At 32.7% G+C, this 72,089-nt stretch overlaps 2 protein-coding genes across 2 annotated transcripts; both read left to right on the top strand.

The window, feature by feature from the left end:
* Nucleotides 1–33,514: 33,514 nt before the first annotated feature.
* On the top strand, nt 33,515–40,647 carry LOC109793270 (MLO-like protein 1). The gene is made up of 13 exons (XM_020352730.3): nt 33,515–34,028; nt 34,886–35,163; nt 35,337–35,453; nt 35,539–35,599; nt 36,019–36,113; nt 36,453–36,527; nt 36,629–36,717; nt 36,876–36,925; nt 38,185–38,225; nt 38,848–39,057; nt 39,181–39,248; nt 40,065–40,125; nt 40,229–40,647. Exons 1-13 carry the CDS (start codon nt 33,842–33,844, stop codon nt 40,442–40,444), a joined length of 1,548 nt encoding a protein of 515 aa, XP_020208319.1. The 5' UTR covers nt 33,515–33,841; the 3' UTR covers nt 40,445–40,647.
* Nucleotides 40,648–50,626: 9,979 nt separating this feature from the next.
* Nucleotides 50,627–52,517, top strand: LOC145956556 (uncharacterized). The gene is made up of 4 exons (XM_083072133.1): nt 50,627–51,212; nt 51,301–51,436; nt 51,534–51,809; nt 51,882–52,517. The coding sequence occupies exons 1-4, from the start codon at nt 50,749–50,751 to the stop codon at nt 52,017–52,019; spliced, it is 1,014 nt and encodes a 337-aa protein (XP_082928259.1). The 5' UTR covers nt 50,627–50,748; the 3' UTR covers nt 52,020–52,517.
* The last annotated feature ends 19,572 nt before the right edge of the window (nt 52,518–72,089 follow it).

The following is a 72,089-nucleotide window of genomic DNA, read 5'->3' as shown; positions in this document are numbered from 1 at the left end:
AAACCTCCCTTCCTCTAAAGAAGAAAAGGCTCTATTGAAAAAACAATTGATAGATGCTTTGTCCTCTTTAGGAACAGAATCTGACGAAGAAGAAATTGAAGACTGCTATACCATACAGATGGCTCAAGCTCCAGTAAATGAAGATATTGATTTTGCTAATTTGTAGCAATCAAATGAAAAGGTTGTTCAAATCAAGCAGAAAATCACTGAAGATATTTTGCAGGTAAAAAATCAAATTGAAAATCGTATAGGAGCTATTTTGGAAAAGTTAACAACAGTTGTAGATGAAGACCAAAGATGGAATATTTCTGAAGACTTGTGAAAATTATGGCATCTGAGTAAGAAGTCGTGGGTCCCTTGTTTCCCACGTCTCCCAAAAGATGCTTTTGTATTTTGTCTTTTGCGTCGGCGGTCTAAAGTAAAGATTCGCCAGTTGTATTTGTCTTTTGTGTCAGCAGCCTAAATAGTAAAGGTTTGCCAGTTGTAACTACTTTTGTTTAGATGATAACACGTGTATGTATAAGATGTGTTATCAGAAAGATAAAGTCTGGTTCTTTGTCTATAAAAGGCCTCTCATCTAGAGGAGAAAGACACAACTCTTCCGAGCCTTAAATTTCTACCTCTCTTTGAGTCTCCTTCCTAGCTAAGAACCCTGGCTCCGAGTCTGTAAAATTCTCTGTAAGTTTTATTGTATAAATGATAATATATTTTGAAGATGGTTATGTTTGGATATATTTGTATGAAGATTATCTTAGACATGATTATCGTGTTTTTGTAAAATTCTTTTTACATCGAATTTCTTATTTTATTCCCATATTAATTTATATTGAAGATTGGCGCTCTGATGAAGAATATGAGAATATTATCCATAATTTTGAAACATTAAGGACTCTTACTGAAAATAGAGAACCCTTAATAAACGAATTTATTTTCTTTTAAAATTCAGCTCCTCTTTCTTTTATTAATATTAATATTCCGCTCCTCTTTTATGAATATCTGGTACCAATATATATATATATATATATATATAATTTATTTAATAATTCATGATATATATTAAATTTTATCGATCTAATCGTTAAAATAAAAATTCTTAATATATAAATTTAATTTAATTTTTTTAATAAAAATTAAAAATTATTTGATAATTTATTTCATTAATTCATATTAATGTAAACATGATTTATATATTAAAATATTATAATTTAACAGTTAAATTGTTAAAATTTAAAGTAAAATATGAGTTAAAGCCCCAAGTTTGGCATTTCCTGCACCATCTAACATGTTTATGGCACAATAGTTCCCAAACTTGGTGGAACCTATGTGTGCAGCCTTTGATACAAACGCCTCCACTAAGGTAATCTTCAATGTGACACCCCTCAATGTTGATTATTCTATGGTGGAATCAGATCATAAAGTCCATAAGGATTTCACTTTTGTGGTACCTTCATCTGATATGGTTGAGTCTCCTGACAAGTGCACAAACTTTTAAGAAGCACGAGAAATAGAGCGTTTGTTGGAAGAGCAATTGTCAAATGATGACTGGACTCTGCCTATCTACGACACCAATAGACGTTGCTTCCTTTACAACTTTCACGAGTATGAGGGATTATGTCTTAGTAATGAACTCGGTATTGTCATTTGCCCCATTATTAAGATGCAACCTATAAGAAGAGAGATCAACTTGAATTTCCCTCCTTGGTTGGATGGTTAGACCATGCACATTGTCAAGCAGGAGCAAACCGAGATGTAGAACATTCTGAATTCAAGAGCTACTCTTGAATTATCTAAAGAAGATGTTTCTCACAACCTTTTCTTTTGCGCTTAGAGAGCCATACATATTATGGATGGTTCAACCATCAACAAAGATCTACACGCAAGACATTGTTTTCAAGTCTACTCTTCACTTTGTTTGCAAAGGCAAGGAGATGTTGCCACAATATAAGCTTGACAAACTCCATGATCGATATGCACGTCATCACACATCCCTGTCTTTCTATCCTACTGGTGACAAGCCTAAACGACTACCTTTAGCCTTGGTTCGATTCCTTATTGTCTATTTTCTTCCTTTCAGGGTCGAGCCTATGCCACTCAATGCTCTTTTTTGTCAAATAGTGCATATGCAAATATTATTCCCTTTACAACATCACTTTTCATATATTTCTACCTAGGAATATAATCTTTCTGTACAAAAAAATGATTAGGCTTCCAGACCCCTTAAGACCATCTACTCTATATACTTATTCACCACCATCCACCCCATTTCTCCCTCCACTTTCAACTAAAGAGGACCACGAAAAAGTGATCATCGATCTCTACTGAACTCTACACTATACACTGAGGAGGAGAGCATGTATTTAAAGGAAGTTTGACAAGCTATTGTCTCACCTCAACATTAACCTGAGCTTTGATGAAGATGATGCCTTGGACTAGCTTTTGCTGGTGTCAAAAAGGGGAAAGTGAAAAGTTTTTGTTTTTGCTTTGATTTATTTTTTAAAATTTTATGAAGTTTTATTCTCTATAGTTTCAAGCATTTGTTTTTGCTTTAATTGATTATATTTTCCTCTAAACCATATGCTTTAATTGATTTTATTCATTAGATCATGCATATTTTCAGGGAGAGTCTCCTATGCATTTCATAAAGCATCTATAGTAGATTCATATAATTTGATCATATATGCTCTGACTACTAAAGTAGAAATACATGCTTTGATTAACAACATATGCTCTTGTTGGATATTGGGCTCCCTTCCTATGTGGAGAAAAGTCCCAAAATTGAGAAGCCCAAATTTTGTCTCACTTAAAAACCAAGTGGAGAGGGGTCTTGATGGAATAACACTAAGGCCAAGAAGACCAAGAGGTGATATATTGAAGGAAGCAAGAGGAATGGGTTAGTGTTGAAAAACAATAGGAGGAGTAAGCCTACTTTTGGGCCTTAGCTCCTAAGTTTTTATAGCATTTATTTTTATTCCTATTTTTGCCCTTATCTTTAAATTCCTATTTTACCCTTGTATTTTGGGGTTCTTAGGACTTAGAATTTATTTTCCTTGTATTTCCCATTTTGCCTTTGTATTATGGGGTGCTCTAGATAATTAGGTTTTTAATTTTGGGCTAGGGTGTTAATTAGAGGGTGATGCATGTTTTTTTGGTGTCATTGGGTCTATTTTTGGTGTTAGAAAGGCTTAGGCCCAAGTGGAGGGCAAAGGTTTCATGGTCTTATCATGCACCTAGATATAGCCAATCTAAATGATGGACTCCTTCCACCAAGGGGTTGATCATGGACGTCCAAGGTGGGAAGAATCTCCTTGCTAAGGCCAAAATGATGACCTTAAGGGTGGATGTTCCTTCAAGGGTGAGGCAAAAGGAAGGTGGGCGTAAATGGGTTGATTTAGGCGAATATGAGAGATGTGGAAGGATGGTGTTTTGGGTGCTTCTAGGTTGACTCTCTTCACTAAGTGGAGGTGAAGGCCACTCAAGGAACCCTAAACTCACTCAAGGGAGGAGATAGGAGGGGTAGGCCGTGTAGACCTAGTGACTAAGGAGAGGATTTGAGGCACAAAAGGCTCACTCAAATTCATATATTCCAAAGTATTTACAAGGTGTGGGGTGTTGGGTATTTATAGGAGGGGAGACATCTAGGGTTGCATTTGGAGTAGGCAAATGCATTCCAAATGAAATGCAAATGAACCCTAGATGCAACTTGGTGGCCAAGGATGGAATCTTTGGGTTTAGATTGGCTATATCTAGGTGCATGATAAGACCATGCAACCTTTGCCCTCCACTTGGGCCTAAGCCTTTCTAACACCAAAAATAGACCCAATGACACGAAAAAACATGCATCACCCTCTAATTAACACCCTAGCCCAAAATTAAAAACCTAATTATCTAGAGCACCCCATAATACAAAGGCAAAATGGAAAATACAAGGAAAATAAATTCTAAGTCCTAAGAACTCCAAAATACAAGGGTAAAATAGGAATTTAAAGATAAGGGCAAAAATAGGAATAAAAATAAATGCTATAAAAACTTAGGAGCTAAGGCCCAAAAGTAGGCTTACTCCTCCTATGGTTTTTCAACACTAACCCATTCCTCTTGCTTCCTTCAATATATCACCTCTTGGTCTTCTTGGCCTTAGTGTTATTCCATCATTCCCTCCCTCTTGAAAAGGATTTGACCTCAAATCAAGAGGTTCCTCATGGTTGGCATCATGACCAACAAAAACATAAAAATAAGCATTAGAGGTAATAGTATATGATAGAAATGGAAAGTGTATCCTAAGAGGAGTTCTACTAAAAATGCTAAAAAGATTGTCTAAATTAAAAGGACTAGACTCTCTAATGTTAAGGATAGGATCCTCCCCATGGTGAAGTCTAGGTGTATAACTAAAACCTAAAAAGGTAAGAAGACTAAAACTATAGCACACTAATGTATTAGTCCTAAAAACTAAAATATCTTGTTGAAAGTGCCCAATGTAATGACCTAGGTATGTATTGGAAAATAAAGAAAACTTAACTAAAAAATTACCTAAAAAACTTTGTATTACATAATTTGTTAGATACATATGAGAAAAAGGTGCTAAGAGGAGTTTAGAAAACTCATATAATCTAAGTTTGTCTTGTAGGGAAGTATCCAAGTTAAGTTCAAATAAGTTTGAACTTCCCTCAAGATCAAAAATAGAAAATAGGACACCATGAGATGTATCCAACAAATCATACAAATCTAAAGTTGGGTGCTTTATGAAGGGAACTAAAGTGGAGAAAGTCTTAAAGAAGGAAGGCTTATCTTCCTTGGGCACCGCCAAGGAAGTAGCACAAGAAGTGGGACTAAGTGAAGTCCACTTCTTCTTCACTAAATCTTGAAGTTGAGATTCTTTTTCTTTAAAAAGGACTTGTTTTTGAATCTCCACTTCATGACTAGTGGCAATGTGAGAGAAAGAGTTAAGGTCTTGATGAATGAAGAAAGTCTTTTTTAAATCATTTTCAATGGGAAAGTGACTCTCCTCAAGCATAAGCCCTTTGGAAGAAACATTATCCTCCTTACTCTTCTCTAAGAGTGTTGGTTGTTGTTTTTCATTTTCTAACCACTCTTGAACTTTTTCTATACTTTTCTTTATTTTTTCTTTCTTTTCTATTTTCTTTTCTTTTTCTTTTCTTCTAAGTTCTACCTCTCTTGTTGTATTTTGTTCTTCATGCATACTTCCAGGGACTCTAACTTCGTTGCCTATTTTAGATCTAGTTGGAACAATCCTAGGTTTGGATCCACTAGTTTCTACCAACTTTGCAAGTAAATTTCTTATTTCCTCATTATTCTTTTCAAACTCTTTTTCTTTTCTTCTCATCTCTTCCTCTCTTTTTAAATTTTCCTCTTCTTTTTTTCTTAGGTACTTCTTTAGTTGCCTAAGTTCATCCCTAACACTAGACTTAGAACTACAAGAATTATGACCATGTACACTAGAATGAGCACTCATCTTTGATCAAGAAAAGGTTTTCACAAATTTGTTTAAAAAAAAAAAAGGTTTGAAAAAGGTTTTCACAAAGAATGAGTGATAAAAAGGTTTTCACAAAAAGGTTTTCAAGGTGCAAGATAGGTAGGAAAAGGCCTAAGTGTACAAAGTGAACTTTCAAAGGGAGGTGGACTACTAGGAATCACTTAATAACCAAGCCTTATCAAGTAAAAATTACTAATCCTTTTCCACTTTTCTCACAAAACAATTTGGCACAAAAATAAAGTGTGTGTGCACGTTCCCCCTAGTAGGCAAAAGCAAGCCTTCTAAACGGAAATTGAGACAAAAATAAAGTCCTAAGCAATTATACTACTAAAAGCTTTAAAACATGCAAAAGAAAAACACTTAAAGCATATACTAGTCGAAGTCCTAGGTGAAGGTTTTCAAATCACCTTCAACTACACAAACTAAAACCAAAATGAAGAGGTTTAAAAATGGCCAATTACAAACCAAGATAAAGAAATAAGGCCCAAATACAAGTGGCCAAAATTGAGAAAAATGAGCAAGTAAGAAAGAAAAGAAATTAAAGGTCTTCAACTCCTCCAATTTGGCTCCCCTTCACAAGGAACAAACAAAGTTAGTTCTCTCCTTTGGTGTTTGCACTCTTTGAGATATGATATCCTTCTCCAAAGCACTTGGGACCTCACGGATTTAGTCTCCACTCAATCCCCAAAGAAGTTTTGCTAAGGGTTTCTTGGAGGTAGTACTTCACCTACACCCAAAGATAACAAACCAACCAAGAACAAGAAGGAGGCCAAAGGAATAAAACTGAAAATGCTCAATTAAAAGGCTAAACTCAAAGAGAGATTAATGAGACAAACATAAGAATTCCAAAGAAGACAAGCAAAAAATTAAGACACATTAAAAAGGCTAGCACACAAAGGAAAAGTCCTAGAATGGCACTAGAATGGAGTTAAAACTTTAATGGTTTTCACTTGTGAATTTTTAAGTCCTTTTTGGTAGAGGTCCAGCCACGGTTTTGTGTCTCAAAATGGTCCAATAAGGTCCAAAAATTCAGTCCAAGTCTAACTCCAATGTGCAAGGGTAATCAGGTCAATGTCCACAAGTCTAGCAACAAGTCCTTTTTTTTTTCTTTCTTTTTCTTTTAGCCTTTTTGGTCACGTTTTTTTTTTAATATTTTTGTCCAGATTTTGTTTCTATTTTTCTTTTTAAATGTTGCTTGGTTTTTACACTTGTGGGTGATTAAAAATTCAGCACATATAAGGAGTCAAAAATAGAGAGACAAGTGGCAACACATGAGTGGGTATAGAAGCATTTTGTGAGTGGAGTGTGTCTTGTACTATTTTCTTTTTGGTGCAGATTTTTTTTCAAAGATTCCAGCACTCACACACAAAAATTATCACTCACACATGTGCATAAAAGGACAAAAGAATAATCATGTAATGATGTGCATGGAAAGGTGGCCAATCATGTATGTGTAGGAAGGAAATAACACATAGATTTCAACACAAATTTGGAGCATGCCAAGGACTAGTTAACATGCATGAATGACCTCTAAATGGTGCAGCAAAATTTAGGCCACCTCATGGAAAAACACATACATTTCATATTTTCATGGTTTCATACATCAAATGGGTGCATCATACATATATTTTTTTTGTCTTTTTGAGAAAGGTGAGATAAACACAACTTTTGACAAAACTTTAAAGGTAAAAAGATCAAAAAGAGATGAAAGACATGTTCTTGGTGTTCATAATATATTTTTCCAGCAACAAGAGTAAAAAAACAAAAATGGCACACAAGAACCTAAAACTCAAGAAAAACCCTAAAGCAAAAAAGGAGGCTCATGAATAAGCAATGAACCATGGAACAACATGAGATGACATTTTTAATAAGGTTTTCATGGATGACAATGAACTCAAAGATGACACAAAACAAGAATAAAAAAAAGAAAAGACTCAAAGAAATGGAAAGGAAGCTAGTTACCCTTGAAGATAACCTAAGCTCTTGATACCAAATGATGGACTCCTTCCACCAAGGGGTTGATCATGGACGTCCAAGGTGGGAAGAATCTCCTTGCTAAGGCCAAAATGATGACCTTAAGGGTGGATGTTCCTTCAAGGGTGAGGCAAAAGGAAGGTGGGCGTAAATGGGTTGATTTAGGCGAATATGAGAGATGTGTAAGGATGGTGTTTTGGGTGCTTCTAGGTTGGCTCTCTTCACTAAGTGGAGGTGAAGGCCACTCAAGGAACCCTAAACTCACTCAAGGGAGGAGATAGGAGGGGTAGGCTGTGTAGACCTAGTGACTAAGGAGAGGATTTGAGGCACAAAAGGCTCACTCAAATTCATATATTCCAAAGTATTTACAAGGTGTGAGGTGTTGGGTATTTATAGGAGGGGAGGCATCTAGGGTTGCATTTGGAGTAGGCAAATGCATTCCAAATGAAATGCAAATGAACCCTAGATGCAACTTGGTGGCCAAGGATGGAATCTTTGGGTTTAGATTGGCTATATCTAGGTGCATGATAAGACCATGCAACATTTGCCCTCCACTTGGGCCTAAGCCTTTCTAACACCAAAAATAGACCCAATGACACCAAAAAACATGCATCACCCTCTAATTAACACCCTAGCCCAAAATTAAAAACCTAATTATCTAGAGCACCCCATAATACAAAGGCAAAATGGGAAATACAAGGAAAATAAATTCTAAGTCCTAAGAACCCCAAAATACAAGGGTAAAATAGGAATTTAAAGATAAGGGCAAAAATATGAATAAAAATAAATGCTATAAAAACTTAGGAGCCAAGGCCCAAAAGTAGGCTTACTCCTCCTATGGTTTTTCAACACTAACACATTCCTCTTGCTTCCTTCAATATATCACCTCTTGGTCTTCTTGGCCTTAGTGTTATTCCATCAGGTCTTTTAGGGAATAAGAGAGAAAGAAAATTACACAGCCGTCAGGGAGAGAAAGAAGAGAGAAAGAAAGCAAAAATTTGGTTCCCACACACAGAGTAGTTTTAGTAAAATTTTGATCCCCACTTCGTTTACCGTTGGATCGGGCTGGAAATTTGACAGTAGGTTTTTAATACGGTGATATTCGTTTTGACCGTTGAGATCGTGGATTAGATGTTTGTGGTTAGAGAAATAAATTTCATACAATTGCTCTAATTTGAGGTTTCTTCTTCTTTATTCTTTAGTTGGAAAGCCTTGTTGCTTCAATATATCAGTTGGTTGTAAGCATTTGTTTATGCATTTGATTAGACTCTCTTGTACCCTAATTTGATCATAGTGGAGCTTGATTGACTAGCTTGTGCCCGTGGGTTTTTACTTTTCACATTGAGAGAGTTTTCCCACGTTAAAAATATTTGTGGTCTTTTTGTGATTATTTTCTATCATTTATTTGTTTTGTTGCTCCTCGTTGGGAAAAGATTGAGTCCTTGTATGCTTCTAAATCAGGGAATAATAAATTATATTTATTGAATTGTCTGATGAATTTGAGGTATAGGGAGAGTTCTTCCATTTCAGATCACTTGAGTGATTTTCAAGGGCTCCTAGATCAGCTATCTGGAATGGGTATCAAATTTGATGATGAAGTTTTGGGACTATGGCTACTGAATACTTTACCCGAGTCTTGGGAGACATTTCGGGTTTCTATTACCAACTCGGCTCCTAATGGTGTTGTTTCTTTGCAAGCGGCAAAGAGTGGTGCTCTTAATGAAGAGATGAGAAGGAAGGCACAGGGTTCTTCATCTCAGTCTGAGGTACTTATCACAGAAAATAGGGGGAGAAGTCAGAAAAGAGAACTGAAGGGTAGTAGAGAGAAAAGCAGGAGCAAGTCCAAGTCAAGATACAAGTTATTATTGTAATAAACCTGGGCATATTCAAGAGAATTGTTTTCTATGGAAAAAGGAGAACAAAGGCAAGAAGGGTAAGCAGAAAGAGAAGGATCATGATGATGATCGTGTTGCTACTGCTACTTGTGGTGATCTTGTTATTCTCAGTGACCATAGGTTAATTAATCTTGTATCAGATGAGAGCATGTGGATTATTGATAGTGGTGCTACACGGCATGTTACACCAAGGAAGGAGTTCTTCACATCTTACACTTCTGGTGATTTTGGAGTGTTAAAGATGGGTAATGATGGTGTGTCTAAAGTGATTGGTGTTGGTGATGTTTACTTGCAAACCAACATGGGAATGCAGTTGTTGCATAGAGGAGTCAAACATGCTCTTGATATTCGTTTTAATTTGATCTTTGTGATGATGCTTGACGATGGTGGTTATGATAACCACTTTGGTTCTGAAAAGTGGAAACTCACTAAAGGTAACTTGGTTGTGGCTAGAGGGGAGAAAAATTCTAAACTGTATTGGGCTAAAGCTTTGGTTGCTAAGGACAGTGTGAATGTTATGTATATGGAGGCATCTTTGTGGCACCGAAGGCTTGGTCATATCAGTGAAAGGGGGCTTAATTGCTTGGCTAAAAAAATGTGTTTTTGGGATTGAAAAGTGCAGAGTTGGAGAAATGTTCTCATTGCATGGCTGGTAAACAAACTAGAGTATCCTTTAATAAGCATCCTCCCTCAAGAAAGCCAGAGTTGCTTGAATTGGTGCATTCTGATGTATGTGGTCCATTGAAGGTAAAGTCATTTAGTGGTGCACTTTACTTTGTTACTTTTATTGATGATTGTTCCAGGAAGTTATGGGTTTATGGAGGAAGGACCAAGTGCTTGAAAAGTTCAAAGAATTTCATGCTTTGGTTGAGAGGTAGTCAGGCAAGAAGCTGAAACGCATTCGTATTGACAATGGTGGTGAGTACCGTGGACCCTTTGATGTCTATTGCAAGCAGCAGGGTATCAGACATGAAAAGACTCCTCCTAAAACTCCTCAATTGAATGGTTTAGCGGAGAGGATGAACAGGACATTGCTTGAGAGGGTGAGATGTATGCTCTCAGATACTAAATTACCTAAGAATTTTTGGGGTGAGGCACTATACACGACAGTGCATGTTATTAATGTCACTCCTACTATTATTCTTGACAGTTAGGTGCCGGACAAAATTTGGTTTGGCAAAAATGCTAGTTATGATTACTTGCGTGTCTTCGATTGTAAGGCATTTGTTCATGTTCCAAAGGATGAAAGATCCAAATTGGATACGAAGACAAGACAATGTATCTTTATTGGTTATGGTCAGGGTGAATTTGGCTACAGGTTGTATGATCTTGTTGAAAAGAAGCTTGTTAGAAGCCGTGATGTGCAGTTCATGGAAGACTAAACCATTGAAGATATTAACAAGGTGGAGAAGACTACACCCGAGAAAGATAATAATTTGACTGATGGTAATCCCATGCGGTTGCCTGTTCACAATCTGGATAATGTTGAGACTGATGCTCCGAATGATGAGCAACATGGTGATGTTGATGATCAACAGAATGGAGATGTATTAGAAGTTTCTTTTGATGATGCTCAAGAGGAACATGATATGGTACATGATGACGATCTTGATAATGATCATGAATTACCACAACTCCCTCCTAGGAGGTCCAAAGGTTGAGACACTCGTCTTCCAGGTATTCTTCTGATGAGTATGTGACCTTGACTAATGGAGGTGAACCTGAGTGTTTTGAAGAGGCTTTAGAAAGTGAAGAAAAGTAACAGTGGGTGGATGCAATGCAAGATGAGATGAAATCCTTGCGTGATAATCACACTTATGACTTGGTGACATTGCCTAAGGGCAAGAGGGCCTTAGAGAACAGTGGATTTTCAAGGAAAAACAAGAAAGTAATTCTACATCTTCGAGGTACAAAGCCAGATTAGTGGTGAAAGGGTTTAGACAGAGAAAGGGTGTTGATTTCAATGAGATTTTCTCACCTGTGGTGAAGATGTCATCCATTAGAACTGTATTAAGTTTAGCTGCTACTCTTGATTTAGAGGTTGAGCAAATGGATGTGAAGACAGCTTTCCTTCATGGAAATTTGGAGGAAGAGATTTACATGAAACAACTCGATGTGTGTGTAGGTTGAGAAAAAGCCTATATGGTTTGAAGCAGGCTCCAAGACAGTGGTATAAGAAGTTTGAGTCTTTTATGTGTGAGAAAGGCTACAAGAAGACTACTTCTGATCATTGTGTATTTGTTAAAAAGTTTTCTGATGATGACTTTATTATCCTGTTATTGTATGTTGATGACATGCTTATTGTTGGGAAAGATGTTTCCAGGATTGACAGGTTAAAGAAGCAACTAGGCGAGTCATTTTCCATGAAAGACTTGGGAGCTGCTAAAAAGATTCTTGGTATTAGTATCACACGTGATAGAAAAGAGAAGAAGCTTTGGCTATCACATGAGCACTACATTAAGAAGGTATTACAGAGATTCCAGATGGAAAATTCTAAAGCAGTAAGCACTCCTCTTACAGCTCATTTTAAATTGAGTGTTACGTAGAGTCCTTCAAATGAAGCTAAGAAGACATATATGAGCAGAGTTCCTTATGCATCTGCGGTGGGTAGCTTGATGTATGAAATGGTATGTACAAGACCAGATATTGCATATGCTGTTGGTACAGTGAGTCGATTCTTATCAAATCCAGGTAGAGAGCATTGAAATGTTGTGAAATGGATTTTGAGGTATCTTCATGGTACTAGTGGTTTAAGGCTTTGTTTTGGAGGAGATAAGCCTACTTTGGTGGGTTACTTAGACTCAAATATGGTTGGAGATGTTGATTCTAGAAAGTCCACTTTGGGCTATTTGATTAACTTTGCAGGGGAGTTGTAGCTTGGCAATCAAGGCTACAGAGGTGTGTAGCATTATCTACTACAGAGGCAGAGTTCATTGCTATTACTGAAGCATGCAAGGAGTTGCTATGGTTGAAGAAATTCTTGCAGGAGCTTGGTTTTGTGCAGGACAAATACCATTTATTTGTTGATAGTCAGAGTGTTATCCATCTTGGCAAGAATCCAACTTTCCATTCTAGGTCCAAACATATTGATGTAAGGTATCATTGGATACGTGATGCTTTAGATGCTAAGTTGTTGGAGTTGGCTAAAATCCATACTGATGATAATGGTGTTGATATGATGACTAAAGCATTGCCAAGAGGAAAATTTGAAGTTTACTGTTTGATCGCCGGTTTGGCGGTTATCTCCACATAGTTGCGAGGGGAGATTTGTTGGGTATTGGGCTCCCTTCCTATGTGGAGAAAAGGCCCAAAATTGATAAGCCCAAATTTTGTCTCACTTAAAAACCAATTGGAGAGGGGTCTCTTAGGGAATAAGAGAGAAAGAAAATTACACAGCTGTCAGGGAGAGAAAGAAGAGAGAAAGAGAGCAAAAATTTGGTTCCCACACATAGAGCAGTTTTAGTAAAATTTTGATCCCCACTTCGTTTGCCGTTGGATCGGATTGGAAATTTGACAGCAAGTTCTTAACACGGCGATCTTCGTTTTGACCGTTGGGATCATGGATTGGAAGTCTATGGTTAGAGAAATAAATTTCTTACAGTTGCTCTAATTTGAGGTTTCTTCTTCTTTATTCTTCAGTTGGAAAGCCTTGTTGCTTTAATATATTGGTTGGTTGTAAGCATTTTTTTATGCATTTGATTAGACTCTCTTGTACCCTAATTTGATCATAGTGGAGCTTGATTGACTGGCTTGTGCCCGTGGGTTTTTACTTCTCACATTGAGAGGGTTTTCCCACGTTAAAAATATTTGTGTCTCTTTGTGATTATTTTCTGCCATTTATTTGTTTTGTTGCTCCTCGTTGGTTTTTGCAAGTTGGGGGAATTATTTCTGCTGGGTACTTTGGTACTCTTGATTATTCTGTTTTTGTTTCCCCTATCAGCTCTGATACATCTCAACATTTTTTTTGCTCTGATATAAGCATGCTATGTTATAATAATCTTATATGCTCTGATATATTTTAATATTCTCTTATATAACTCAATATAGCACATGCTCTCATACATTTTCATGTATCTTGATATGCTTGATAATAAGGAGATAAAATAAGCATGCTTTGTCATATCTATCTTGTATAGTTTGATATGCTCTGACACACTTCAATATATTGTGCTCTAATATGCTTAATAAGAAATAGATAAGACAAGTACACCATGTTATATCTATCTTATATGCTTTGTTTTAGCTTTGAAATATGAAGACCATTTTACATAGAATTTATATTCTCTAATTTAGCTATCAAATGTGAAAACTAGGTCTCACAGAATATGTATGTTTACTACGTCTGATATAATGACTTAGTCTATCTCATACATTTTTATGAATGATGATATCTAAGTACATGCAAGACGAAATATGTCCTTAAAAAGAATACACTCACAAAATTGAAGTTGCTTGAATGATTTTACAGTGTCTTTGATATGTGTCTTACATCAATTTGATAAGAACATTTTCAAATTGCTTCTACGCTTTTTATGAAAAACGTTTTAAGAAGTACTGAAAAAGTTTTTACTCTCTTTTAAGGTTAAAAAGGACATAATTTTCAAAAATCTCTTTGTCTTAATAAAGCAAAAAGCTTTTGAAAAATAAATAAAAATGAACATTTCAAAAATAAAAAATGCGTTTGTCACCATCAAAAAGAGAGAGATTGTTAAAGTCAAAAGATGATCCCTGAAGCTTAGAGTTTTAATGTTAACAAACAAAGTTTTTTTTTATATAGAAGAAATGTTTGCAAAAATGTCTTTGAAACATATCCTTGAAAAGGTTACTAGATGAAGTGTAAGACGCACATCGTTTATAAGAAGATTGTTAATTAGACGAAACATATAGTCTGTCTCATATATATTAAATATTTATCATTTATTAAGACTAACGATAAAGTTCACTTTGAATGCTTCATTCCTTAACATATCGAATCAAAAGACCATCTCAAAACTTAGAAATATGTTAAATAGAAGAGTCATGCTTTTTTTCATAATCAAATCTTTGAAATCATGGAGAAAAGAATATAAAGTCATTGCTATAGCTACTCTGCATTGACATTGCTTCTACAAGCTTCGTTTGGTATGGAAAGTTGATAAGTAGCATCCTTCATCATATAAGAGGTACTATTTGGTGAAGTGCATTTAATGCTCGCATTAAATGTGCCAAAACAGTTACTTGTCACCACAAGAGAAAATGAGGAAGACAAACAAAGAAAAGTTGTGAGCTAAACTTAAGGTGTTGCAACGGTCATCTTCTTTGGGATACTATATAAGAAGATTCAAAGTATAAGAAAGATAGAGACACTAATTGTAATTGATACATATACATTTGTACAAAAACACTCTCTGTAAATCTATTCTTTCTTGTAAGCACTCAGTACTCTTTATTGGTTGTATAACGTCTTAGTGAGACGAACATAATATTTTTGTAACCTTCATAACTATTGTTATAAAGTTGAGCCTAGAAAGGCTTGTATGTAAAAGAATACTTGTTTTGAGCCTATATAGGCTTGACTGTAAAATAATACTTGGTTGTTAAGCCTAAAGAGGTTTGTTATTAAAAGAATACTTGGGTAGTTGGTTAAAGAGGCAAGTCAAAGAAAACTTAAGGTTAAGCCAAAAGTGGCTTGTTAAAAGAATACTTGTATCTTTATTTAAAGATAGTGGAATTCGATTTGGTTAGATTGAGAACTAAACGTAGTCTCAATAGTTGAGATGAATTATTATAAAAATATTCAGTGTTCCATCTAACTACTCTTCTTGCTTCATCTAACTAGCTTTACTACTTCACTACAAAAAACGTGAGAGTTTTTGATATACATTATTCAACCTTCTTCTAGTGTTTATCTTTTCTCCACAAAAGAAGATTTTTATTCCTTTCAATTTGTTTAGGAATAACATAGACAAAGATGATTCGATTATCAAACATCGTAAGTGATATATATTAAATGTGTTTTAGCCTTATAAATAAAGTGATTTGTCTGAGAGACTAAATATAAAAAATAATCACATTTTATTATTATTCGTCTTAGTAAGATCTAAAAAAATTTCTCTTGAAAAATATTTGAGTTTGTTATCATTAAAATTTATAACTTAAGGAATTCAAAATCGTCTTTTGACTTAACAAACTTTATTGTAGTTCAAATATATGTTGAGGATAATTTTTTTTGTTCTATTAATGAATCTTTATGTGAGGAATTCTCTAAGCTCGTGCAAAAAGAATTCGAGATGAGCATGATGAGAGAAATTAATATTTTTTTAGGACTACAAATCAAGCAAATAGATGAAGACATTTTCATTCATAAATAAAAATACACAAAAAAGCTTTTGAAAAAGTTCAAGATGAATGATTTCAAATCTATGTCAACACCTATGAATCTATCTATAGGATTATCAAAGGACGAATTACGAAAACCAATAGATTAAACAATTTATAGAGGTGTGATTGGTCCACTCCTATATCTCACTACAAGCAGACCCAACATCATGTATAGCATATGTTTTTGTGTACACTTTTATTATGATCTTGGAGAGTCTCATCTTAAAGTAGTAAAATGTATTTTAAGATATTTTGCTAAAACCACTAATCTAAGTCTCCTCTATAAGAAATGTAAAAAGATTTTAGGTTAGTAGGATTCTATAATACAGATTATACTAGTGATAGAGTTGAAAGAAAAAAGGATAAGTGGATGATGTCTTTCTCAGTCCTTATATCACCTCATAGGCAAGCAAGAAGTAGAACACAATAGTCTTCTCCTTTATAAAAGTAAAATACATCTTTGCTGCTAGTTGTTATTCAAAACTATTATGAGTGAAGTATCAATCGGCAGACTATTCTAGTCTTAAACATCATATACTTGTATTTTGTGATAACACTAGTATTATTAATCTTTCTAAAATTCTCAAACAACATTATAAAGTTTAGCATATTAAAATAAGATATCATTTTATTCGAGATTATGTACAAAAAAGAGTTTTTAACAAAAATATTGATACTGATCATCAATAGGCTAACATATTTACAAAAACTTTAACTGAAGAATGCTTTAAATTCATTAAAGAACATCTTAATCTAAAATGCATAATAGACTAAGAATAGGACTTGCATCATCTTACATGTGCTACATCTTATATGTATAATCTCTTATAATAGTTACGTCTACCATTTCAATAACTTTGCATGATTATTATGTTATTACATTCACATTAACGTATTATGTTCCTCTTAAAATTAAGGTATCTCATGCATTTAATGAATTTGATGATCATAAAAGGAATTTTGGATAAAATGTGCGTGAAACAATGGCACGATCAAATATATTGTCGAATCAACATTTATGATCAATCTCTTTCTCTCTCCACGTCATTTCACCTTACCAACCATGTACATAAAAACTATTTTCCCTCTTATTTCAAAACACTTAATCATTTTTGAACCTCTCTTGTGCTCTACACTCTATTCTCCTTCTCACACTCTCAAAGTGCCCTAAAAATCTTCTCAAAAACCTCTAAACCACATAATATCATTAAAGTTTAGGATAAAAGAAAATAGTTTGTAAGTTGTAATGATAAATTATTTTATCATTTATGTGCTTAATCTCGAGAATTATTTAAAATACTAACACCATTAGTTAAGAAAGAGAAAGTGTGATAAGAGATAATATTGGATAAGTGATGAATAAGTTATGATAAAAGTATGAAATTATATTTATATATAAGATTTTATACTTAAAACTTTATGCACTACAACGAAAAGCATTATTATTATTATTAATAAAAATTTTTCTTTTAGTGACGATAAAAATAGTCACCAAAACTTTTACAAACAATTAAATAATGGCTATCATAAGTCAAAATTTTATCCGTAATAAATACAAATGCTAGTAAAAACTTTATTTATGATCAATAAAAATATATGAATTTGTTATAATATTTGCGGCATTTATAATGCCCGGTAAAAACAAGTTTTATTTATATTATTATTTTAGTATGTGCAATGCATATGCATATTTATTATATAACAACCTTTTTTATTCTATTTCTAAAAATCAGAATGTCACATAAAGCCATAAATAAATTTTGTCTTAAATTCTTTTCCTTTATCTCTAATTCCCTTTGATTCTCTGAATCGTAACTTCTCCAACACCACTAAAATCTTGAAATTAAATCATGAGTTATTGCAAGTTTCTTTATGACTAAAAATAAAAATATTTATTTTAAATAATATAAAAAATTATACTTTAAAAATATTTATTTTTGAAATTTAAAATATTGCTTTAAAATTATTTTCAGAAAATTAAAATTATATACATTTTTATTAAGAATAATAATATTTTGAATGTGGTTTGTTGTTCTCCGCAGAATGCGCCATTTCAATGTACATTACCAGCAATTGTTTGATTCACATAATTGCTTCACATAATTGTCTGAGATTGCTGGAAGACTTATGGAAACTGATGTTAACTTGAATTTATTCAACTGTGTTTACACTCTATTTTTTTTTCTTCATATTTTTAATTTACATAAATTTAAAAAATTCATGTAATGCTAATTAAAATTTAAATGTGCTGGATATTTATAACTTTGGGCATGGACCAGCAACAGTGGATGTATGAAAAAGTGCATGTTTGGTTTTCATTTTTTTGCAATTTTTTTTTCTCTTTTTACATTCAAATATGAATTTACGTGAAAGTTTGATGGAGAAGGTAAGGAGGAGTGGAAGAAGTGCTTCTCCTAAACTTCTCTCTAGCTCGGATCTTCTTCAAGGAGCTTGGGTCCGAATGGATTGGAGGCAAAATGGAGGAGGATTCTCGGATGGAGAAGAGGCTTAAGCCTTGGATGGAAGCATCCAAGCTTAAGGTTCAAGGGAAAGCTCACTTCAAAGAAGAGGAAACCTAGTAGGGTTCCTAAGGTGAAGCTCACTTTCTCACGGAGACTTTGAAAGGAAACTCGGCACAAGGCTCTCAAATTTCATAAAATGTTCAAAGTGAATACAATGTGTGGGAAAAACACTTAAGTAGGCTTCCGGTTATGCAAACTTTGGGCGCCTAAATCAAAGGCTACATGTGGCGCCCAAAATTTGAATTCAAATTTGAAATTTGAATTCAAATTTTGGCTTCCATGTGCTTGGCCGAAACTTCAGGTACTAAAGGTGCATCTAGGTTGAATTTGGAGTGTCATTTAGGGTTAATTTGAGTATCACATGTTCAGCCACCAAAGGTGTTAAACATGTGACTCAAATGTAACTTAAATGGCTTCTAAATTAAACCTAATTTAACCTATTTAGTCTACTTTAGTATTCCTTGTATTTTCCTATTCTAATGACCTAAATACATTGGTCAAACAAATACAATGAAAAGGAAAATTACAAGAATGAAAATGAGCCCAATATTGGGTACCAAAAACCCAAAGGCCCATGAAGCCCAAAACTAGGCCCAACAAGCCTAAAACCTAAAATGCTACTCTATGTGGTCCAAAATACAAGACCAAAATATATTCAAACTAAGCTAACAAAATATAATAAGAATGTTCATATCAAGATAGGCCCATGTTGAAACTTGATTTGGGCCTTCCAAGCCCATAAGGCCCATTGGGCCTTGACTGGCCCAATCTTCCATGTCTAGCCCACTCCTCTTGGATCTTTGAGTGTGTCATCTCTTGCATTCCAAAGTATGATTCCATCATCCCCTCCCTCTTGAAAAGGATTTGTCCTCAAATCTAGAGGATGCATGGAAGAAAAATTAACACCTACATGTAAAACATGCAAGGAATAAGAAGTGAGATGATAAGATAAAAGATCATGGATCCTAAGAGGAGTCCTTCTATCTAACCTAAAGAAAGATAAAATATCAAAATTAGACTCTCTAAAAATAGAGCTAGGCTCCTCTTCTAAGCTTAACCTAGAAGTAAAACCTAAAAATGTAATGACACTATGACTATGACAATGGAAAGAATGATTTTTAAACACTACAATATCTTGCCTAAAGTACCCTAAATGGTAACCTAGGCTTTTCCTAAAATATAAAGAAAACACTACTAGAAAACGTCCTAAACAATTTTGGATTTGGTTGTTTACTAGATACTCAGAATCATATAAGCTATATTTATCTTGTAGGGAAGGAATCATATTAAGTTCAAAAGAGTAAGAACTTCCCATAAGAGCAAACATAGAATATAGATTATTACAAGTTGTATCCATCAAACAATGAAAACCAAAAATTGGGTGCTTTATTAAGACTACAAAAATACTTTCTCCCTTGTGCACCTCCAAGGGAGTAGTATAAGGAGTAAAACTAGAAATAGTCCACTCCTCCTTCACTATATCTTGAAGTTGAAAATTCTTGGTTTGAATTTTATTTTGTTTCTCATTTTCAACTTTAAGATAAGTGGCAGAATTAGGATAAGAGTCAAGACTTTTATGAATAAAGAGAGTTCTTTTTAAGGCTTGTTTGGAAATAAAATAACTCTCTTTGGTCACAAAGGTCTTAGTGGAGTCCCCTTTATCCACACTCTTTCCTTCTTTCCTTTCTTTATTTCTTTTTCTTTTCATTTGCTTTTGATCCTCAAACACTTGGGGTGGTGTTAAAGGATTAAAAACAATTTCCTTATTTTTATGAGTGAAGGATATTTTGTTAGTGAGGCCATCATGTATAGTGTGTTTATCAAATTGCCACGGCCTACCAAGCAAAATATGACAAGCTTCCATAGGGATCACATCACATAAAACTTTGTCTTTATAATCCCCTATAGAAAACTTGACCTTCACTTGTTGATTTACCTCTAATTCCTCACCTTCATTGAGCCAATGAAGTTTATAAGGTTGAGGGTGAGGAATAGTGGTAAGGGCTAACTTGTTAACCAACCTTGTACTACAACAATTTGAGCATGATCCACTATCAACAATGAGAGAACAATTTCTTTTGGAAACTAAACATCTTGTGTGAAAGATGTTCTCTCTTTGTGATAGTGAAGTGGGACAAGGTTGACTTCCAAGAAGCCTTTTGATCATAAGAAGATCACCATCAACAAGATATAACTTTTCAACTTGATGATCTTCCTCACTAGTCTCACTATCACTTGTAGTGGTAGAACTAGATTCATCAAGACTACTATAAATGTCTTGTCCTCTCAAAATCATAACTTTTTTAGTTGGACATTGAGAAGCTATATGGCCTCTCCCAAGACATTTAAAGCATTTGATGTCACTAGTTTTACTATTAGAAGTGACAACATTTTTATTTTTTTCTTTTTCTATTTCTTTTTCTTGACCCTTACTAGAGTTTTTAGAAGAGTCATATTGACCTTCCCTCTTGTCTTCCTTCTTGTTATAAGAGCTAGTTTGAGTTTTGCCTTTGAAAGAATTTTTTCTCAAATTTTGTTGTTCCACCCTTATACAAAGTTGGACCAAATCATCAAGGTCCCTATAAGGGAGTAACTCAACCCTATCTCTTATATCAAAATTTAGACCACTCAAAAATCTAGCAATGGTCAATCTTTCTTCTTCCCTTATCCCAGCCCTCATGAGATACAACTCCATTTTCTGTCTATACTCCTCCACACTCATGTTCTTTTGTTGGAGTCTTTGGAGCTTATCCATAAGCTCCCTACTATAATAAGAAGGTATGTTCCTTCTTCTCATAGCACTCCTCAATTCATTCCAATAAGTGATAGGAGGGTCATTGTGAAGTCTTCTCTCTCTCTCCAAGGATGTCCACCAATACATAGCTTGTCCTTGGAAAGCTAAGGTGGCCAAGGGAACTTTTCTTTCCTCACCTACTTGATGACAAGTGAAGATTTGCTCCACTTTCATCTCTCAATCTAAGTAGGCATCCACATCCTCTTTTCCATGAAAGTAAGGGAGATCAACCCTTGATTCCCTCACTTTGGGTTCCTTAATGACTCTTCTAGGTTTGGGTTGGTAGTATGCATCAATATTAAAACTACCCTCATTTTCTTGGCTTTGAGAGTCATTGGAACTCTTGGTTGAACTTTTTGAAGAACTATTTTGACTTTTTCTTTTATTGATTTTTTTTAAAAGTTTTTCTTCTTGTTGCTTAATCTTGTTTATCTCTTCCTCAAGAGCAATAAGTTGTACTTCTCTTTCAATCTTTTCTTTTTCTTTTTGAAGTACCTCTTGTTGCTTCCAAAGTTTTAGTGCTTCAACCTCCTTGACAATTCTTTTAAAACTTTTAGGAGATTCAAAGTCACTACTACTTTGAGAAATATGACTCATGATTAAGCAATAAGAATTTTATATGTTATGCAAAAGAAATAAAATATTTTTGGTATTTTCTAGGAATGAAAATAGCACTTGGAAGTCTAAGTGTACAAGTTGCACTATCAAGGGAGGTGAGCTACAAAGAGCCGCTTAATAACCAAGCCTTTTCAAGTGGAAATCACTAAACTCCTTTGTGGTACTTTCAATTCCCCAAAACTTTTCACAAAATTTTTTATGATTATGCTTTTCACAATTTGTTTTTAAAGCTAAACTAAGCGTGAGCAATTAAAACTACACAAGTCTAGACGAATTAGGGCAGCAAAGTAAACAAATTTAAAGACAAGAAACTTAAAGGAAACAAGGATAAGCAACTAGTCGGTTTGCCTTAAGTGGAAGCTTGAAACATATGAAATTTCCAAGCCACTTCCACTAGTACTACACGTGAGTAGGCTACCAAGGGTTAGATATACCTGACCAGATTCTTAATACTCCCTCCAAGCTTTACAAATTGATTTAAAAATACAAGAGAATTGACAAAATTTAAACTAAACTAGAAAGCAAATAATGGCGGCTTTTGTGACCAAATTAGTGACGGATTTGTTGTTCAATGTTTCTAACACTTGTTCAAGTGTTTTAATCCGCCACTAACCCTTGAATTATGTTGCTCCTGGACCTGCACAATGAACACAAAAAAAGTGGTTAATGGAGGCTGCTCACAAGGTGAAAGGAATGGTCACTCAAGTGAAGGAAGTTTAGGAAGAGTTTGGTCACTAAATTAGGTCAAATCTTGTAGTCTTAGTGTCCAAAACTTTTCCTACTCTTTGTTGAGTCAATGCTTGATCCTTAAGCAAGGATTTGAGGCCACTTCCAGCACAAAAAGTTTAATGAAAGAAAAAAAGACAAGCAACAAAAGCATAATTTAAGAAGCTTATACCAAAATTGAAGAGTAATGTGTATATGACAAGACTCAAAGAGGTTCAACAAATAAAACTGAAAAATAAGACTCCAAAGAAGGCTAGCACTCAGTTAGGAAGGTTCCTAGATAGGTACTAGAGTAGATTAGCAACACACAAAAAAATTGGAAGCAATTGGATAAGAACACACCAAATAGTAGTCCAAACAAGCTAAGGAATCAAGTGAATTTTCTATTTGTACTCTTCTCGGCTTTTCACATTTAAATTGCTTTATATATTTTTTTTTATTCTTTCATTTTCTAAATTCAAATTAAGATTCCAGAGAAGGTATTTGCCTTTTGTTTTCAAATTTTTCAAGATTCCATGCTATAGAAACCGAGACTACAAGTTAGTCAAAATTCAAGTGAAAAATGATAAAACTAGTGCACTAGTTTTTAGGTTTTGTGTTGGATTTTTTTTTTGTACACTTTTCTTTGAACTTTTGAAACACTAGGCTCTGTATTTTCCTCTATTTTCAGCCTCTTTACTCTTTTTTTTTTGAAATTTGAATCCATAAGAATTAGTGCACTAAAAGTAGGATTAAACACTTGAGATTTTAAGTAACACAAATTTTTCTTAAGAATTTTCAATAGAAAGTGATTTGAAAACTTAAGTACACAATGGAAACCTAACTCTAAAGAAATTTGTTAGAACTAATAGAAAATTATGAACTCAATAAGGTAAAACAAAAGCACATATAGGTAGGCAAGAAAATTAAGCAAACCGAAACCAAACAATATGAACAATTTACTCAAAGAAAAATTAGGTTAACATGTTATTCAAGGAATTTTGTAACATATAATGAATAAACACAAACTCTAAGACAAAACAAAGATTAAAAACCAAAATTTAATGCAAATGCATGAGGTCCAATCACGGACACATACAAGAATGGAGAGACTCAAATAAAATCAAAATAAGCACAAGCAAATAAGTCCTAAAACATTGATTGTGGAAGAAAATCAAAACAATCAATAATGGATCTATAGAACACAATTATTCAAAACAAAATAGATCCGCAAAGAGAAACTCAATTAAGACACAACAAGACCATGAACACAAAAAAAAAGTGAAGACACTTATCTCCTTGAAGACCTTGCTCTTGATACCAAAATTGATGGAGAAGGTAAGGAGGAGTGGAAGAAGTGCTTCTCCTAAACTTCTCTCTAGCTCGGATCTTCTTCAAGGAGCTTGGATCCGAATGGATTGGAGGCAAAAGGAGGAGGATTCTCGGATGGAGAAGAGGCTTAAGCCTTGGATGGAAGCATCCAAGCTTAAGGTTCAAGGGAAAGCTCACTTTAAAGAGGAGGAAACCTAGTAGGGTTCCTAAGGTGAAGCTCACTTTCTCACGGAGACTTTGAAAGGAAACTCGGCACAAGGCTCTCAAATTTCATAAAATGTTCAAAGTGAATACAATGTGTGGGAAAAACACTTAAGTAGGCTTCCGATTATGCAAACTTTGGGCGCCTAAATCAAAGGCTACATGTGGCGCCCAAAATTTGAATTCAAATTTTGGCTCCCATGTGCTTGGCCGAAACTTTAGGTACTAAAGGTGCATCTAGGTTGAATTTGGAGTGTCATTTAGGGTTAATTTGAGTATCACATGTTCAGCCACCAAAGGTGTTAAACATGTGACTCAAATGTAACTTAAATGGCTTCCAAATTAAACCTAATTTAACCTAATTAGCCTACTTTAGTATTCCTTGTATTTTCCTATTCTAATGACCTAAATACATTGGTCAAACAAATACAATGGAAAGGAAAATTACAAGAATGAAAATGAGCCCAATATTGGGTACCAAAAACCCAAAGGCCCATGAAGCCCAAAACTAGGCCCAACAAGCCTAAAACCTAAAATGCTACTCTATGTGGTCCAAAATACAAGACCAAAATATATTCAAACTAAGCTAACAAAATATAATAAGAATGTTCATATCAAGATAGGCCCATGTTGAAACTTGATTTGGGCCTTCCAAGCCCATAAGGCCCATTGGGCCTTGACTGGCCCAATCTTCCATGTCTAGCCCACTCCTCTTGGATCTTTGAGTGTGTCACCTCTTGCATTCCAAAGTATGATTCCATCAAAGTTACTATTTATTATTTCCAGTTAAACGTGAAAAACGTCTTGACTTCAATACAAACATATGCTAAGATCCTAATTCTGTGGGGAGTAATTTATTTTAAAAAATAATAATTCATAATTATTGTTATCATATAAAGAAATAAAATGTGAGTGAAAAGAAATGTTTACTTAAATAAAGTATAAAGTATTTATAAAACTAAAAATGGAACGAAAGTAAGAAATGTGTTAGACTGGGACAAATTAGAGTAAAATTTGAAAAAATAATAACAAATTAGAGTAAAATTTTGACAAAAGAGTGACAAATTAGAATCACGATTTAAATACATGAAAATAGGAGGATGTTAAATTACAAAAACTTCAAATAAATAATTAATTTTATCAAATTGAGAAGTGCATTCGTTAACACTTCGGTTTGCCAGAATAGACAAGCCTCAACTATGCCAATGCTAAAAAAATTATATATCAAAACAAAATTTAAAATATAAATAAAATATATTATTAATAGAAAGCTATTATAAGTACAGGTGATTTATATTTCTTAATCAGGTTTATAATTTAGAGTTTATTAAATATAGATTTAAAAATATAAATATTTAATTAAAGAGATTTTTTATTAGTAAAAACAAGTTAAATATAATTAATTTTAACTTTGTAAGAATGTAGAAAATAATTCAACTTTAAATATTTCATAAAAAAGTAAAGTATAATAATATTTTTGTTTTACCTTCGTAAGTTATGATTTTATATTAATATATCTAATAGTAGATTTAAATATGAAGTTTTTAATTTTCTTTTCTCTTATAAGTACTTTTGATGGAATCATGCCTAGGAAGGCAAGGGGTGACACATTGAAGGAGCCAAGAGGAGTTGGCTAGACATGAAGGTTTGGGCCAGTCAAGGCCCAATGGGCCCGATGGGCCTGGAAGGCCGAATTTGAGCTTCACATGGGCCATCTCTTGATAAATCCATTTTTCTTATATTTTTTACATATTATATTAGTATAGGTTTCACATATTTTGGTCTTATATTTTGGACCACATAGAGTAGCATTTTTGGGCCATAGGCTTATTGGGCCTAGTTTTGGGCTAGCTTCATGGGCCTTTGGGTTTTTGGTACCCAATATTGGGCTCATTTTGTTTCTTTTATTATTTCCTAATGTTTGTATATGTTTGGCCATTGTATTTAGGCCATTAGCATAAGAATATTGAAGGAATACTAAAATGGACCAAGAAGCTAAAATCTAGGTTTCATTTAGTAGTCATTTGAGATGCATTTGGATCACATGTTTCTTGCCAAGCATGGCTGAACATGTGCAACTCCAAATACACTTCAAATGTCCCCTAAATGACATTTAGATGCATGGCAGCCCCATATTCACGAACTAAGCACATGGAGCCTTGAATTTGAATTCAAATTTCCATTTGAAATTTGAATTTTTGGCTCCAATATTGGCTAGTGATATTGGCGCCACCTAGCTTGCTTCTAGGACCTATAAGTGCTTGTTCCTTCACTCTTTGTAAACACTTTTGAGATAAATGAAATTTGAGAGCATCATTTGCTAAGTTTCCTCCAAAAGTCACCGAGAGTTCCATCTTCAAAACCCTAGGAGAGTTCACCTTCTTCCTACCTTTTGAAGTGAGCTTTCATTTGCTCCTTAAGCTTGGATGCTTCCATCCATAGCCTAGGACACCTTAGTTCCGAAAATCCTCCTCCATTCAGGTTTTCTTACATTCAGTTCAAGTCTTCTTGAAGAAGATCCGTGCCTAGGTGAAGTTAAGGAGAGGAACTTCATTCACTTCTCCTACCTTTGCCATCATTTTTGGTATCAAGAGCAAGGTTCTTCTTGGAGATAAGTGTCCTTAATTTTTTGGTCCGTTTGTCTTGTTGTCTTTGTGTTCTTGTGTGTCTTTTTTGAGTTTCATTTCGGATCTATTTGTTTTTGAAAATTTTTCTATCCATAGATCCATTGATTGATTGTATTTTGAATTTCTTTCCACAATCAATATGTTTAGGACCTATTTGCTTGTGCTTCTTTTTGTATTTGTTTGAGTCTCTCATCTCCTTGCATGTGTCCGTGATTGGACTTCATACATTTGCATTAGATTTTTGTTTTGAATCCTTGTTTTGTCTTAGTAAGTATGTTTAGTCCTTATATGTTGCAAATTCCTTGAATATCATGTTTAACCTAGTTTTCTTTTGAGTTTATTGTCTACATTTTGGTCTCGGTTTGCTTAATATTCTTGCCTACCTATATGTGCTTTTGTTTTACCTTATTGAGTTCATAATTTGCTATTAGTTCTAGCAAATTTCTTAGAGTTAGGTTTCCATTGTGTACTTAAGTTTTCAAATCACTTTCTATAAAAAAATTCTTGAAACAATTTTGTGTTACTTGAAATTTTAAGTGAATCATCCTACTTCTAGTGCACTATTTCTTTTGGATTCAAATTTTAAAAGTTTAGTGGCTGGAAAATAGAGAAAATACAGAGCATTATGTTTCAAAATAGTTAAAAAAAAGAGAGCAAAGAATCTAATCAAAAACCTAAAAACTAGTGCACTAGTTCATCCATTTTTCACTTGAAATTTGACAATCTAGTAGTCTCGGTTTCTATACATTGGAATTGTGAAAAATTTGAAAACAAAAGGCAAGTCTTCTCTGGAATATAAATTTGAATTCAGAAAAAGAAAAGAATAAAAATATATATATATAAAGCAATTTTAAAAGCAAAAGCCGAGAAGAACAAGTAAAGGAAAACACACTTGATTCCATAATTTTCTTTGGACTACTAGTTTGCTTATACTTGTTCAATTGCTTCCAAATTTTTTTTGTTTTGTTAATCTACTCTAGTGCCTATCTAGGAACCTTCCTAATTGAGTGCTAGCTTTCTTTGGAGTCTTATTTTTCAGCTTTCTTTGTTGGACATCTTTGAGTCTTGTCTCAAACACCTTACTCTTCAACTTTTGGTATAAGCTTTATAAATTGTGTTTTTGTTGCTTGTCTTGTTTTCTTCGCTAAAAAAATTTTGTGCTGGAAGTGGCCTCAAATCCTTGCTTAAGGATCAAACATTGACTCAACAAAAAGTAGGAAAGAGTTGGACACAAAATACTTTCAAATTTGACCTAATTTAGTGACCAAAACTTTCCTAAACTACCTTCACAAGAGTGATCAATTCCTTAACCTTGTGAGCAGCCTACATTAATCATTTTGTTGTGTTATTTGTGCAGGGTCCAGGAGCAACAATAATCAAGGATTAGTGGTGGATTGGAACACTTAAACAAGTGTTAGAAAAATTGGACAAAAAATCCGTCACTAATTGGTCACTAAAGCCGCCACAAATTGTTTCCTAGTGTATTTTAATTTTTTGCAAATTCTCTTGTATTTTAAATCAATTTGTAAAGCTTGGAGGGAGTATTAAGAAGCTGGTCAGGTATATCTAACCCTTGGTAGCTCACTCACGTGTAGTACTAGTGGAAGTGGCTTGGAAATTTCATATGTTTCAAGCTTCCACTTAGGGCAAAACGACTAGTTGTTTATCCTTACTTCCTTTGAGTTGTTTGATCTTTAATTGCTTTTTTTTATTGTCCTAATTCGACTAGCATTGTGTAGATTTAATTGTTCACGTTTAGATAGCTTCCAAAACAATTGTGAAAAGCATACAACATAAAAATCTTTGTGAAAATTTTTGTGGAATTGAGATTACCATAAGGAAGTTTAGTGATTTCCACTTGAAAAGGCTTGGTTATTAAGTGGCTCTTAGTATCTCACCTCCCTTGATAGTGCAACTTGTACACTTAGACTTCCAAGTGCTAGTCTTATTCCTAGAAAAGACCAAAAATATTTTCTTTTTGCATTGCATTTTAAAAATTCTTGAAACTTAACTAGTTTGCTTAACATTTTCTCTTGTTTTTAAGCTTTTAAATTCAATGTGTTTAATTTTCAAGTTTGCTATATGCTTTCTTGTGGACGTTTAAGGGAAACAATTTCTAAGTTTCAAAGGCTTAGTGTTGTTTAAAACCACGTTTAGCTAGTAATCTTTAGCCAACTTTTCTTTAGGAATTTTTTTTGAAAACTTATTTTTGAAAACTCTTTTTGTTTAATTATGAGAAAACATTCCTCAAGTGGTAGTGACTTAAGCTCCCCAAAAAGTTTTTCACATCCTACTCAAGAGTTTAAATCACTAACACTTTGGACAAAGCAAGAAGTGTTAACGAGAGAAAAAGAAAAACTTGAAAGAAAAGCACGACTTGCAATCTTGGAGGAAGAAATTCACATTATTAAACAAAAGGAAGAAAAACTTTTAGCAAAAATAAAATTGAGAAAAATAAGAAAAAAAGAAATAAAAAAGGCATGTATCTTAGGGAAGAGTAAGGAGGAAAATATCTCCTCTAAAGGACTAGTGAGTAAAGAGAGTTGTCTTATCACTGAAAACCATTTGCAAAATACTCTCTTCTTACATAAAGACCTTAACTCTTACCCTTATGCTACCACTAGTCATGAAGTTGAGATTCTAGAACAAAATATTTTAAAGAAAAATGAATCTCAACTTCAAGATATAGTGAAGAAGGAGTGGACTATTTCTAGTTTTACTCCTTATACTACTTCCTTGGAGGTGTACAAGGAAGAAAGTATTTTTGTAGTCTTAATAAAACACCCAATTTTTGGTTTACATTGTTTGGTGGATTCGAATTGTAATGATCTATTTTCTATGTTTGATCTTAAGGGAAGTTCTTACTCTTTTGAACTAAATTTGATTCCTCCCTTACAAGACAAATATAGTTTATATGATTATGAATATCTAACAAACAATCAAATCCAAAATTGTTTAGGAAGTTTTCTAGCCTTATTTTCTTTATATTCTAGGAAATGCCTAGGTTACCATTTAGGGTACTTTGGGCAAGATGTTTTAATTTTTAAGAATCATTCTTTCCATTGTATTAGTCTTAGTGTTACTACATTTTTAGGATTCCATTCTAGGTTATGCTTAGAAGATGGTCCTATTTCTACTTTTAGGAAGTTCAATTTCAATAGTTTAGTTTTCTTTGCTAGGTTAGATAGAAGGATTCCTCTTAGGATCCACATTCCATTTTCTTTCCATGAACATGTCACCTCTTATACATGGTTTGTTGTGCATGTAGGTGATGATTTTTATCCCATGGATCCTCGTGATTTGAGGACAAATCCTTTTCAAGAGAGAGGGGATGATGGAATCATGCCTAGGAAGGCAAGGGGTGACACATTGAAGGAGCCAAGAGGAGTTGGCTAGACATGAAGGTTTGGGCCAGTCAAGGCCCAATGGGCCCGATGGGCCTGGAAGGCCGAATTTGAACTTCACATGGGCCATCTCTTGATAAATCCATTTTTCTTATATTTTTTACATATTATATTAGTATAGGTTTCACATATTTTGGTCTTGTATTTTGGACCATATAGAGTAGCATTTTTGGGCCATAGGCTTATTGGGCCTAGTTTTGGGCTTCATGGGCCTTTGGGCTTTTGGTACCCAATATTGGGCTCATTTTGTTTCTTTTATTATTTCCTAATGTTTGTATATATTTGGCCATTGTATTTAGGCCATTAGCATAGGAATATTGAAGGAATACTAAAATGGACCAAGAAGCTAAAATCTAGGTTTCATTTAGTAGTCATTTGAGATGCATTTGGATCACATGTTTCTTGCCAAGCATGGCTGAATATGTGCAGCTCCAAATACACTTCAAATGTCCCCTAAATGACATTTAGATGCATGGCAGCCCCATATTCATGGACTAAGCACATGGAGCCTTGAATTTGAATTCAAATTTTCATTTGAAATTTGAATTTTTGGCTCCAATATTGGCTAGTGAATTTGGCGCCACCTAGCTTGCTTCTAGGACCTATAAGTGCTTGTTCCTTCACTCTTTGTAAACACTTTTGAGATAAATGAAATTTGAGAGCATCATTTGCCAAGTTTCCTCCAATAGTCACCGAGAGTTCCATCTTCAAAACCCTAGGAGAGTTCACCTTCTTCCTACCTTTTGAAGTGAGCTTTCATTTGCTCCTTAAGCTTGGATTCTTCCATTCATAGCCTAGGACACCTTAGTTCCGAAAATCCTCCTCCATTCAAGTGTTCTTACATTCGGTTCAAGTCTTCTTGAAGAAGATCCGTGCCTAGGTGAAGTTAAGGAGAGGAACTTCATTCACTTCTCCTACTTTTGCCATCAACCTTTTATTAAAATAAAATAAAAAATAAAAAAAAAAACTCCTTCAAGACATATCTTCATATGAAGTTTTCTCTTAATAGACTGGAATGGAGCTAGAAATTTAGTTTGAGGCATTAAGATTTCTTTTTAAAATTTGTACGTAAATATTTCAATATCATAAATAATTTATTATTATTTTTATCTCTTTTCTATTATATTATATATTAATCTTATATATATTCTTCTGTTTTTCTTTCCTAAGAGTAAACTAACATGATAATTTTCATCTATCAATTTATAATATTTTTTTTATAAACTTAAGTATATTTTTAGTCTCTATAAAATTAATGATTTTTATTTTGGTCCCTCAAAAAAATTTTCCTTGTTTTTCGTCAATCTAAAATTTATAAATATTATTTTTGGTCCTTGTAAAATAAGTAAATTTTGATTTTAATTCTTGTAAAATATTTTTCTTTAGTTTTCATCTCTCTAAAATTTAAACAAAACTATTTTTAGTCGCTAATGATCATTTTAAGTTGGATAAATAATATTTATTTTAAAGACTTATAATTTTTTTTAGAGGTGTTAAATATTAATATAATTCAATAATGGTTATAGGTAACACTTAAGATGATTCCTTAATTTTTTAATAAATAAAAAGTAGTTAAAAAATGATTACATAAAAATAAGAATTAAAAACAACAATTTTAATTTTATAGGGATGAAAAACATAGAAAAAAAGTTACAAGAACTAAAATCAAAACTTGTTAATTTTATAGGGACTAAAAACATATTTATTATAAATATTTATATAAGATTTCTTTTCTTAAAAATTTGTACGTAAATATTTTAATATTATAAATAATTTATTAATATTTATTTTTTCTGATCTCTTTTTCTATCGTATTATATATTAATTTTATATATATTTTTTTGTTTTTCTTTTTTTAAGAGTAAACTAATATGATAATTTTCATTTACCAATTTATAATATTTTTTTTTATATATATTTTAGGAGAGTAAAAAAAATTTAAAATTATTTTTTTGATACATTTAAAAAAATCTGGGGGACCCGTCCTGTAATAATGATTATTGTTCAAAGACCCCGACTTAAATATTGTAATGTTATTAAAGACGATTAATTATATTTATGAGAATTAATTACAATAGAATTTGACTTCACATTAATAATATAATTATAAAAAAAAAAACAAAATCTAACTCTAGCTCGAGTTATTATTGCCATATTTTTATATATTTTCCAAAATAAATCTATTTTATACAAGATATTATTCAAATTGTTTACTGTTTTTTTTTATTTAAAATATCCTTAAATGAGGTGCACTAGTTAATGAATTTAATTGGAAAGTAATTTAGATAAAATATTAAGAGAATGAAATATCAAAAATCGTAAAGGAAATATTGAAAAAAAAAATCTAGTATTTCTAACCTGAAGTAATTAAATTTCTAATTTTTGGTAAATTGAATAAAGGGTTCTATTTAAGAACAAATCAATAAATATTAGAAACCCAGCGGAGAGTTCTTCTAGATGACCGTTGATTTTAAGGAAAAAACAAAATGACCGTTTCCCGGTTGATGCGGGTAAAGTCAAGTTCTTTTCGTATTATCAATTTTTTATTTATTTATCTTATTTTATAGTATTATTTTGATGCTCTATTCATTTGAAAAAATACTGATATAAATATAAAAAAAATAATTGAAAATACAATGAGAACGTGGCTTCATTGATCGTTTTCCATTTGAGAGAGTCAGCTTCTTGGAATTTCAGACATAAACGACAGGATCAAGAATTCAGATACAACCTCTCAAGAGTTGTTCTTAGGTTCACATCACTTTTTATATATATATATATATATATAATTACATCACATTAATTTTGAATAAATCATCGATCTTGAGTCATGAAATATTACCATTTCTATAAATAGTGATAAAGTTATATAAATAATTCTTAAAATATTAAAAATTTATTGATTCTTTTGTTAATAAAAAATTATTATATTGATGATAACAAGAATCAAATCTAAATCTTTATGAATGTAGTCTAATCCTTAATTATCGAGTTGACTATGATGATTCTAAATTTATTAATTTAGTCTTTATTATGACATGTTTTTATTAATAATGGATTAATTTGAAGTGTTTTTATAATATTTTATTAACGATGTAACGTGATTTCTAATATTTAAAAATTATTTATAAAATTTGATTACTATAAGGACTAATTAGAGAAAAGAACGACACTCCAAAACAAAATTGATAAATTGTTCTATTATTCTTTTGTAATATCTATAAAAGGATAAATCATCGATTAAGTTCCTAAAATATCACTCTTTAACCTCTTGACAAATTCTTAAAGTAGTAAAATTATATAAATAGTACTTAAAGTATTAAAATATACACTACATTGTCTTTTAAGTAATAAAAATCCTTCAAAAAAAACTCTCTCAGAATTGGTGAAATATACAAATGCAAGAATTAAATCAATAAATTTATAATACTTTAAAAACTAATTTTAGTACAATGACGAAATTGATAGTTTATAATTCTTTTTATAAAAAGTTAGACAAGGGGATCATCAATCACTCTTTGTTTTTGGACTAGTCTTTTGCTCTTATTAAGTAAGAAGCGCGTAAACAAAGTAAGAAAAACTCTATAAATGGACAATAATTTAAAAGGAATCGATCATATAGCATTGAATTGTGATATAGTATATGGCATATAGTATATAGTAGTAGTTGCATCACGTTCATACATCAAAAGTCGTCTCAACCGCAGGTTGCAGAACCAACACCCAACAAAAATTGTTATGTCCCCAAACACAATTAATTCGAGTTTTCAGAGTCCAAATCCAGCACAATTAATTTTGAACGTGATCACTTATTGAGCCCAAAGGGTCTTAAATAGTTCCACTTCCCGTAGTAGAACACAAATCAGCAAAAAAAGAGAAAAAGGTTTCATTAAACAAACAACACGAGAGAGAGAAGAGAAAATGGGTGGTGGTGGAGCTGAAGAAGGGAACAATTTGGAATTCACTCCCACTTGGGTTGTTGCTGTTGTTTGCTCTGTCATCGTTGCTGTTTCATTTGCCGCTGAGCGTTTTATTCACTATGGAGGGATTTTTCTCAAGAAGAAGAATCAGAAGCCACTCTTTGAAGCTCTGCAAAAGATCAAAGAAGGTTCTTTTCTTTCTTTCTTATCACTTTCTTTTTGGTTAAATGAAATATGATCAACTTCATAACAAAACTTATGTGCTCAATTACACATGCTTCTGGCTTTTGGTGTGCTCATCACACTAGCTAGGATGGATGATGAAGTCAACTCGAGTTATTGAAAGTTTAGTTTTGATTAAAGGGGTTACCTAAATTTCTTCCTAATGTTTAATGGGTATGCAGAAATTTCTGATTTGAATAATGGGGTGTGATCAATTTTATATGCTTAAGGGATGTGATTAATTTTATAGGCTAAATGGGATGTGATCAAGTTTGCAACATTTCTTCCTAATGTTTAAAGGGTATGCTGAAATTTCTGATTTGAAAATTGGGATATGATCAATTTTATATGCTAAATGAGATGTGATCAATTTTATAGGCTAAATGGGAAGTGATCAATTTTGCAACAGTTCTTCCTAATGTTTAATGGGTATGCTGAAATTTATGATTTGAAAAATGGGATGTGGTCAATTTTATATGCTAAAGGGTTGATCAGTTTTATAGGCCAAATGGGATGTGATCAATTTTGAAACAAAATTTAGGTGCTTAACTATAAATACTTTTGGGTTTTGATGTAGTCCTCAAATCAAAGTTTCACCACAATAACTAGCCATGACATGAATTATTGAGAAAGAACTCTAATTTATTCTTTTTTAATGAAAAGGTATAACTCTTTTTCGTGCTCAACAGAAGTAGTTAGAACTCTAATTTTGATTCAATAATGCACCTAATTTTTCTTAATGATTAATGGGTATGCATGCTGGATTTCTGTTATGAAAAAATGGATCTGATAAATTTTATATTTGATTCCCTTTTTGTTTCAGAGTTGATGCTGTTGGGATTTATTTCTCTGCTACTGACAGTAACACAAAATGGGATAGTCAAAATTTGTGTTCCAGTGAGTTGGACTCACCATATGCTTCCCTGCAGCTTCGATCTTAAAGAAAAGGAGGAATCAACAAAAACCACATCACATTTTCAGACTTTTTTTTCTTCCTCTAATATTTCTGGCATAGCTAGACGCCTTTTAGAAGAGAGTAAGAGTGAGAGTGAGAATCACGAACCATCAACAGTGACAAAACTTGGACACTGTGCTGCCAAGGTATTTAAATTCTAACCTTAAAATAAAGTTATGATTATGATCACATTTCATCTTTTCCTATCAATCATCATATTCATAGATATTTTCACAATTTTTACTTGAAGATTTATCCTTAAATTTGTTTCATATGCCTAATCAAAGTATCTTGGTATGTATTTTGATTTTGTTTTCAGGGCAAGGTTCCTCTGTTATCCGTGGAGGCATTGCATCACTTGCATATCTTTATTTTTGTCCTAGCTATCGTCCATGTAGCATTTTGTGTTCTCACTGTAGTTATTGGAGGGTTACAAGTAAGTGCATAATATGCTTTATCACAAGATGTGCTTGATGAAAACTCTTTTTTTTTTTTTACTAATAATTAACTCCAATTAATAGATTCGTCAGTGGAAGCACTGGGAAGACTCTATTGTAAAGGAAAATTATGAAACACAACCAGGTAAATAAATATAATTGGTTATTTTCTCTATGTTCAATTATTTTATTAACCCATGGAGTTTTCATAGCCATCAAACTCAACATCATGCTTAGGCTTGTTTAGACGAACGTTTTCAGGAGTACTTAAAAGAGAATAAAATAGAAGGAAAAAAATAGTTTCTCTAAAGGTATAATTAATTTATGAAAAAACTAATATGTAGAAACTCTTTCATATTAACTTTTTTAACAATTATTTTTTAACTTATGTATAAGTCAATTTTAGTTTATGGAGAAACTAATATTATTTTTTTTAATTTCTTTTCTAGTAAATATTTTTGGAGAAGTTTATGGAATCATGCCATTATTAGTATTGAACTTCATAAAAGCTATCCAATTTCTTTTTTCCTCTGCTAACTACTCATGCATATTGGTTTAATGCAGTTCTTGAACCAACAGTGACTCATGTTCAAGAACACGCTTTCATTCAGAATCGTTTTACTGGTTTTGGCAAAGATTCTGCTGTTCTAGGTTGGGTGGTAAGGTTTTATACTATTTAATGGTTCGAAACTTTGGTCCAGCTAACTTCATACCTTGGATTTTGGAATTAGCAATGTAGCTTGATTTATAAACAATGATTTTATATAACAATGTTTTCTATTAAATCCCATTTATTATGTTATTTTCATTTCATGTTTGGTTACTGCTATATAGTTCTACACTTGTATTCTTCATGTTTCATCTATCGATTAGCAATTTTCCCAAGGGATTAAAATTGTGATTGAACCTTACACTAGAGCATAAGTAACTGTACAAGTTATTGTCATGCTGCAATTGGCATTATCTTGATTCTTTCTAATTTTTCATGTTTCTTTCAGAAATCATTTTTCAAGCAATTTTATGGATCTGTGACAAAATTAGATTATGTGACATTGAGGCTTGGTTTCATTATGGTAAGATTTTAATGTTCTTTCAAATAAGCTCGCAGATTGCTATTAGCCTTTACCTTCTATGATTGATTCATAACATTGTCTATTTTGTATCTCTGTTTTAGACCCACTGCAGAGGAAATCCAAAGTTTAATTTTCATAAATACATGATTCGTGCCCTTGAAGATGATTTCAAAAAAGTTGTTGGTATAAGGTATGTGCTTTTGAAGAATAAGTTTTTAGTGATTATTTAAACTTCTATACTTATCACAGATCTTCATCCATTAGTTGCCCAAATTTTATTTCTTGTTTAGTCTATATGGTGTAAGTTTATGATTCTTTTTAGTCACGATTATGATTTCATGGTTGCAGTTGGTATCTTTGGATATTTGTGGTCATCTTCTTGTTGCTTAATATCAATGGTAAGCTACTAGATTTGGAACTTAATAATGTCCTATGACTAAACAGTTTCATTGCGTGCTACCCATAATTTCTACTTAAAACAGTTATTCTTGCAAATATTTTTTTTTTTAAATTTAATATTATAGTGATGAGTTAATTGCAAACCTTATTAAACTAGGGAAATTGCAATAATATGTTTTCCTGTTTTGTTGTCACTTGTCACTATCCCGTGTCACATTGAACCCCACTTTTATTTTTATTTTTAAAATAATTGTGTGGTTTCTTGCTCTAACAACATGGATGGATCATGCATGGGTAATCATGGGTATCGGGTATGATAATCTCATTCCCAATCCAAACTGATTATATTGAAAAAATATTAAAAAAAATATTATTATTCTTTTATTTCAATGTTTACTCCGAGATTATAACTCATAGCCTTCATGCTCGTTATCTCAATTCCACCACTAAAAAAACACTTAACAATTAATATAGTACTTGATATAAAACAAAATAAAAAGCCATCTAATGTGAGTTAATGGATATACTTATAAAATAATTTACATAATGTTTGGTCGGAGGAAAAAGAGAAAGAAGGGAAGAATTTTTTTAAAAATTTGTCTTGTTTGACTAAAATTTAGGGAGGAGTGGAGAGCAGATTTCCTCGTAACTAAATCAATTCCCTTTTGATATTGTGGAAATTGGAGGGGGAAGAAAAGGAATTTTAAAACATTTATAATATAATATTTAAAATATATTTATTTATGTTTTTAATTTAAAATTATAAGGACATAAATGTAAATTGATTTTTAAAATCTCTTATATCTTTTGTGAATTAAATAAGAGAAGAGTTACATTTCATTTTTTCCTTTCTTTTTAATCAAACAAAATTTTTAACTTCTTCCCTCTCCTCTCATTTTGTCCATTAAAATCTCTCTCCTTCTCTTCACCCTTTGAATGAAATATATGTTTGAGTAAGAATATTATTTGAGTAAGTATATTATTTTTCTTTAATAAACTCAATGACCCCACCTGACCTAATGCATACAATGTTATATAACAAAAGTCTAATTGGCTCTACTATGTACAAACTACAAAGCTTCTCTAGCTGTGCCCAATGCTAGAATCCATAACTTGTCTAGTGTTTCTTCATTGCCGTTCATTGAGCTAAAAGTGACCAATTGTGTTGGTAGTTTTATACCATGAGGCATTGTTTTTCTAGTTGTAAAAGAAAATCAACTTGATTCTGACAATTCAGATGTTTGGCTTACTTTTCCAGGTTGGCACACATATTTCTGGATTGCTTTCATTCCTGTCATTGTAAGTATATTGATAAATTAGTTCGGTTCTTTTTTGTGTACGTTTATTTTACTAAAACCAAATCATATATTAATTTTGCTCGAGGATAAGGAAAAAAATTGAACATTACAAGAAGTATGTTCTTAATCAACCAAAATAAGTACAATTCAAGATTAAAATTGCTTCATGGTTTGTAGGAATTGGTCTTCATGTGTTAGGAAATTGCTTCTTGGTCAAAAGTGTATGCATAAACAAGTGTAGACATATTAGAAGTGTTAAAAATGGTGAAGTCTAGGAGTTTGAAAAATTGGATTGGGTTAAACTCTAAAAAGAGTAATTTAAAATAGAATTAGATCAATTTGATGGAGTTCAACATGTCCATGTGATGAGACTACTTATTTTTAAATTTAAAATATAATAGACTTATTTAATTCGATATTTTTATTGTCTTTTATAGAATATAAAATATAATAAAATTGGTTAACTTGTTTTAACCTAATGAGCCAAAGGTCAAGTTGAGTCACAAAATAAACTATGTGTAAAAAAATCGAATCAAGTTAGTCTTGTTGAACCCATTTGACAAATCTAATACATAAATTCCTCTTCAATTAATTTTTTTCTTTTACTGGTTTGCATTCTTCAGCTTCTACTTGCTGTGGGTACAAAGTTGGAGCATGTAATAATTCAATTGGCTCATGAAGTAGCTGAGAAGCATTCAGCCATAGAAGGTGAATTAGTTGTTCAACCAAGAGATGATCACTTTTGGTTCAAACGACCCCACATTGTCCTCTTCTTGATTCACTTCATCCTTTTCCAAAATGCTTTTGAGATAGCATTTTTCTTCTGGATATGGGTAAGCATATTGGATTAAAGGCTCAAATTTATTATGGTTTCCTTTGCAAGCATTTCCATTTTAATTTTCTCTTTTAGTTTCATGATTTTGATGAATATAACCTTATTAATTTATGTTTCTCAGGTCACATATGGCTTTGACTCCTGTATAATGGGAAAAGTGCGTTACATTGTTCCAAGACTCGTTATTGGGTAACTACAATACTTTATTATATATCTCTTTTCTTTTGACAGGACCATCAATTTCTAAAACTCGTGTTTAAATTCAATTCACTTAGGTAGAGCAACATCTTTAACAGACCAATGGATCTTCCTATATCAAATTTTCATGTCACCATGTCATGTGCACGTTTTATATTTACCTATCTCGTGTTAGGAGATACTTATGGATTAATTTAACTAACTTAAAATTTTGTTTGATTAAAATAAACTCGTTTGATATGCAAGTTTATTTTACTATAGTAATTCTTATTTTGATAAGTTGTTCAATAATTCAACTAACAAGTTACTTATTTTTCTTGTCATTTTTATCTCATTAATTTATTTGAATTTTTTTTATCTTAAGTAATTAAATATATTCTTTTATAACATTTTATATTTATGAATTAGTTTTACCAAATAGTCGACTAACTTATAAGTTTACAATTTTTAATTCCTAACTTATAAATTTCAAACTTTCAACAAATTTGAAAGCTAGTTTTACCAACTATCCATAAATGTACAACACTTTTAATAGGGCCTCACTTATTCAATTTCTTTGAAAAAAGGGATAGTACAAAATTTTCACATGATATGGTTATTTAAAATTTCAACGTGAGGAGATTCTTTCCCTTCCAATCTCACCTGTATTCTTTATTTTTTTGTTTCTTTTGCATTCATGAGATTCAAAGCCAACCAAATTCCTTGTTGCTCGCATTATCTCCATTAATTTCTGATTTTCTGTATTCAACATTTCAATATTTTCCTCTCTTTATACCTTTTCCTTACCCCTTTCTCTTGGGTTTGTAGGGTATTTATTCAAATACTATGTAGCTACAGCACCCTACCACTTTATGCAATCGTTACACAGGTGAGTTCTGAGTAGCCTTAACTAATTCCAAACCCAAATGCTTATTTATTGTATTTAAAAACAATTAATTCAACAAATGTTACATATATACACAATATTGTAGATGGGAACTCACTTTAAGAAGGCTATATTTGATGACCAAGTGCAAGCACGACTTGTTGGTTGGGCACAAAAAGCAAAGAAAAAAGGATTAAGAGGTGATAACAATGGACAAGGAAGTTCTCATGCAGGTGCTGGAATTCAACTAGGACCAATGTTTAGGAGAGCTTCTGCCACAGAAGACAACGTTGTTGTTCCCAGAAATGATGGGTCTGAATGAGTGAACATGCACACCCAAGCAATGTTTTTGGAACCATTATATGTTTTTTTGTTGTTAACTAGTGTGTGTACCTGTGCCTTCTTGTCGCATAGTAATATATTTATTTTTGTTGTGTAAATATAAAGTATATGATTATTAATATAGTATTGTTATAACTATATATTTGGATTATAATTGAGCCAAATATTTGTCGTTCTTACTCATTTATGTTTAACATAATTAGAATATGCATGTTTAGAACATTGAAACTATAACTATATGATGGGGTTATTTTATGGTACTTGTCTGAGAGAATATTTTATGCGAGTTATTTCATAGGGTTATTACACAAACATACTCCACAATGATGAGATATTGTCCGCTTTGAGTCTTAGCCCTCACGGTTTTGCTTTTGGTCATTACCCAAAAGGTCTCTCAATCATTGAAGTATGTTTATGTTATATAAGTTCACTACAAGAATTTTGCGGATTAGCGAGGGAATTTAGCGAGGGATATAAATCTAAGCTATTTTCTCGCTAATTAGCGAGGGACTGGCGAGGAATACAGTCCCTCTCTAATCCCTCTCTAATTAGCGAGGAAATAGCTTGGATTTATATCCCTCGCTAAATAGGATCATTTTGCGACCAACCTTCATCTCCTCGCAAATCCGTCGCTAAAGCTAGTGCTTATTTAGCGAGGAACTTAGGCCCTCGCAAATCCCTCGCCAAATTATGAGCCAAAATATAAAAACGAATTTTTCATTTAGCGAGGGCATTTTCTTGTCGCAAATCCCTCGCTAATGAGTTATAAGTATAGCCCTCGCAAATGCCTCGCAAATCCGTCGCAAATTAGTCAGGGAAAAGGTTTTTCGCTAATCCCTCGCAAATAAGAGATTTCGTTGCTAGTAGAATTTGAAATTCAAGTATTTGTAAAATTTCTTGAAATAGTATAATTTCAAATTCTCCCACAAAAGTAAGAATTTAAAATTTCTCATATTTTTTTCTTTTTATTTTACTTATATATATTTTATCTTATTTGTTATCTCTTCATTTTTTTTAATTATTGAATATTAAAAAATATTTTTAAAATTATTAAATTATCTAATATTAATTTTAAAAATTATTAAATATTATCTAACATTATCTATTAAATAAAACTATTGATTAAAAGATAAAGTATATATACAAATTTTTAGATTTAATTTATTGAATAAGAAATTCAATATATAACGTAATTACATTCATTAAATAACTCTTTTACGAGTTATTTTTGAAGTAACTGAATTTTCACTCATATATTTTTTAACACACACACACACACACACACACACACATATATATATATATCATCATAAATTTTAAATATAATTTATATGTTTACAATATGAATTTAGTCCGTATATGTTTTGTTTTCTTAATTATGATAATTTAAAATATTTTTGTTTATTTTGATTTATATATGAATTTAGTCTCTGTAAGTTCATGTTTTCTCAATTTTAGTTCTTTAAATTTTTATCCTTATAAATATGCATTTTTCAAATTTTAGTTCTTTAAATATATATTATAATTTTCTTTCACTTTAGTTCATGTAACTTCGTACTAACAAATTAAGTGGTTGGGCTGTACAATTCACATTTGTTAAAATACATAAATTTAGAGTAATCAAATGCTGTTGAGTGTGACTACTTTTTCTAGTTTTTAATAATTATGTAGTTGATTTAGATTTATTTAAAATATCAAATTAAGTGGCATATCTACAGGGATTCATGAGAGAATAATGTATATATATAGATAAATTAGGAAGGTTTCGCAAGATATTAGCGAGGGATTAGCGTGGTATTCGCGAGGGAACTTAATCCATATGCTTTGATGGATTTGCGTGGGACTAGCGAGAGATTTGCGAAGGACATATTTGTGAGGGTTTAGCGAGGGATTTGCGAAGGACATATTTGCGAGGGATTAGCGACGTTTTAGCGAGGAAATATTAAATGCAATTAGCGAGGGAATTTAGGTTCTACATTTGCGAGGCGGTAGCGAAGAATTAGCGGCACAAATTTGCGACGGACTAGCGAAGCTGGTTGCGAGGGAAAAGCGAAGGAATGTAGCGAGGAAATTGCGAGGGATATGCATCCGTCGCTAATTAGCGACTTGAATTTAGCGAGGGAATGATCCCTCGCAAATCCCTCGCTACTCTCTCGCTATTCTGTTTAGCGAGGGATTTGCAAGGGATTTGCGAGGGATCTTTCCCTCTCTAATTCACAATTTTTTTGTAGTGGTTGTTATTTGTTGTTTTATTTTATTGATGTGGGACTTGTTTGTATCCCAACACTATAAACAGCAATAAAATTAAAGAGAAATTTCTATCATTTGGACATGATAAAATTTAAATCCGATTGAAAATAATAACATTTTCTATTTAAGGAAATAATTCATTGGGAAAATAAGCATAACTTTGGACAATGGAGAGAAACATTGTTAACTTATAGTTCTTTAAACTTTGAACAAATCATGATTTAAAAATCCTGAAGAATATAAATTTGGCTAATCATGTATGATTAATTCTTACAAAGATGGCCTCAAAATATCAAGAAACAAAAAATGAATAACATATTGAGTTTTTTCTCTTACAAATCGCTACCAACCGCTATTAATATAACATATGTTTAGGGGAAAGCGCTTATATATAGGAATGACAAAAGAAAAAATTGTACTTACAAATATTGGTAGATAAAATCTATCATAAATAATAAATAAATAGTTTAAATAGATATTTATAAAGAATACGGATATTTTTTTATCTTTTATAAATGGGATGAAGGTATATATAATAGGATTCTGTTAAATAAAATTTAAATACTTATATTTTTATCTTAATTTTTAATATTATTTTTAATAATTTAAAAACTCATTATTAATTGTAAGATAAAAAATTAATATCTATTTATCTTTAATATTTTAATATAATTAATATCAAATATAAAAATTTAAAATTATTTATAATTTATTTATTTATTTTTTTAAGGGAATTTATTTATTTTTTAAAAAGTTTATAAATATTTATAAACATATATAAAATTCATAAATACTTACTTAACAAATATTCATATAAATATGAGATTAATTTTTATTTAACGAATATTCATCCGTAGCTATAGGTCTTAGTGACGAGAGCGCACTAGCCCGATGGGACAGTGGCCTGCTGCACATTGGATTTTACGAATGTAGCTAAGTGAGCTGCTTGAAAAATGAGGTGTAGGGGTAAATTCGGAAATACGAGAAAAGACAAAGCTCCAACTATATAATTAAAATATTAATATATTCTAGAGATAAAATCTGTTGTCCACTGTACACCATATGTTCGACTTCCTTAGATTTGCTAAAATTGGTATGATATTTATTTCTACACAGATATATAAAAGACATATCTTTTTTAATAATTATCTTAATTTTTATATTTGATAAATTATTATATTTTTATTATTAAAAATATAAAAAGATAATATTTTATCAAATTCAAAATTAAATTTAAGATTTTAAGATTTAAGGATGAATTATAATATTAATTAAATTATCATATTTTTATTATTTAGTTTTTATTTTTAATAAAAATATAAAGTGTCTTGATTCTACCTGCCTATAATAAGGGAAGTTCGACTTTTTAGTGTACATAATTTTTGTTTAATTTTACACTTATAATTATTATTATTTTTTATAAATTACAGTTTTTTATTTTATTTTTCTATAAATTTCACTTTATAGTTATTTATATAATAAATAACCACACTATTATATAACTTTTATTATTTTTTATTTTTTTAAAATAATTTACGAAAACACTTTACTACTATAAATAAAAGTTATAAATGAGAATCAAAATCACACGTATTTACTACTAATACTATGTACTAAATAATTAAGATTATACATATTATTAGTATTAATAATATAATTAATAAATTAATATTAATTATTGATAATATTATCAGTATTATTAATATATCATATGATAGATTAATAATTTAATAAATATAAATATTATTATTATTATTATTATTATTATTAAAGAGATATTTTTTTATCTTTTATAGAATTTTGAAAACCAACTACTATATATTAAACACCAACAACTATTATGTATGAATGGATTTTTTTTCAATTAGATAATTTTTATGGATTCTTTTAGCTATATATCTAATTCGATTTTTATTTATAATAATTATTAATAAATTAAGTTTAAGTATTTTTAAAATAAATTATTAACAAATAAAAATAATCTTGTACTACAATATATATTATTTAACATAAATTTAAAATATTATTTATATGTTTAAAATATCTATTTATTCAAATTTTAAATATAGTTTATTTATTCAAACATAATATTTATCTATATATATATATTTTATAAAATTTAGTTATATAAAGTAAATAGTTCGCATTACCAATAAATAATTATTTCTAAGAAAATAAAAATAAATAAACCACCCCTAAGCCTATACAAGTTCATACAAAACAAGTAGCCGATAGAGCTAAAGATACCTAAACTAGTTGTACTTGCTCGGCAAGTACATGTCAGCAAAATATATCAACTTTCTTGTGGTGTGTCATTGTTGAATAGTGTAGAATTAAGAGATTTAGCATTTTATATATGGGGGAAAACCTGAGAAGAATTTTAGAGAATATATTAAACATTAAAATAGATGATACAAAAGAAGGAAGAGCAAAAACAAGAGCAATGTTCCTAAACCGAGTTCAAATCCAACATAATCATGGGTGGAGATGGTGTGACGGTTCATGCCATAAGATGACTTGCCAAAGGGAAATGAAGAAGGCAAGTGAACAAAAGCATATACTAAAAGAACAAGAAGCACCAAGATTAGGGTTACAATGCTTTTCTCTTCAACTTCAGATACCCATTGAAATGAAGATAATAATGTGTCTAAAATGGAAAACAAACTAGGCCAATAGATTAGGAATCCCAAGCAAAGCAAGAATAGACAAGGCATTAGGGGTGATGGCCCCTTCTCCATTTTCACACTATATTATAGCAATTGAAATGCTAGCAATTTATAAGAGAATTAATTGCATTGTATATGGTGTTTTGCAGATAGGAATATGACATAAACTTTGTTGATTTATTTGGTGACATGTTTCTAATAATTGGTTGAGCTATCCCAACGTCTCATGCAGTAAAGACCACTTTTGAATTTCTATCATTTTCTCAGGACACAATATAATATTAATAACAAAACAAGGAAGAAGATATAGGTCTCTGAAGTTGGATGCCAACCATATTTTCTTTTTGTTTTTAAATTCCTACTTTCACCCGAAAAAACAAAACGGTCAATTTTGGTCTAAAGATACCTCTGTTTAAAGGTCATCTTACTCGAAACAACGGTAACGTTACTACATTTTCTCTAAACAAGAATTTTTCCATAAATTAAAAATAAAATAAAATAATTTTTTTCCTGCGTTGAGATTACCAGATGACATTAGAATTGTTGGAATGAATCAGAACTTTGAATCAACTTGAGACCTATCATAGATTGGACAAAAAAAATTGATTACAAGAAAATTTTGTCCTAATTCACTTACAACTTGCTCAACTTTGATGATCAAGTCATGTGTGAATTCTTGGTAATTAGTACCTATGTGGTGATGCCTAAGTCATATGAAGGTTGATGTTGTGTTTTGGACGATGACCAAGTCATGTGTGAATTTTTAGTGGTTAGTTAGTTTGATTGAATCATATATTGACCACCTAGTTTACTTTTATATTTTTATTTTGGTTCCAAATGTTAGTTTTTGCGACTATATATTTATGTTATTAATTAAATTATATATATATATATATATATATATATTAATTATTATAATTAATACTAATTTGATATTATTTATTAACATTTTATACAACTACTTTAATATTAATTGATATTATAAACTAATTAAGTTAGTTATGATTGATGCTTTTTTTAATAATTTTTTTGTCCTTTTATAAAAATAATTATTCTAAGATACAAGATTATAATAATTTTTTTAAATTTAATTGAATCAATTTATTTAACTTATCAACCTATAATAGGTCAAGTCGAGTTATTTTTTTAAAACTTACAAAAAAAATAAAGATATTCAATCTGTATGTCACTACTTTGACAACTCTAAATGATCCAAAGAAATAATATTAATATTATCACAAGTAATTTATTTTATTTCTTTAAATTTTAATAATGGATACTCATTGCATATATATCCAATATAATGTATCTGATAAGCAACTTTCTTTAAATTTTCCTTTCGATATGTTACAGGACAATTTTTTTTAATTATTTTCAATGCATATAATTATCATACCTGAAAAATTATATCTCTCCCATTTGCAGTAATTGTTCAATGTCTTTGTCATTAGGTCTATTCAAAGTACGTATTTCCATATATTATACACACTCGATATAAATTTGCCTAACCACTTTGGGTTGATGAAATTAAATTAATTTTTAAGCATCTCTCTAAGAAATTTGTTTTGTCACCTAGACATTCTTCACTAGAAACTTCAAGACAAAGTTTCTTAACTTTAAAACTGGTAAGATTCAAAATAGTTATTCTGATCACGTGAAAATACTTATAGTGTATTTGGATGAGAAATTTAAATGGAGTAATTCATTTATTTGAAGAATTTTAAATTTTTTGAGGTGAAATACCTTGTTTGGATGGAGAATTTATAAAGAATTTAAAATTCAAGCAATTTTGAAATTCCTTGAAATAGTAGAATTTTAAATTCTCCAAAAAAAGTAAGAATTTGAAATTCTTCATTTTTTTTCTCTTCTTATTTCACTTATATATTTTATCTCATCTCTTATCTTTTCATGTTTTTAATTATTGAATATTCAAAATATTTTTAAAATTATTAAATATTATCTAATATTAATTTTTAAAATTATTAAATATTTAAAAATTAACTAATATTTATTTTTATAAAATTTAATTTAAAAATCTCAACATATAAATATATTTTATGGAATCAAATTATCATATCCAACCTAATAACTTAAAATTTAAAAATTTTCAAATTGACTTATCCAAACAAAATATTTTAAGAATGCTAGAAATTGAAACACTACTAGAAAAATTAATATTTGTGACGAAAAAATAGCATCGCTAATAGTGACGCATTTTGTGAGGAAATTTTAAGTTTTGTGACGGACAATAATTTATTGACTTTTGTGACGGATTTTGTGACGGAATATATTCCGTCTCTAAAAATCCATCACAAATTTCGTCACTGAATCAAAAAAAAATATTTGTGACGGAAAAATTTTCGTCTCTAAAAATCCGTCACAAATTTCATCACTAAATAAAAAAAATGTTTGTGACGGATTTTGTGACGGAATGAACTTCGTCTCTAAAAAATCCGTCACAAATTTCGTCACTAAAATGAAAAAATTTAGTAACGGATTGTTCCCTCTCAAAATTCCGTCACAAATAGGTTAAAATATTTTGTGAAAAATTTGTGACAAATTGTTCCCTCTCAAAATATTAAATTTTATTTATGAAACTTTTATATTTAAGAATTATGCATAATTAAAGAAAATATGTTAAATTTTTTTTAAAAAAATAATAAAATTAAAAATATTTTATTTCATTAAAGGACTAAAAAAATTATGAAATTCATTTAATTAAATAAAAAATTGTCAATTTTGAACATAAGAAACTAAGACATTCATTAAAAATATTTAAAAAAAAACTTGTGAAATTAAAAAAAAAAAAGAATATTAATTTAATTTTGACTTAATTACATTTTTGATCCCTCAAGTATTGTAATTGTGCAATTTTGATCCCTAAGATTTTAATTGAATAATTTTAGTCCCTAAAGAATTGTAATTGTGCAATTTTAGTCCTTTAATTTTTAATTGAACAATTTTAGTCCCTCAAAAATTATAATTGTGCAATTTGAATCTCTCCCATTAAAAATTTAATAATTTTAAAATTTTAATATATATATATATATATAATAATTTAAAATTATACAATTATTTTCTTATTTAAGTTAACATATACTATAATTTTTATTAATGTAACAAATGATATATATTTATTATTACTAAATAAATAAAATTTATATATTATTAATAATTTAATATTGCTAATAAATTAATATCAATAATATTTTTAGTATATTTATAGATAAATTGATAATTTGATAAATATAACTTAGTATATATTAATATACTTTTACAAAAATATAAATATAGTAGATAAGATATGTATATTTATATTTTTGTAAAATTATATTAATATATAATAAGTTATATTTATCAAATTATTAGTTTATGTATAAATATACTAATAATATTATTGATATTAATTTATGAATAATATTATAAAAATATAATATATATATATATATATATATATATATATATATTTTATGTATTTATTAATAATAAATATATATCATTTGTGTGACACCCTCTACCCCACATACCATAACACAAAAAACAAAAATTGAATAACATAATCTTTTTCATAATTGAAATACCAAACATGTTTAATTCAAATCAAAACTCATGTATTTGTGGAATTTAATAGATATTCATAAATCTCACGCAACAAGGAATACAACAGAATAATCAAAAAGCAAAATATAAACTTACATAGTTTATTTGTTTCTCTCAGGGTTCTCTTAAGAACCCACAAAGTACTCTAATCCATACAATAAACATCTTACTCATATAATTGTCTCTTACAATTGCATTCCCTTATGGTGTGTTTGGATGAGTAATTTTACAAATTCAAGGAATTTGAAATTCTTGGTATTTGAATTACTTTGATTTCAATTTCTATCATTGTTAAAATATTTTGTTTGGATAAGTCAATTCAATTTTTTTTAAATTTTAAATTGTTAATTTGGATATGATAATTTGATTCTATCATGATAAAATTGCTTTTAAAAATATATTTATATGTTGAGATTTTTAAATAAAATTTTATAAAAAAAATGTAACCAATTTTTAAATATAATAATTTTAAAAATTAATTTAGATAATAATTAATAATTTATAAAGTATTTTTGAATATTCAATAATTAAAAATATGAAGATATAAGATAAAATATATGAGTGAAATAAGGGGAAAAAATATGAGGAATTTCAAAGTGTTACATTTTTGGGAGAATTTGAAATTCTACTATTTCAAAGAATTTCACAAATGCTCTGGTAATCGATTACAACACTTGGTAATCGATTACAACGGTTTAGTTTCAAAATGGTTGTAACGTTATAAAGTTTAAATTCAAATTTTGAAATTTTCATCTTCTGGTTTTAAAGAGTGACTTTGAACATATGAGATTCATCCTTTGGTAATCGATTACATGTAATGGTAATCGATTACCAGACTCTTAAAAACAATAATTGCCTTATTAAAACTTAAAATATTGAAAACCTTTATTTTCAAAACCTTATTAATATAAATCATATTTGGGTTTTCTTTGAAATTCTTTATTTTAAATGGCCAAGAACTTTATGCAATATTTCTAAAGATTTCTTTTTACATATTAAGCTAGGTTGACAAGACTTATCTAAAATATTTTGAGATTTTTGTTTCTTGGTCACCTTGCTTTAACTTGACCTCTTGTTTTCTTTAACTTCTTTGGCATCATCAAAATCCTTTAGATACGTTCTTCCACATTCTCCCCCTTTTTGATGATGACAACATACTTTAGATGGAAAGAAACATAAAACAGTGTATATCGATCACTCCCCCTTAGTCTCCCCCTTAATAAATCATTGTTTGATGTTAATTTTTATATTGTAAAAATTTGACTTTAAATAGACAGTTGTAATGATCAGACTAAATTGTTCAATTCAAAATATCTAATATTTGATCAGGACCCTTCTTTCCTTTTCTCTCCCCCTTTGGCAACATCAAAAGGAATGAGACAATATATAAAAAAAATTGAATAAGATAAACAAACACCATTCAGAAACAAAAGTAAAATATGTCCTATGAGCAAAATAGTCAGAGTCAAGCGAGCAGAATTAATCTAAAACATACTAATCAAAGATCCAAAAATTGACTAAAAAATAGTCCAAAACATAAGATAAACTAAAATAGAAAATAACAGAATCAGAGTCAACTAGCTACTCGGAAGGGCGTCTAAGAGATTTTACTTCGTCCTCAAGACGAGTCATGCGAGTGTGGAAATCTTGTGGTTGTTGTGGATATGCATATATTACTATATAGTAGATATTATTTGTTAATCTTGAACTTATTATTGATGTCTTAATAAACTTTATTTGTTAATGTTCTACATTGTGTGTATAGATTATGAGCAATAACATGACTGATAGAGGAAGAGGGAGAGGCACTGGTAGAGGTATTAGTAGAGGTAGGGGAAGAGGGAGAGGTAGAGGTACCACCATTGTGCCACCACCTTCTACTTCTCAGCCAATACATTCTATTGGAGAACCCTCTCATTGTACTACACAACCTACACATGGTTCCACCTCCCAAACACCTACAACTCCCCAAAGTAACCAAGCTACACCTACCCCTCATGTTACTTCCACTTCCCAACCACATTTAGCTCCTCAAACTAACCAGTCTATACCTACCCCTCATGTTCCTTTAACACAATTCCCAAATATGATTGAAAGACCACAAACAAATCCCTTCATTGATGCTACTGGTATTCCAAATGTTGGATCATCATCCTCTATTGATCCATCTTTAGAAATTGGAAGCTTTGACTCTGATGGATGTATTTGGATTCGCCCAGGTCCACAAAACACGTAAGTATGAATAATTATTTTCTTTTAGATCAATATAAACATGTTTCGTGTTATAAGTTATTTTAGTTCTTCTATTTTATTTTTATAGATTCGACCCACCAATTCACCCTACCCGTGAAATTTCAAGAATAATCAAAGGGAAGTTTGAAGGGTCATGGGAATCATATGGAGAGGTTAAAAGCACTAATGAAGGTGTGGCAAACATGTGGTTTGAAGAGTTTCAGGTATAAAGAACTACAAATATTATAATAACCATTTTATATTTTTCATTGCATTAAATTGCACATTTTTTAAATAATATTTTATAAATTTTTGATGTAGAGAAAGTTCAAGTGGCTGCCTGATCATGATGCACAAATAAGAAAAGCATTTGACCATAAAGCATCTGAAGGGCTTTCAAATGCTATGTATAGGGTGCGACGAGACATTGATCAAGGGAGTTGGATTCCAAAGCAAAAACTTGTAGAACTTCAACAAAAATGGAATGATGAGAATTGGAAACATAAGTCAATGACTAATGCTAATAATAGAAATTCTTCTGATGGTTCATTGCATACTGGAGGATCCATTCCTACTTCTGAGCATTTTAAGAGATTGGTAAGTAATATTTACTTATTCTTTTCAAGAGCAAAATTTAAAATTAAACTATATTACTCTTTGTTCCTTCAGAAAATATCTACAGATATGACTCCAACATGTTGGGACCTATTCCAAAAGACCCATAAGACAGCAAACGGGAATACATGGGTGTCTTCCAAGGCAGAAAGGATAGCGGTAAGTTATAATTTTATATATATTGAATTATGAAGAACTTGATTGATTCTGTTAGAGAGATAATAATGATTATGTTTGCAAGACTTGACATATAATGGTTATATTAGAGACAGAACAATGGTTATGTTTCAACAATGGTTATGGTACTGTCAAAGTTGTCATGTTCTGTCCTTCACTGTCGACTTCACATATTAAGATAGGTTACAGTTAATGGTCTCAAAATTACAAGCTATACCATTTATAGTATGTAATTTTTTTATATGATTTGAAATTTTTACTGAATTATGTGAACATAGAATCATTTCACCTTATTGGTTGTGCTCAATTTTAGTTTCATGTAATGTGAAGTGCTATCATCTCTACATCTTACTTTACTAATTGCTAAATTCAATGAGATTCATGTGTATGTGGTGTTGCATCTAGGTTTACAAGTTACTAATTTCATTACAATTCATACTTATCTAGTGATGTGTTGCTCGTAAGTTACATCTTAAACTTTTTACTAAGTATTTTTGTGTGTTCTTCTTGCATGATTCTTTGCATCATTCATGACATTCATGAGATCTTCTATTGTCATTATTAATGTTTATATACTTTTGTTTCTTACTTTTCTTTTTATAGAATGAGTATGAAAGACGGATATCTGAAAGAGAGTCACAACAGTTATCGGGAGATCATGCTGCCTCTAGTGTGCAATCTGAAAATAGTATTTTCTATGATGTTGTTGTTGGTGTGAACGATAAAGGAAGAATATTTGGTTTAGGTTCAGAGGCTGGGAAGTATAAACCTTCTTCTTCTACATTCTTAGAGGGTATCTCAACTCTTGAGTATCAACAAATGAAAAATCTTGTTTCAAATTTGTCTGAAGAAAACAAATAATTAAAAGAACAATTGCAAAGCCATGCAGATTTGATTCGTGCTTCACAGGAAGAGTCTCGGTTGGTTCGTGAGCAGCTGAAGCAATTTATGGAGATGTTTTCTCAATCTTCTCGTCCTCCCCAACCTCCTCCTACACATGATGCAGACACAGTACAATCTGATGATAATGAGTTAGATGATGATCATGATATAGATGTTTAGGGATGCATTATCTTTTACAATTATGTTTACTATGCTTTAAACTTATAATTTGTTATGTTTAAGTTTTACTATAGTACTTATCATACATTAGGGATACTTTGTTATATTTGGTGTTATTTGTATCTATGGTATGCTTGACTTTCTTGTATTTGTGTTTAGTTACATGTTTTTATAGAATTGAGAAATTTTTCTTAATTATTTATTTTGTTAATTTTTTAAACAATTACACAATAAATTCAACTTCTTTGATTAATTAATAAATTATTTGTTAATCACAATTATAGGAGAAAAATATATTCTTTACAAATTTACGAAAAAATAATTTGCAATTTGTGACGCATTTTATTTATCACTATCACCGATGGATTTCATTCAGTACAACAGTTTGTGACAGATTTCGCAGTTCATCACAAATTTAGATGCCCAGTTAGTGACGGATTTTGTGACAGATTGACATACCTCTCAATCCCTCTCAATTAGCGAGGGATTTGATCCCTCTCAAATAGCAAGGGATTTAATCCCTCTCAAATAGCGAGGGATACTTTCATCACAATTTGTGACGGACTCACATACCTCTCAATCCCTCTCAAATAGCGAGGGATTTAATCCCTCTCAAATAGCGAGGGATTTAATCCCTCTCAAATAGCGAGGGATTCATTCATCACAATTTGTGAGGGATTTTGTGTCATCACAATTTGTGACGAACTCACATACCTCTCAATCCCTCTCAAATAGCGAGGGATTTAATCCCTCACAAATTGCAACGGATTTTTATTAATTTCTAAACATTTATTGTTACAAATTAGTGACGGAGATTATATTGTTTGTGACGCCTTAATTCCGTCACTAATTGCGACGGAGAAAATAATCCGTCACTAAATATTTTGTGACGCCAAATTTTGTGACGGAATCATTTCCATCACAAATTCCGTCACTAACTTATTTGTGACGAATTTTATGAAGTTTAGTGACGGATTTTTTTCCTCTCTAATTTTAATTTTTCTAGTAGTGAAATCAAAGTAATTCAAATACTAAGAATTTCAAATTCCTTGAATCTGTAAAATTCTTCATCCAAACACACTATCAGAGTGTGTTTGAATGAGAAATTTAAATGAAGTAATTCATTTATTTGAAGAATTTCAAATTATTTGAGGTGAAATACTTTGTTTGGATGGAGAATTTACAAAGAATTTGAAATCCAAGCATTTGTGAAATTTCTTGAAATAGTAGAATTTCAAATTCTCCCAAAAAAGTAAGAATTTGAAATTCCTCATATTTTTTCCTTATTTCATTTATATATTTTATCTTATCGCTTCATATTTTTAATTATTGAATATTGAAAAATACTTTTAAGAATTATTAAATATTATCTAATATTAATTTTTAAAATTATTAAATATTTAAAAATTGGCTATATTTATTTTTATAAAATTTTATTTAAAGATCTCAACATATTAATATATTTTTAAAATTAATTTTAGTATGGTAAAATCAAATTATCATATCCAAATTAACAATTTAAAATTTTAAAAAAATTAAATTGACTTATCCAAACAAAATATTTTAAGAATAATAAACATTAAAATCAAAGTAATTCAAATACCAAGAATTTAAAATTTCTTAAATTTATAAAATTTTTCATCCAAACACACCATTAAAATCCGTGTTATGTTAAAATTCAGAATGCATATGAATATAACCCATGTACTTTTTGGGTGCTCGGAAAAAAATGACCACTATACGGATGCATTCATTTATTATTTTTATGACAAATATATTTTTTTATATAGTTTTTAAATTTAAATATATTAAATTCTTAAATGTATTTTTTAGTCTATGTAAAATGAAAGGCTTTTAATTTTAATTTCTATAAGAAAATATTTATTTTTCATCTTCTAAAATTAAAAAAAAAATTATATTATTATATGACACTCATTAACTAATTATGTCTTGAACAGAAGATCAAGTGACCATCTTAAGTAACATTCACAAGCTAGCATATGTATATCTTAACATGAGTCATCTCTAAAAAAATTTAATATGTCTAAAATAAATTATATTTATTTATCTAAAAATGAACATAGACACCAAAATTAGTTATTTCAAATTTTGGAGACATTAAAATTAAAGAAAAATATTTTATAAAAATCAAAATCAAAATTTGTTTATCTTATGGAGACAAAAAACAATGATTTTGAATTTTTGAGGATGTAAAACTGTAAACACGGATTTTATTCCACTAATTTTTCTACTAATTTATTTCCCAAAATTTTCAAATTAATGATTCAAAAACAAATAATTTATAAACTAGATTTAAACAAAAAAAAATACACACAATAATCATAAATAATAATAAAAAATCAGAAAAAAAATCTTCCTTTGCACCCAAAATCTCTGCCATCCTACACTTTTTTGTACCGTTAATTCTCCTCCAACAAGCTTGCTGAGCTCCTCTGTCATAGCCACCAACATGTCCCTAAGAGCATGCTTTTGCCATATATGCTTCCAAAAGCATGACCTTGGACAAACTGCCAAAGAACAATTAAAACAGTAGAGTCTATAAAAAATAGAACATAACATGAACAGTAGAAAACCAAAAAATTTTGAAATAGAGAAGAACTTAAGGAACAACCAAATTTCAAACAGGGACAACTCAAGCAGAAGGCAAAAGAAGAGCCTAAAGTAGTGTGGGTATCAATTACCCTCTCCGATTTTTATTTAGTATGATATTGTTGTTATTATATAAAATGCAAATTAATTTCTAATCAGTAAAACAATTTTTTTTAGTGAATCTTTTACAATGGAATTGAAACCCTCATTCTCATAAAGCATTTAACAAGTAAAAATCCAGTCACAATAGGAAAATAGATTAAAAATAATAATAATAAAGGGCTGATAAACAGTACCAGAGAAACGGTGCTTCCCGTGAACACCATCATGCACCGCTGTCCGAGCAGATTTCTGGCCAACGCGAGTGTCGTCATGCACTGCTGTGCGCCGTCGTCGAAGGCGATTTCTGGTGGCGGCATCGTCGGCCTTTAATGATGGAGAAGGTTAGGAGGAGTGAATGTTGTTCTTCTCCTTAGCTCTCCTTATGCACGGATCTCCTTCAAGGAAATGGAAACCAACGAAATGAGCACTTGATGGAGGATGATTCTCGGTTGGAATAGGCTTAAGCCTTGGATGGAAGCATCCAAGCTTAAGGAGCAAAGGATTCCTCACTTCAAAGAGAAGGAAAAGATGAACTCTCCTATGGCTTTTGATGTGAGAAATTTCGGTGACTCTCAAGAGAAAATTGGGCTGAATAAGCTCTCCAATTTTATTAATCTCAAAAGTGAATACAAAGAGTGGAAGAATCACTTAAGTAGGGTTCCAAGTGTGCAACTTTGGGCGCCTAAATCCAAGGCTACATGTGGCGCCCAAAATTTGAATTCAAACTTGAAATTTGAATTCAAATTTTGGCTCCCATGTGCTAGTCCGAAAATTTAGGTGCCTAGATGCATTTAGGTTTGATTTGAGAGTTATTTAGGGTTAATTTGAGTGGCACATGTTCAGCCACCCATGGTGCTAAACATGTGACTCAAATGTAACTTAAATGACTTCCAAATTAAACCTAGTTTAACCTAATTTACCTATTTAAGTAATTCTTGTATATTCCTAATCTAATGACCTAAATACAATGGTCAAACAAATACAATGGAAAGGAAAAATTACAAGAATGAAAATGAGCCCAATATTGGGTACCAAAAGCCCAAAGGCCCATGAAGCCCAAAACTAGGCCCAACAAGCCTAAAACCTAAAATGCTACTCTATGTGGTCCAAAATACAAGACCAAAATATATGATACCTATACTAACATGATGTATACAAAACACATGAAAATAGCTATAACAAAATATGGCCCATGAAAAGTTCAACTTGGGCCTTCCCAGGCCCATCAGGCCCATTGGGCCCTGACTGGCCCAAACCTTCATGTCTAGCCAACTCCTCTTGGCTCCTTCAATATGTCACCTCTTGCCTTCCTAGGCATGATTCCATCATCCCCTCCCTCTTGAAAAGGATTTGTCCTCAAATCACGAGGATGCATGGAATAAGAATCATCACCTACATACACAACAAACCATGTATAAGAGGTGACATGTTTATGATGAGAAAATGGATTATGGATCCTAAGAGGAGTCCTTATATCTAGCCTAAGAAAAAATAAACTATCAAAATTAGACTCCCTAAAAGTAGAAATAGGCTCCTCTCCTAAGCATAACCTAGAAGTAAAACCTAAGAATGTAATAACACTATGACTAAGACAATGAAAAGAATGATTTTTAAACACTACAATATCTTGCCTAAAATACCCTAAATGGTAGCCTAGGCTTTTCCTAAAATATAAAGAAAAGAATACTAGAAAACGTCCTAAACAATTTTGAATCATATTGTTTGGTAGATAAAATGTCTTGAAAAATCTTGAAAACTCAAATAAACTATTTTTGTCTTGTAGGGAAGGGTGCAAATTAAGTTCAAATAAAGATGAACTTCCCATAAGATCAAAAATAGAATATGAAATATGACAAGATGTATCTATCAAACAATATATTCCAAAATTTGGGTGCTTTATTAGAACAACTATGGTAGAAGGATTCCTAAAGAGAGGAAGGCTATCTTCCTTGGGCACCTCCAAGGAAGTAGCACAAGAAGTGGAACTAAATGTAGTCCACTCCTTCTTCACTACATCTTGAAGTTGAGATTCATTTTTCTTTAGAATGATTTGTTCTTGAATCTCTACTTCATGACTAGTGGTAAGATTAGGGTAAGAGTTAAGGTCTTTATTTATGAAGAGAGTATTTTGTAAATGATTTTTAGTGGTAGAACAACTCTCTTCACTCACAAGTCCTTTAGAGGAATTATTTTCCTCCTTACTCTTCCCTAAGAGCAATGCCTTTTTTCTTTCTTTTTCTCTTGTTTTTCTCAATTTTTCTTTTGCTAAAAGTTTTTCTCTCTTTTGTTTAATAATGTGAATTTCTTCCTCTAAAATTGCAAGTTGTGCTTTTTTTTTCAAGTTTTTCTTTTTCTTTTTTTAAAGCTTCTTGCTTTGTCCAAGGTGTTAGTGATTTAAGCCTTTGAGTAGAATGTGAAAAACCTTTTGGAGAGCTTGAATCACTACCACTTGAGGAATATTTTCTCATGATTAAACAAAATAATTTTTTTTATATGCTATGCAAAAAGTTATAAAATGTTTTTGGTATTTTCTAGGAATGAAAATAGCACTTGGAAGTCTAAGTGTACAAGTTGCACTATCAAGGGAGGTGAGCTACAAAGAGCCACTTAATAACTAAGCCTTTTCAAGTGGAAATCACTAAACTCCTTTGTGGTATTTTCAATTCCCCAAAACTTTTCACAAAAATTTTGTATGCTTTTTCACAATTGGTTTATTTTGAAAGCTAAGCTAAGCGTGAACAATTAAGAACTGCATAATTCTAGACGTTTCAAGGCAGCAAAATAAAGCAATTAGAAGACAAAGAACTTAAAGGAAGCAAGATAAGTAACTAGTCGGGTTCCCTAAGTGGAAGCTTGAAACATATGAAATTTCCAAGCCACTTCCACTAGCACTACACGTGAGGATGCTAACAAGGATTTAGATATACCTGACCAGCTTCTTAATACTCCCTCCAAGCTTTACAAATTGGTTTAAAATACAAAAGATTTGGCAAGAATGTAAACTAGTCTAGGAAAGCAATAAAGTGGTGGCTTTAGCAACCAACTAGTGACGGATTGTTGTGCAAATTTTCCAACACTTAATCAAGTGTTTAATCCGCCACTAATCCTTCAATATGATGCTACTGGACCTGCAAAAGAAACACAACAAAGAGGTTAATGGTGGCTGCCTCACAAGGTGAAAGGAAGGGTCACTCAAGTGAAGGAAGTTTAGGAGAAGTTTTGGTCACTAAATTAGGTCAAATTTTTAGGTCTTAGTGTCCAAACTTTTCCTACTCTTTGTTGAGCAATGCTTGATCCTTGAGCAAGGATTTGAGGCCACTTCCAGCACAAGGAAATTATTGAAAGAAAACTAGACAAGCAATAGAAGCACAATTTGAAAAGTTTATACCAAAAGTTAAGAGTAATATGTATATATGACAAGACTCAAAGAGGTCAACAAGTAAAACTGGAAAATAAGACTCCAAATAAAGCTAGCACTCAGTTAGGAATGTTCCTAGATAGGTACTAGAGTAGATGAACAAAACAAAAAAAAATTGAAAGCAATTGGATAAGTATAGCAAAAGTAGTAGTCAAAACAATAACAAGGAATCAAATGAATTTTCTCCAAAAACACCTCACGGCTTTTGCATTTTAAAATGTCTTATATATTTTTTTTTAATTCTTTCTTTTTCTAGTCTCAAATTAAGACTCCAGAGAAGGTGTTTGCCTTTTGTTTCAAATTTTTCTATGATTCCAAGCTATAGAAACCGAGACTACAAGTTAGCCAAAAATTAGGTCAAAATTCAAGTAAATTTGAGAAACTAGTGCACTAGTCTTTAGGTTTTGGTTTGGATTCCTTTTGAACTCTTTTTCTTTTGAACTTTAGGTCTTTAGGCTCTGTTTTAAACTCTGTTTTCTAGCCTCTTAACTCACTTTTTTTTAAAAATTTGAATCCACAAAATTAGTGCACTAGAAGTAGGATTACACTTAAATTTTGAGTCAAATTTTTTTTATAAGATTTTCAATGGAATGTGAATTGAAAACTTAAGAACACAAAAGAAACCTAACTCTAAGGAAACTTGCTAGGACTAATAGCAAATCATGAACACAATAAGGTAAAAGAAAAAGCACATATAGGTAGGCACATTAGAAGTATGACCGAATCAAAAAAATGATGAACAATGTACTAAAAAACAATTAGGTCAACATGCTATTCAAGGAATTTGCAACATATAAAGACTAAACACAAACTTCTAAGACAAAACATAGATTCAAAACCAAAATCTAAATACAATGCATGAGGTCCAATCACGGACACATACAAGGAATGGAGAGACTCAAAATAAACTCAAAATAAGCACAAGCAAATAGTTCCTAAAACATTGATTGTGGAAGAAAATCAAGAACAATCAACAATGGATCTATGGAACAAATTTGATTCAAAACACTTAGATCCGAATAGAAACTCAAAGAAGACAAGAAGAACACAATGAACAACACAAATTCGGACACAAAAAGATGAAGAACTTATCTCCTTGAAGAACCTTGCTCTGATACCAAAATTGATGGAGAAGGTTAGGAGGAGTGAATGTTGTTCTTCTCCTTAGCTCTCCTTATGCACGGATCTCCTTCAAGGAAATGGAAACCAACGAAATGAGCACTTGATGGAGGATGATTCTCGGTTGGAATAGACTTAAGCCTTGGATGGAAGCATCCAAGCTTAAGGAGCAAAGGATTCCTCACTTCAAAGAGAAGGAAAAGATGAACTCTCCTATGGCTTTTGATGTGAGAAATTTCGGTGACTCTCAAGAGAAAATTGGGCTGAATAAGCTCTCCAATTTTATTAATCTCAAAAGTGAATACAAAGAGTGGAAGAATCACTTAAGTAGGGTTCCAAGTGTGCAACTTTGGGCGCCTAAATCCAAGGCTACATGTGGCGCCCAAAATTTGAATTCAAACTTGCAATTTGAATTCAAATTTTGGCTCCCATGTGCTAGTCCGAAAATTTAGGTGCCTAGATGAATTTAGGTTTGATTTGAGAGTTATTTAGGGTTAATTTGAGTGGCACATGTTCAGCCACCCATGGTGCTAAACATGTGACTCAAATGTAACTTAAATGACTTCCAAATTAAACCTAGTTTAACCTAATTTACCTATTTAAGTAATTCTTGTATATTCCTAATCTAATGACCTAAATACAATGGTCAAACAAATACAATGGAAAGGAAAAATTACAAGAATGAAAATGAGCCCAATATTGGGTACCAAAAGCCCAAAGGCCCATGAAGCCCAAAACTAGGCCCAACAAGCCTAAAACCTAAAATGCTACTCTATGTGGTCCAAAATACAAGACCAAAATATATGATACCTATACTAACATGATGTATACAAAACACATGAAAATAGCTATAACAAAATATGGCCCATGAAAAGTTCAACTTGGGCCTTCCCAGGCCCATCAGGCCCATTGGGCCCTGACTGGCCCAAACCTTCATGTCTAGCCAACTCCTCTTGGCTCCTTCAATATGTCACCTCTTGCCTTCCTAGGCATGATTCCATCATTTAATATCTTCTATGAACACTTACTATGCCTGACCGTGACGAACCGCGCACCACCGTCGAAAACGATTTCCGGTGGCGGCAACCACCCTTCACCTCTCTTCGTTTCACTCTGAAGCCATCTTCTCCTTCCCTCAACATAGCCGACCGTCCACCTTAGCCACGACGACGCCATGGCAATGTCTGCCGCACCGTTGACGTCCATGGAGGGAGGCTGAGCGCAAAACCCTAGCAGAGCCTCCCCCACTCCTCTCAGACCTCACCGTTTTCTATTTTTAGGGTTCTAGTGAAATGGCCATGTGTCATTATGACACCCTTACTACCCCAACATATATTTTGTAGTAATAGAAACTTATAAATAAATTTTTCAATTTCGGTAAAAGGGTTCACATGAGAATCTTCAAAATTATCCATCAATAATAATAAAAATGAAACGCAATAGTTTTCAAATTATTTTCAAAAATAACATTTACAATTCCAAATCCATATAAAACCTATATTCAAAAAATCCTTTCCCCGATGTCACACTATCAGAGCATCCCGCAATTCCACTGTTGGCATTCTAGATGCCACTCGAAGCTGGATCTTTCTCACCTAAAACATCCACAAATCGTACGGTGAGAAAAGAAAACAATCATATGTAAAGTACATACAAACACACCACAAATGTAATCTTATCAAAACTCGTTTGCTTAATAAAATATTTATCAGCATTCATATATATATATATATATATCATAATTAATCAATCATTTCTCATCTTCATATCTCAATTCACAATTACATCAATCCATCACAATCCACATAAATCTTACAATTAACACTATGTCAAGACCACGCCACAACTGACATAAGTGATATAGGTTAATTGCTTCACTCATCCCACACCATGCCAGGGTCACGTCCTCCCTATAGCATCACTTACCCAGGGGCCATGCCATCCCTAGTCATTGATGTGAGGAACCACAATCACATCACAATCCACATAATCTCTTGCAATTAACCCTATGTCAGGGCTGCCATAATCAACATAAGTGGTGTGTGTTAACTGTCTTACTCATCCCACACCATACTAGGGTCACGCTCTCCCTGTAGCACCACTTACCCAGGGGTCGTGCCATCCCTAGTCATTAGTGTGAGGAAACACATCGCAATCATATTCTTAATCATTTCCATACAACATCTTATCTCATATCACAATTCCATATAACATACACAATTTCATATCACATACTCAACAGAGAAGTCTAACAAAATAAGGGTTTACAAATCCCTCAAGCAATTCATATCTCGATCATCAATTCTTATAAAATAATATAACAAGAACATTAATAAAATAATTAATAGAATTAGTAATTTAATATAATTTCAGCACAGTAAAACCCCTAATTGTTCCAAAACCTAGTTCACAGGCACTTTTCTACAATTTCGTTCTCTCTCACAGATCATCATTCTTACAAATTATTCGCATATTTATAATCCTCAACACGTACCGAATCTAATGGTATAATTAATTCCTCAAACAGAAATAATCCAATTTTTCCAAAACCTAACCTACAGGCACTTTTCTATAATTTCATTCTCTCTCCTAGAGCATCATTTTTACAAATTATTAGCATATTTATAATCCTCAACACATACCGAATCTAATGATATAATTAATTCCTCAAACAGGAATAATCCAATTTTTCCAAAACCTACCCTACAGGCACTTTTCTATAATTTCGTTCTCTCTCCTAGAGCATCATTTTTACAAACAAATTATATATTTATTGTCCTAAATATATACAGAATCAAATAATGCCAATAATTCTTCAAACAGAAATAATTGTAAAATTACTCATAATCCTAAGGGCTCTTCTTCTACCCAATTCCCTCATGCAACTCCACATATAAATAATCCCCTTTCCCCCCGTACCTGGATATGTAAAAGCTGAATCTAGACTAGATCTGGTTGATCTCCCTCGTTGGGTTCCCCTCAGTCTGAAGCAGAAAGTAGAGGAAAGAAGAGAGAAAGCAGAAGAAAAGAAATCAAAAATAAGAGGTGTGCTTTTTGGGAGTGGCAAACAGCTCTATTTATAGGCTTTTTACGCCGGAACGGCCCGTTCCAAATCCGGAACGGCCCGTTCCAGACCATTAAAACGTGGCTAAAAATCACATCCAGAACGGCCCGTTCTGATGTGCATTAATTACCCCCAACGGCCATAATTTTGGAACGCCCCGTTCCAGGCCCGTTCTCATTTAGGGTTAATGGCAAAACTAATAGTCCGGAACAGCCCGTTCCAACTTGAGAACGGCCCGTTCTGGCTATTAACTCACACACAACTTGGTAGTTTGGAACGGCCCGTTCCAATTCCGGAACGGCCCGTTCCAATTCCTGAACGGCCCGTTCCGAGCTACTAAATCACATGCTTTTTGGTAGTTTGGAACGGCCCGTTCCAATTCCGGAACAGCCCGTTCCAAGCTACTAAATCACCCCTATCACCTTTATAAAATTACCAAAATACCCTTAAAATAAAATAAAATTGAAATAAGAAAAATGGGGTGTTACAATTCTCCCCTCCTTTAAGAAATTTCGTCCTCGAAATTACCTGAAGCAAATAAAAATGGATATGACACTTTCATCTTCTCCTCTAGCTCCCAAGTAGCACTTTCAGGTGTAGCTCCTCCCCAAATAACTTTCACCAAAGGAATTTCCTTACCCCTAAGTTTCTTCACCATTCGATCCTCGACTCTCACCGGGGTAGCTTCCACAGTTAGGTTCTCCTTAACCTCAAGATGATCCGACTCAATCACATGCGAAGGATCATGGATGTATTTCCGAAGTTGGGAAATGTGGAAGACATCATGGAGATTTGACAGATTAGGAGGCAAAGCAATTTGGTAGGCAACACTACTGACCCTTTTTAGAATTTGGAAAGGACCAATAAATCGAGGAGTAAGTTTTCTGGATTTCAATGCCCTGCCAACCCCAGTCCACGGAGTGAATTTCAAGAACACATGGTCACCTTCTTGAAATTCCAAGTCCTTCCTTCTTCTGTCAGCATAACTTTTCTGTCTACTCTGAGCTGTCCTCATCCTCTCTTGTATCAATCTAACCTTATCAGTGGTTTGTTGCACAATCTCAGGTCCTAAGATAACATTATCACCAGGCTCGCACCAACACAAAGGGGTCCTACATCTCCTACCATACAAGGCTTCATAAGGTGCCATACCTATACTAGAGTGGTAACTATTATTATAGGTAAACTCTATCAAAGGTAAAAGACTATCCCAACTACCCCCTTGGTCCAACACACAGGCTCTAAGCAAATCCTCTAAAGATTGAATAGTCCTCTCAGTCTGACCATCAGTTTGAGGGTGGTAAGCTGAACTAAGTCTAAGTTGGGTCCCCAAAGCTTGTTGTAGGCTCCCCCAAAACCTAGAGGTGAATCTAGGATCTCTGTCTGACACAATACTAGATGGTATCCCATGCAATCTCACAATCTCATCAATATACAGTCCAACCAATCTCTCTAGAGAATACCTAATGTTAATAGGTAAGAAATGTGCACTCTTAGTCAACCTATCAACTATAATCTAAATGGAATCATGCCCCCTCCTAGTTCTAGGCAAAGCAACTACAAAATCCATAGAAATGCTATCCCACTTCCACTCGGGTATACTCAAAGGCTGAAGTAGTCCTGAAGGTTTCTGATGTTCTATCTTAGCCTTCTGACACACTAAACAGGCACTTACAAATTCAGCTATATCTTTCTTCATCCTAGGCCACCAAAATATCTTCCTAAGGTCTTGATACATCTTAGTTGCTCCAGGGTGAAAACTAAGCTTGCTCCTATGACCTTCCTCTAGGATCAAACGTCTAAGTGTAGGGTCACTTGGAACGCACACTCGGTCTTTAAATCTTAACACTCCATCTACACCCAAGGTAAATTCTCCTCCAACACATTGTCCTATAGCATCACGTCTAGCCACTATAAATGAATCCATTAACTGTGCTTCTCCAATTTCCCTCAACAACTCACTAGTCACCCGAGTCATACCTAGTCTCACACTACTAGGGGTCACTTCACAAGTCAAACTCAAGTCTCTAAATTGAGCCAAAAGGTCCATCTCCCTAATCATAAGAGAAGACAAATGCAAAGATTTCCTACTCAATGCATCAGCCACCACATTAGCTTTACCCGGATGATAACTAAGATCAAAATCATAGTCCTTAAGGAACTCTAACCATCTCCTTTGCCTCATATTTAATTCCTTTTGATCAAATAAATACCTAAGACTCTTATGATCACTAAACACCTCAAATTTTGAACCATACAAATAATGTCTCCAAATCTTAAGTGTGAATACCACAGCTGCTAATTCAAGATCATGGGTGGGGTAATTCTTCTCATGCATTTTCAATTGCCTAGATGCATAAGATACGACCTTTCCCTCCTGCATTAACACTCCACCCAAACCCATCTTAGAAGCATCACAATAAACCACGAAGGTCTTACTAAGGTCAGGTAACACTAAAACAGGTGCACTAGTCAACTTCTCCTTAAGGGTTCGGAAACTATTCTCACATTTACTATCCCATACAAACACAACTCCTTTCCTAGTTAAACTTGTCAAGGGTAATGCTAACTTAGAGAATCCCTCAATGAATCTTCTATAGTATCCAGCCAATCCAAGGAAACTCCTAATCTCACTAACTGACTTAGGTGTCTCCCATTTAAGCACCGCCTCAACTTTAGATGGATCTACTGCTATACCTCCACTTGAAATCACATGTCCTAAGAAACTCACCTCCTCTAGCCAAAAGTCACACTTAGACAACTCGGCATAAAGTTTTCTCTCCCTAAGAGTTTGAAGTACTACCTTTAAGTGTTCCTTATGCTCCTCTTTAGTCTTGGAATAAACTAGTATGTCATCTATGAAGACAACTACAAATTTATCCAAATACAGATGAAAAATTCGGTTCATGTAATCCATAAAAATTGCAGGAGCATTTGTCACACCAAAAGGCATTACTAGATACTCATAGTGTCCATAACGAGTCCTAAATGCTGTCTTAGGTACATCGTCACTCTTAACCCTAATCTGATGGTACCCCGATCTAAGATCAATTTTACTAAATACACAAGCACCCACCAACTGGTCCATAAGATCATCTATCCTAGGCAATGGATATTTATTCTTAATGGTCACCTTGTTCAACAGGCGATAATCTACACACAATCTCATACTACCATCCTTTTTCTTAACTAATAGTACGGGTGCTCCCCAAGGTGATACACTAGGCCTCACAAACCCCTTCTCCAACAAGTCTTCTATTTGTTTCTTAAGCTCCACTAACTCTACGGGTGACATCCTATAAGGTGCAATAGAAATAGGTCCTGAACCTGGTACTAAGTCTATGGAAAATTCTACTTCTCTTCTAGGTGGTAAGCTAGACATATCATCAGAGAAGACATCCGAAAAGTCACACACAACAGGCAGTTCATTCACCAAAACATTACTCTCAGAATTCAAAGAAGCTAACAACATGTACACTTGGGCATCCTCTTGTAAAGATACCTTAACTTGATTGGCAGTCAAATAATCCTTACTCACTTTTTCAACAGGCTCACCAAAGACAATAGATTTATCAGCATAATTCAAAAGGACATGATTGGAAGATAACCAGTCCATACCCCAGAATAACATCTAGCTGACTTAAAGGCAAACAAATTAAGTCAACCATGAAATCTCTACCATCAATAATCAAAGGACACTTTAAACATACATCAGAAGTAGACACTGAACCACTAGTTGGTGTCTCCACTATTAATTCAAAAGACAAGGAAGAAACAGGTAATTTTAATTTGGACAGACACGCATGTGATATAAAAGAGTGAGTCGCACCAAACAATTAGAGGAGTTCCATTAATGAAACACATACCCTGGATTAAGTCTTTGGATTGTGAAGCTTCAGCACCACTCAAGGCAAACAGCCTTCCTGTCGCTCGAGGTTTGCTAGCGCTCCCGGCAACATCTGTTGTTTCTTTCCTATTTTGGGGGCATTCACTAGCTTTGTGTCCCTTCGCTTGACATTTGAAACATGTTATAACTCTTTGTGTCCGACACTCAACTGCCCTATGACCTGGCTGCCCACATTTGAAGCAGTTGTTGTGTGAAACAGAACCCACACTTTCCCCTCTTGAAGCTTGGCTAGCCGTTGGAGCTTGGCTTCTTTGTTGCACATAATCTTGATTATTCACTTTAGAACCCGAATTCCTGCAAACTTGGTGTAAGGTTTACCCTTACTAGATGACCCAAACTTATTATTCCTCATGGGTCGTCCACTCTTATAATGAGTTACCCTAGCACGGTTATCCTCATCGTATACTCTGCACTTGTTTACCAAGTCGTGATAGTGAGTGATCCCTTGATAGTTGAAAACTTGTTTAATCTACGGTCGAAGACCACTCTCACAAACTTTACACATTTTTCCTCCTCATTGCCCACACCATTATACATAGGGCAGAATCTAACCAAGTCTTCAAACTTAGTCACATAATCAGCCACAGAATCTTCTCCTTGCTTCAATTCAAGGAATTCCACCTGTTTCTTATGTCTTACATCTCGGGGAAAGTATTTCTCCAAGAATAGCTGCTTGAAATTCTCCCAGTTCACTAGGGTACCTGCAGCTATCATTCTTTGCAGAGCACCTTGGCACCAGATGCCAGCCTCTCCAGAAAGCATGAAGGCAGCCAAAGTCACCTTCTGTATCAAAGGACATCCCATAGCTTGGAATATCTTTTCCACTTCAAAAATCCATTCAGCAGCTCCATCAGGATTATAACCCCCACGGAAGCTTGGTGGATTATTTCGTTGGAATCTCTCTAACCAATCTATCTCTGGTTGTTGGTTCATATTACCAAGAGTTTGAGCCATCGCTTGTAAAGCATCAGCGATTGCACGATCGTTCCTACCTCCTGCCATTACTTTTCTGATCACCAGAAAAGTTAACAATTATACTATAAGTAAACAACAAACTAACATATCAACAAATTTCACAATCAATCATTTTATCAATTATCTACCAAACAAGCATAGTAGACTCATAACTCACGTCCGATTGGATCGACCTGCTTTGATACCACTAAATGTGACACCCTTACTACCCCAACATATATTTTGTAGTAATAGAAACTTATAAATAAATTTTTCAATTTCGGTAAAAGGGTTCACATGAGAATCTTCAAAATTATCCATCAATAATAATAAAAATGAAACGCAATAGTTTTCAAATTATTTTCAAAAATAACATTTACACTTCCAAATCCATATAAAACCTATATTCAAAAAATCCTTTCCCCGATGTCACGAAGCTGGATATTTCTCACCTAAAACATCCACAAATCGTACGGTGAGAAAAGAAAACAATCATATGTAAAGTACATACAAACACACCACAAATGTAATCTTATCAAAATTCGTTTGCTTAATAAAATATTTATCAACATTCATCTATATATATATATATATATATCATAATTAATCAATCATTTCTCATCTTCATATCTCAATTCACAATTACATCAATCCATCACAATCCACATAAATCTTACAATTAACACTATGTCAAGACCACGCCACAACTGACATAAGTGATACAGGTTAATTGCTTCACTCATCCCACACCATGCCAGGGTCACACCCTCCCTGTAGCATCACTTACCCAAGGGCTATGCCATCCCTAGTCATTGATGTGAGGAACCACAATCACATCACAATCCACACAATCTCTTGCAATTAACCCTATGTCAGGGCTGCCATAATCAACATAAGTTGTGTGTGTTAACTGTCTTACTCATCCCACACCATGCTAGGGTCACGCCCTCCCTGTAGCACCACTTACCCAGGGGCCGTGCCATCCCTAGTCATTAGTGTGAGGAAACACATCGCAATCATATTCTTAATCATTTCCATACAACATCTCATCTCATATCACAATTCCATATAACATACACAATTTCATATCACATACTCAACAGATAAGTCTAACAAAATAAGGGTTTACAAATCCCTCAAGCAATTCATATCTCGATCATCAATTCTTATAAAATAATATAACAAGAACATTAATAAAATAATTAATAGAATTAGTAATTTAATATAATTTCAGCACAGTAAAACCCCTAATTGTTCCAAAACCTAGTTCATAGGCACTTTTCTAAAATTTTGTTCTCTCTCACAGATCATCATTCTTACAAATTATTCGCATATTTATAATCCTCAACACGTACCGAATCTAATGGTATAATTAATTCCTGTCGCCACCGGCCCGAAACGGGCTTTCGGCATTCGCGAGGGATGGTTGGACTCGTTTATTTGTTTAAAAATAGTGGATTGCTAGAATGACTTATTCTCAAACTGAGACCTCGTCAAACGAGCAATTTTATTAAAAGGCTCACTAATCCATATTAATCCCAAGCGGGACCCTCCATGGATTAGTGGTTTTCATAAAAAGAGGGTTCGTGGAGTCGCCACCAATGTTTTACTCAAAACATTGGAAAAAGGGATAAGGCAATTGATTTAAAAATCAACTTTGGCCACTACAACCAGAGTTGGGTAAGGGAGTCGGTTACGCGTGGGGAAGGTGTTAGCACCCCACAGCGCCCCTTTCGGGTTCCCTATGACAGATTATTTTCTAAAATAACAGCGTAAAATTACTAAATTACCCCTATTTATTCTAAACAATTATGAATTGACTATCTACATGATGACAGTTTAAATATGCACACAGAAAGCAGTAAAAGGAAGGATTGAAGGGAAACCTCTTGAAGCGTGCTTTTTATAAAAAATGAACTGGGAAGCGTTTTGGCGTTCCCACGCTCTACAAGCCCGCTCCTCGCTCTCCTAGAACAAAATTTTAACTAAGGGAATCAAAAAGATTTCCCCTCGACTAGGTTCGATCCTCAAGCAAAATGGCTCGGGGCTCAAGAACTTCGTCGGATCAACTCTCCGAGTGATTTCTAGGGCAGAACACTGCTCAAAAACCCCAGAATACTCAAGGAGAGGGTTCAAACTATGTTGAAAAGTGTGGAATGACGTCCAATTGACGTCATATTTATAGGGAATAGGCGCAATACGGCCTACAGGGGCAATACGGCCGTATTGGAATTTTTGAACTTCAATACGGTCGTATTGAAGTTCAATACGGTCGTATTGAAGTTCAGAAATTTCAATACGCCCGTATTGAGTTCGCCGCGGTCGTATTGAAGTGTCAATACGGTCGTACTGACTTCAGTATGGCCGTATTGAAGCTTCAATACGGCCGTATTGAGTTCAGTACGGCCGTATTGGGCTTTTTCCCTCCACTTCTTTATTTTGAGCTATTCTAAGACCTCTGGACCTACAGAGAACCCTCCTAGGGCCTTCGAGGAGTCCTTCTGGCTGATTATCCTTCAGTCTTCGAGAGTCTTCAAGCTTTATTTCCGACCCGGACAATTTTAGGGGTCTACAGCTGCCCCCCCTTTACTTAGTCGGACGGCCTCTTGGTGTATCGGCTGACAAGTAAAGGAGTTGACCCAATTGTCCGGGTATTGTGCCGACCTTCTGACTTGTAGCGTCTTCCGGTGGGAAAATGTTGAGTAGCCTCTCCAGGTGGGTGCATACCTTAGCGCTTCTGACATCCTCGGTAGCTGAGTTTACCTTCTCCAAGGCCAACTTCACTCGACGCCCGAGCCGGAAGTTGGACATCAACGCGCCTCTGATAACGCTGATGGTTGAGTACCGCCTCTCCAGGCTTAGCTTCACTCTTTGTTCGAGCCGGAAACCAAGCACCTTTGCGACGACGGTGAGCAGTGTGAGTTTTGCCTCTCCAGGCCTTGCTTTGCTTGTTGCCCAAGCTGGAAGCTGTGAGTACCGTCTCTCCAGGCTTAACTTCACTCTTTGTTCGAGCCGGAAGCTAAGTACCCTTATGACAACGGTAAGCGGTAAGTACCCCTTTTCCAGAGATAGCTTCGCTCATTGTCCGAGCCGGAAGCTGCATACCTCCGTGTTTGTGACGACGGGGTAGCGTGAATATCTCCTTTCCAGGGATTTGTGACGATTTTGTCTCCACAGTCCACGGTGCTGCTTCGACGGTTGTTTCTGATTTTGTGCCACTAAGGGCTGGATAACGCAGGGATCTGTCTAGGGGATGTGCAGTTACTCATAGGTTCTTGTGCCCCAACTTTCTATAGCGTAGTTGGTTCCCACTGGGGAATTTCTGATTCCTTTGGGTGTAGACACAAAGATGCTCTTTCTGATGTGAGCGGTGCCTTATGATTGGCTGACGTCCTTTCGACGTTGGTGGAGTATCCCGGTTATCCTTGTTCGGGTGTCTCTTTTGGTTTTCTGATTTTGCTGCCTCTGTGTAGGCTGTTATCCACTGGGGGATTTTGTCGTTGATTTTGATTAGCCTCTTCTGTTAGGCGTATCAGCTTGACGTTCAATGATTGGCTGAGATCCAGATTCCACTTGGGGAATGATCATTGATTTTTATTTTCTTCTCCTTCTGCAGGGATGCCTCTTGAGTAGGCGACTGGGGATTTGGGGATCTTATGTATCCCAGAGTATTATTTAGGAAGCCTCTACAGGCTTAGCCTCACTCGACACTTGAGTTGGAGAGCTATCTTCACTGAGGAAGTTTAAGTCCTTTGACTTGGATATTCTGCTTGGGTGATCGTACTTCCATTGAGAATGTCGTCGATCTTGCTTTGATAGCTCTCGCTGGGGATTTTGAGTCCAAGAGCG

Source organism: Cajanus cajan, chromosome 3, assembly GCF_000230855.2.
Source record: "Cajanus cajan strain Asha chromosome 3, NIPB_CcT2T_4, whole genome shotgun sequence".
NCBI lineage: Eukaryota > Viridiplantae > Streptophyta > Magnoliopsida > Fabales > Fabaceae > Cajanus > Cajanus cajan.
This window is presented reverse-complemented; position numbering and strand designations above follow the sequence as displayed.

What these genes read in the sequence shown, in the direction of transcription:
- LOC109793270 (XM_020352730.3), top strand. Translation starts at nt 33,842, where the DNA reads ATGGGTGGTGGTGGAGCTGAAGAAGGGAACAATTTGGAATTCACTCCC. An exon ending in TTGGACACTGTGCTGCCAAG is followed by an intron (nt 35,164 to 35,336) that starts GTATTTAAATTC and finishes TTTTGTTTTCAG; the next exon opens with GGCAAGGTTCCTCTGTTATC. An exon ending in CTGCTGTTCTAGGTTGGGTG is followed by an intron (nt 36,114 to 36,452) that starts GTAAGGTTTTAT and finishes TGTTTCTTTCAG; the next exon opens with AAATCATTTTTCAAGCAATT.
- LOC145956556 (XM_083072133.1), top strand. Translation starts at nt 50,749, where the DNA reads ATGAGCAATAACATGACTGATAGAGGAAGAGGGAGAGGCACTGGTAGA. An exon ending in CGCCCAGGTCCACAAAACAC is followed by an intron (nt 51,213 to 51,300) that starts GTAAGTATGAAT and finishes TTATTTTTATAG; the next exon opens with ATTCGACCCACCAATTCACC. An exon ending in TGTGGTTTGAAGAGTTTCAG is followed by an intron (nt 51,437 to 51,533) that starts GTATAAAGAACT and finishes TTTTTGATGTAG; the next exon opens with AGAAAGTTCAAGTGGCTGCC.